A 71,578-nucleotide genomic window follows, 5' to 3' on the forward strand; every position below is an offset into this window, starting at 1 on the left:
GCAGAAGCACAAAAAGAAAGGGACCGAATCCCAAGCCCTGTGGAACCCCGCTGGAAAGAAGCTTTGCAGTCAGAAAAAACAAACACTCATCGACCATAGAAACATAGAAGATAGGAGCAGTAGGCCATTCGGCCTCTCGAGCCTGCTCTGCCATTCAATGCGATCATGGCTGATCATCCAAACTCAGTACCCTGTCCCTGCCTTCTCCCCATAACCCTTGATCCCTTTAGCCTTAAGAAATATATCCAACTCCTTCTTGAATATATTTAATGAATTGGTCTCCACTGCCTTCTGTGGTAGAGAATTCCACAGGTTCACCACTCTCTGGGTGAAGAAATTCCTCCTCACTTCTGTCCTAAATGGCTTACCCCTTATCCTTCGACTGTGACCCCTGGTTCTGAACTCCCCGACCATCGGGAACATCCTCCCTGCATCTAGTCTGTCCAGTCCTGTCAGAATTTTATAAGTTTCAATGAGATCCCCTCTCATTCTTCTAAACTCCAGCGAGTACAAGCCCAATTGTCCCAATCTCTCCTCATACGTCATTCCTGCCATCCCAGGTATCAGTCTGGTGAATCTTCGCTGAACTCCTTCCAGGGCAAGAACATCCTTCCTCAGATAAGGATCATTACCCTTTCCTTTCTGCCACTGAGCAAATTTTGGATCCACTTTCCCTTGGACCCCATGGGCTTTCACTTTTCTGACCAGTCTGCCATGAGGGGACCTTGCCCAAAAGCCTTGCTAAAATCCATGTAGACCACATCAAAGGCTCGCTCCCCCTCATCGATCCTCCTGGTTACCTCCTCCACAAATTTCAATCCAGTGAGTCAGACATGACCATGCCTCTGCAATTCTCAGTGTCCTACCATTCACTGTGCAATCCCCCTTGAACTGATTAGCAAATGCCAACTGCGTTACCTCTCCCTACTTACTTGCAGCCTGCTCAAGAGGCTGATGTCCTTCCTGCAACCATTCGGAGCAAAACTTTGCCAAAAAAAATAGTTGTGCGCATGCGTGCTGGAGGGGTTCCCGGGGATAGCCTGAAGGGGGCGGAGCCTGGGTCTGTACGCATGTGCGTCAAAGGGGGGGGGGTCCTCGCCGCCGCAGGGCACGCAGGGAGTTGGAGTCCGCCAGCGGGCGGTCGCCATAGGCAACCAGCGGGCGGCGGACTACATCCCCCGGCGGCCCGGGCGAGGGCAGCGGCGCCTGCGCACTTGGCGGGTCCGCTCGGCCAATGCCGTGCGGCCGCGCTGGTGTGGCCAAGATGGCGGCGGCGTGAACCAGACAAGCGAGCGGGAGGGAGGGAGGAAGGAAGGAAAGGGGAGAGATATGGGGACAGCGGCGGCCGGGAGGAGCGAGCACTGAGGAGAAAGAGGAGCGAGATAGTGAGAGAGGAAGCGGCAGAGCGAGCGGAGCTGTGGGCGACAGATCGAGGCCTCGGGCTGGGAGTGGATACGTGGCCGGAGCCTGCGGCGTAGGCCCCGGGGGGAAGAGGCTGAAAATTGAGCAATCCGGGCCCCGCGGGGAGGAAAGGGAGATGGAGGCCCCGCGGGTGGAGCAGCTCTTGGACTTCAGGAGGTGAGATTATAGATCCGCACTGACCCTTACATTGTGCACACTGTCCCTTGTCCACACTGACCCTTGCACTGTCCGCACTGACCCTTGTCCACACTGACCCTTACACTGTCCACACTGACCCTTACATTGTGCACACTGACCCTTGTCCACACTGACCCTTACACTGTCCGCACTGACCCTTACACTGCCCGCACTGACCCTTACACTGCCCGCACTGACCCTTACACTGCCCGCACTGACCCTTGTCCACGCTGACCTTTACGCTGTCCGCACTGACCCTTGTCCGCGCTGACCCTTGCGCCGTCCGCGCTGACCCGTGCGCGCGTGAGACTGTGGGTCCGCACTGACCCTTACACGGTCCGCACTGTGAGTGAGATTGTGGGTCCACACTGACCCTTACACTGTCCAGACCTTTGAAATCCATTTGCCGTGGTACTAGAAACTCCTGAAGCTAGGCAAGGTGGGGATTGGTATTCATAGAATCCTAGAAATTTACTGCGCAGAAGGAGGCCATTTCAGACCATTGTGGCTGTGCCGGCTGAAAAAGAGCTCTCCAGCCTAATCCCACTGTCCAGCTCTTGGTCCATAGGTTACGGCATTTCAAGTGCATATCCAAGTACTTTTTAAATGCGATGAGGGTTTCTGCCTCTATCACCCTTTCAGGCAGTGAGTTCCAGAACCCCACCACACTCTGGGTGAAAAAAGTTCTCCTCAACTCCCCTCTAATCCTTCTACCAATTACTTTAAATCTATGTCCCCTGGTTATTGATCTCTCTGCGAAGGGAAATAGGTCCTTCCTATCCACTCTATCTAGACCCCTCGTAATTTTATACACCTCAATTAAATCTCCCCTCAGCCTCCTCTGTTCCAAAGAAAAACTATCCCAGCCTATCCAACCTTTCCTCGTAGCTAAAATTTTCCACTCCTGGCAACGTCCTCGTCAATCTCCTATGCACTCTCTCTAGTGCAATCACATCTTTCCTCTAATGTGGTGACCAGAACTGCACGTAGTACTCTAGCTGTGGCCTAATTAGTGTTTTATACAGTTCAAGCATAACCTCCCACTCTTATATTCTATGCCTCGGCTAATAAAGGAAAGTATCCCATATGCCGCCTTGATATAAATAGGTGTGGAAGAGAAGTTGCTCCATGGGATTCTGAATTAGACGGAGATGTGGGGACGGGATGCAAATTCATCCTAACACCGGTGAGGGCCCACACTCCTTTCACAAAACACTCCTTCTGACCAACCAGCAGGGAGGTTTGCACCAGATTTGATCCTAGCTACTGGAGGGTTGAAAGCCTCTTCCTACACCAACCATCCCCCTCCATTGACCAATAACTACCCTTTTTCTATCCTCTAACTTTGTGCGGAAAGTTCTTAATCATCTGTGTTTCTCTTTAATCTGCAGGTTACCTACAGATGGTTTTATCCTGGCTCTGCTTGTGCTGTACACCCCGTTTGGCATCTGTTTAATGCTTCTCAGGATATTTATTGGGATTCACGTGTTTTTAGTAAGCAGCGCTCTCCCGGATAGCCTTTTGCGAAGGTACGGCTTTCTTTCGGCGCTGTAGAAATACAAGTCTTTCTTTGGTCATTACCACATTGCTGTCTGTGGCACGTTGCTGTGTGCAAATTGAATGCGGCATTTTCTACATTACAGCAGTTCAAATTTGTGAGGTCACGAAAGGTGCTGTAAAAATGCAGTTTCCTTTCTTTCTTTCAACGTGAAAGGCTGTCTTAAGTACCAGCAGTTCTTGTGCTACTCCTCCAGTCACTATTTTAGAAGATAGACAGTGTCTGATTAATACAATAGCAAAATACTGCGGATGCTGGAAATCTGAAATAACAACAGAAAACGCTGGAAAAACTCAGCAGGCCAGGCAACATCCGTGGAGAGAGAAACACAGAGTTAACGTTTCAGGTCGAAACCCCCCCTTCAGAATTGAGAGGGGGAAAAAAGGCAGGAAATGAAACAGATTAAAAGGCCAGTTTGGGGGCTGGGAAATGGGGGAGGGGATGAAAGAACAAAAGGGAAGGTCTGAGAGATGAAGAGACATTAAGAGATATTCAAGGCGAGACGAGATGGTAATAGGACAGGTAAAGAAACAAACAATGGCTCTAGATGAAGTGTGAAATGCGCTGGCAGAGTGAGAGACAGCTGCCATGTGGGAGAGAGAAAAAGGAAAAGGCACAAACCAAAAGTGTGGATAAAAAATAAGTAAAAATGTAATGGGGGCCGAGGTTATGATCTGAAATTGTTGAACTCGATATTGAGTCCGGAAGGCTGTAAAGTGCCTAATCAGAAGATGAGGCGATGTTCCTTGAGTTTACATTGAGCTTCCGTGGAACAATGCAAGAGGCCGCGGACGGTGAGGTCCGAGTGGGACTGGAGCGGTGAATTAAAGTGACAGGCGACCAGAAGCTCGGGGTCACCCTTACGGACTGAAGCGGTCACCCAATCTGCGTTTGGTCTCCCCAATGTAGAGGAGACCGCATCGTGAGCAGCGAATACAGTATACTAGATTGCAAGAAGTACAAGTAAATCGCTGTTTCACCTGGAAGGGGTGTTTGGGGCCCTGGACAGTGGGAAGGGGGGAGGTATAAGGGCAGGTGTTGCATCTCCTGCGCTTGCACAGGAAGGTGCCAGGCGAAGGGGAAGAGGTGCTGGGGGTGATAGAGGAGTGGACTAGGGTGTCGCAGAGGGAGCGGTCCCTACGGAATGCTGAAAGGGGAGAGGAGGGGAGGGGAAGATGCGTTTGGTCTGATTAATAGTGGAAACAGGAATTGCTAAAAATGTGCGACAGCTAAAAATGTCAGTATTTTGAGTGACAAAACTGTATCTGTCAAACGTTAACCTTTTTTTACATGCTATCAGGCCTGCAATATCTTTTCTGTGTTTTTCCTCACGACGTTCCACTTTTGTATTTCTTTCCCCTTTTTGTCTGCACCTGTCCGTGATAATGGGGAAAGCTACTAAATATGGGGGGGGGAAAAAGCTTCAAATGCTGGAAACTTGGATTGGAAACAGAAAACGCTGGAGATGGAGCCGTCGAGCCTCACAGGAGGCCATTCGGCCCATCGTGTCTGCCGGCTCACTGCCCCACTTTCGACCCGTGCGCCGGGCTGCCCGCATCTAGCGAAGGAAACGGCGGCTTAATGTTTTGGGTTTGGAGAAAGGCCGACCTCCTAAAACATTGGCCTGTCTTTTCTCTGCTGGTGCCGATGGGCCTGCCTTGTATTCTCAGCGTTTTCTGTCCTCGGTTCTTAAGTTTGTGCCGTAGAGGCTGAACGCTTCTAGGCATAATTAGCGTTGAAGACTGGCGACCGCATTGAGTCTACCAGATGTACCACTTCCCATTTTTTTTGCGAGGTCTAGTTTATTTTTAGAGGTATGTGTTTTTACAGCATGTTCGAGAAGCTGTAGTCAAATTTTTTTAATATAAAATATATATATAGTGTCTTTCACATCCTCGGGACGTCTCAAAGCGCTTCATAGCCAATGAATCACTTTTGACGTGTAGTCACTGTTGCAATGTTGGCGCACACAGCAGCCAATTTGCGCACAGTAGGATCCCACAAATCGCAATGAGATTGAAAAAAGAAACAACTTGCATTTCTATAGCGCCTTTCCCGACCTCGGGACGCCCGAAGCGCATTTGAAGCGCAGCAAACGTGACAGCCAATTTGCGCACAGCAAGCTCCCACAAACAGCAATGAAATAAATGACTAGATAATCTGTTTTTTAGGTGTTGGTTGAAGGATAAATATTGGCCAGGACATACTGGGAGAACTCCCTTGCTCCTCTTCAAAATAGTGCCATGGCATCTTTTACGTCCACCCCGGTTTAACGTCTCATCCCAAAGACGGCACCTCCGACAGTGCAGCGCTCCCTCAGTGCTGCATTGGAGTGGCAACCTTGATTATGTGCTCGTGTCTGGAGTGGGGCTTGAAGCCACGACCTTTGGACTCCAAGGCGAGAGAGAGAGCGCGATAGAAGCATAGAAACAGAAGATAGGAGCAGGAGTAGGCCATTCGGCCCCTCGAGCCTGCTCCGCCATTCAATGAGATCATGGCTGATCATCCAAACTCAGTACCCTGTCCCTCCTTCTCCCCATAGCCCTTGATCCCTTTAGCCTTAAGAAATATATCTAACTCCTTCTTGAATATAGTTAATGAATTGAACATAGAAGATAGGAGCAGGAGTAGGCCATTCAATGCAATCATGGCTGAATTGGCCTCCACTGCCTTCTGTGGTAGAGAATTCCACAGGTTCACCACTCTCTGGGTGAAGAAATTCCTCCTCATCTCTGTCCTAAATGGCTTACCCCTTATCCTTAGACTGTGACCCCTGGTTCTGGACTCCCCGCCATCGGGAACATCCTTCCTGCATCTAGTCTGTCTAGTCCTGTTAGAATTTTCTAAGTTTCAATGAGACCCCCTCTCATTCTTCTAAACTCCAGCGAATATAAGCCCAATCGACCCAATCTCTCTCCATACGTCATTCCTGCCATCCCAGGTTTTAGCCTGGTGAATCTTCGCTGCACTCCCTCCATGGCCAGAACATCCTTCCTCAGATAAGGCGACGACTAAAAGAGCTACTCACTGAGGCACGGCTGACGCACGACTTATTAGTTATCTGCTAAAATGGGGTAGACCGCAGTTGAAAATGGCAGACGCCCGCGCCATAGAAACATGGCATGGAGAGGGGAGCAGTTACTATGGTCAGCTTGACTCATTGCAATAACCTCTCCAGGCCAGTTTTTTTTTTTAAAAAAGCAATCCGACCAGTAACGAGCAGCTCCAACAGGGCACCTTGTGCCAAAGGACAAACCGTATCCAACCATGCTGTGGATGGAGAACGGGGGCGGTTCTGCTACGTCTCATTGTGCATTCTCAGCCATCACTCCTGATGAAGTCAAAGTTTTGCTCACAACCGCTGGGCAAAACCTAGAAGCTGTGCTGAGGCTGATAACTTCACACCAGAGCTCCAGACCTTGGTGAAAGGGAAAGACAGCAAAGTTTCGTACTGAATGGTGACCGAGCTTTCTCAAGTAATGCACTGTGTGCGCGAGATGTTTTCTACTGAAATTGGCGGACGTGGCTAAAACGGCGTCTCGGTGGCCACCCCTGTGGCTAGTCAGCGATGTTCACTGGTCTAGAGGGGTCGACCTGCTGCTGGGAGCCGGGGTTCCAACTGGCAGGGTGACTGCGGCTGTGCAGGCGGTGGGCAGCTTGCCACAGCGCTCTGCTGGTTAATCTCCACACAGTCACACGGTAGAGCTTGGCTCTTGCTCATCTGCGACCAGGCTCTCTCGACCTGACAAGTGAGGTTTGTTCCTACACATGTGCGCACAGCATATTCGGCAAACTATACTTGTGCATTTATTAATTGTGTATTTTAGAGACTCTGATTTTCTATGTGTCAGAAACACAACTGCCCAAGAAATTTGAGATTTTTGTCTGTGTTGTTTTACTGAGAGTTTTCTGTTAAAATTTGAAAATATGCTGCCATTGAATCATGAAGATTTTCAACATTTGAACACTGTGCCTTGGTAGAGTGCAGGCTTGTGTTGAAATCGAGACTCGTGGCGCTGTCTCAAGCTCCAACTCGCTCTTTACCAGACCTTGTAACTGTGCAACTCTTGACTTCCCTCAGTCTTTCCTTCCTCCTCCCAGCTGCAGGCTGTCAAAAGGAGGTATCATCTGATCACCGCTAAGCTGCTCTCTGCCGGACCTGCGCAGCCCGGGACTGGCTTCCTCAATGTCAAATTTTGCGCATGCGCGGAACTGTGAATAGGCCGTGCACCCAGGAAAAAATTAGGGGGAACATTGTTGACCACTGTTGCTTGATTTTTGCTGCTGTGCTACCCTTCAGCCTTGCCAATACCCTGCACTGTGAGCCTCTGCTCTTCATCAAAAAAAGATCGCTACTCCAGTAAATGCCTAGCTTTCATAGAAAGTTACAGCACGGAAGGAGGCCATTTCGGCCCATCGTGTCCGCGCCGGCCAACAAAGAGCTATCCAGCCTCCCACTTCCCAGCTCTTGGTCCGTAGCCCAGCAGGTTAGAGCACCCCAAGTGCACATCCAAGTACTTTTTAAATGTGGTTAGGGTTCCTGCCTCTACCACCCTTTCAGGCAGTGAGTTCCAGACCCCCACAACCCTCTGGGTGAAGAAATTTCCCCTCAAATCCCCTCTGAACCTTCCCCCAATTACTTTAAATCTGTGCCCACTGGTTTTTGACCCCTCTGCTAAGGGAAATAGGTCCTTTCTATCCACTTTATCTAGGCCCCTCATAATTTTATACACCTCAATAAGGTCTCCCCTCAGCCTCCTCTGTTCCAAGGAAAACAGACCCAGCCTATCCAGTCTTTCCTCATAGCTAAGATTCTCTACTCCCAGCAATATCCTTGTAAATCTCCTCTGTACCCTCTCTACTGCAATCACATCTTTCCTGTGATGTGGTGACCAGAACTGCACGCAGTACTCTAGCTGAGGCCTAATACAGTTGAAGCATAACCCCCCCTGCTCTTGTATTCTGTGCCAAGGCTAATAAAGGCAAGCATTCCGTATGCCTTCTTAACCACCTTATCTACTTGGCCTGCTACCTTCAGGGATCAATTAACAAAGATGATGGAAGTTGACTGTGTGAAATTAGTAAAGGGGAGACTGTTTATTAAAATAAGCTGGCGTGGTGAGTTGTTCATTGCTTTGATATGCCCAACCCCTAGTCCCTCCTCCCAGTGCAGTACTGAGGGAGTGCTGCACTGTCGGACGTGACATCTTTTGGACGAGACATTAAACCAAGATCCCGTCTGCCCTCTCTGGCCGATGTAAAAGATCCCACGGCACTATTTCGAAGAAGAGCAGGGGGAGTTCTCCTGTTTCCTGGGCTCATATTGATCCCTCAATCAACATCACTAAAAACAGGTTACTGTATCTGGTCATTGTCACATTGCTGTTTGTGGGAGATTGCTGTGTGCAAATCAGCTGCCGTGTTACCTACGTTACAACTGTGACTACACTCCAAAAAGTACTTCATTGGCTGTGAGGTGCTTTGGGATGTTGCGAGGTTGTGAAAGGCGCTACATAAATGAAAATTCATTCTTTCTTTACTTGATTTCTCGCTCTCAGTCTGGTACTCTGTAAATCGAAGAGCATGCCCCGGAGAGGATGGTTGACCTCTAGTATGGCCAAAGGCTGAGCAGTTTGTCGACCCAATGTCCAGTTTTGGAGGCAGGGACCTAATGGGAAGAAAAACTGTGAAATTGTTTAATTTGTAATTCTAAATGACATTTATTACTTCTACCTGTTCTGTATCTTGCTACAGGGTTATCGTGCGGGCAATGTGCTCGATACTGGGTATGTTTGTCTCTCAGAGCGACCCCAGGCAGCGAGATAAAAATGTCAAAACCTACATCTCCAACCACGTCACCCAGTTTGATCACAACATATTGAGTTTGCTCACACCCTGTCACACGGTAAGCTCAAGTATTATTAAGCAAGGTTGTGTGCGTGTTTGCGTTGGCATGTGTCCCCCCCTTGTCTAATACTGGATGTTTGGGCCAAACGGAAGGCTGGTTCGACAGTCCGTTGTCTTGTTCTAGTCTTCTCCAAGTTGTGAACAAGACTCTTCAGGAGCAGGAAAAGACATTGAGCCCAAAAACCACCCACTCACTGGTCCTCTCACACCTCCCTTCTCTCCTCCCGATCCCGCTACCTCCAGAAATGTCTCATTATTTCTTGAACCCATTTATTCTATTTGCTTCACTGACCCTACATAAGAACATAATAAATAGGAGCAGGAGATTCGGCCCTTCGAGCCTGCTCCACCATTCAATAAGATCATGGCTAATTTTCTATCTCAACTCCCCACCTCCGTTCAGTCCGTAAGGGTGACCCCGAGCTTCCGGTCGCCTGTCATTTTAATTCACCGCTCCATTCCCACTCGGACCTCACCGTCCTTGGCCTCTTGTATTGTTCCACGGAAGCTCAACGTAAACTCGAGGAACAGCACCTCATCTTCCGATTAGGCAGTCTGCAGCCTTCCGGACTCAATATCGAGTTCAACAATTTCAGATCATAAGCTCGGCCCCCATTTCATTTTCTCTTGTAATTGTTCCACTCCTTTCCCCCCCCCCCCCCCCCCCCTCCTTCCTTTTTGTTTCTCTCTCACACCTGGCAGCTATCGTTTGCCCTGCCAGTGCACTTTACACCTAATCCCAGCCTATTACCATCTCGTCTAGCTTCTAATCTCTTTTACTTCTTTTGTTTCTTTTATTCTTTTGTCCGATCGCAGCCCTGCCTCCGATCTAGTTTCTTTTCTTTCCAGTTTTGAAGAAGGGTCCAACCCAAAACGTCAACTCAAATTTCTCTCCATGGATGTTGCCTGACCTGCTGAGTTTTTCCAGCATTTTCTGTTGTTATTTCGGATTTCCAACATCTGCAGTATTTTGCTATCGTCCCCATGTCCCTTGATTCCCATAATATTCAAAAATCTATCGATCTCTGTCTTGAATATACTCAACGATTGAGCCTCCACAGCCCTCTGGGGTAGAGAATTCCAAAGATTCACCGCCCTCTGAGTGAAGACATTTCTCCTGATCTCAGTCCTAAATGGCCGACCCCCTATTCTGAGACTGTGACCCCTGGTTCTAGACTCCCCAGCCAGGGGAAACATCCTCACAGCATCTGCCCTGTCAATCCCCCTCAGAATTTTAGACGTTTGAATGACCCGTTCCATAGCTCTTTTACCCTTGGGGCAGGGGTGGGGAAACATTTTTACCCAAAGACGTCCCATCTTAATCCTAGCTTCCTTTTGTTTTTGACTTGTGTGCCCTGCAATCTGAAGCCTCCCAGTTGATTGCCTCGGCTTTGTTAATTAATTCCCTTCGTGGCCTTGGGAGGAGATGGCCAATGGCAAATTTTACCCAGTTGTGATGTGACTGATCAGAATGTTGTTTTGGTTCTGTCACTGGAAGAATGTATTTGTTGCCTGGCTTCACCCTCGGGTGCGTCAGCCCACTGTGATGCCTGTATTCAGTTGGAACTGGAGTTAGGGAGTTGGAAGAAGAGTAAGCACTTTACTTTCTCCCAATCTTCATCCTCTTGCAATCTTTTAAGGGGGTCGGAGAGGAATTTCCCAAATATTCTTCCGCCCCCTCCCCAAATTGGCATGGGTTTTTAATCTGTTTTTTCGCCTCTCCCAGGAGATCACGTGATTTTGGTTGGGGGCGGAGTATATATTGTGATGCACAAGATATCGCAATAGAGTGGGACAGGCTGGATGGACCAGAGGGTCCTTTGCTGTCAGTCATTCATCATTTCCTCTTGGATCTCCCTCGCACGATAAAGAAGGAACGTGATTCAAAGGTGTCTGCTGGTTTATGTTTTTTCCCCTCTGTAGTAAACTAAGAGGGGTTGAAGACATTGTTCTCCCTAATTTTTTTTTGGATGCGCGGTCCCTTTATTGGGCTGTGTGGCCCATTCAAAATTTTGCGCATGCGGGAAGCCTCCCACTGAAAAGCCAGTGAGCGGCCTGCGCAAGACCTCCAGACAGCCGCAGCTTAGCTGGAACATTGGTGGAAGAGTGTCACATAGAAACGTAGAAGATAGGAGCAGGAGTAGGCCATTCGGCCTCTCGAGCCCGCTCTGCCATTTAATGCGATCATGGCTGATCATCCAAATTCAGTACCCTGTCCCTGCTTTCTCCCCATTCCCCTTGATCCCTTTAGCCTTAAGAAATATATCTAACTCCTTCTTGAATATATTTAATGAATTGCCTTAACTGCCTTCTGTGGTAGAGAATTTCACAGGTTCACCACTCTCTGGGTGAAGAAATTCCTCCTGATCTCAGTCCTAAATGGCTTACCCTTTATCCTTAGACTGTGACCCCTGGTTCTGGACTCCCCCGCCATCGGGAACATCCTTCCCGCATCTAGTCTAGTCCTGTTAGAATTTTATAATTTTCAATGAGATCCCCTCTCATTCTTCTAAACTCTAGCAAATATAAGCCTAATCGACCCAATCTCTCTCCATACGTCATTCCTGCCATCCCGGGTATCAGTCTGGTGAATCTTCGCTGCACTCTCTCCATGGCAAGAACATCCTTCCTCAGATAAGGCGACCAAACCTGCACACAATACTCAAGGTGTGGTCTCACCAAGGCCCTGTACAACTGCAGCAAGACATCCTTGCTCCTGTACTCGAATCCTCTCACTATGAAGGCCAACATACCATTTGCCGCCTTAACCACCTGCATGCTTACCTTCAGCGACTGGTGCACAAGGACACCCAGGTCTCGTTGCACTTCCCCTTTTTCTAATCTATTGCCGTTCAGATAATCTGTCTTCCTGTTTTTGCCACCGAAGTTTTTGCATTTATCCACATTATATTGCATCTGCCCAATCACCCAACCTGTCCAACTCATACTGGAGTTACTCTGCATCCTCCTCACAGCACATACACCCACCCAGCTTTGTGTCATCTGCAAACTTGGAGATATTACATCTAGTTCCCTCGTCTAGATCATTAATATATATTGTGAATAGCTGGGGCCCTAGCACCGATCCCTGTGGTACCCCACTAGTCACTGCCTGCCACTCGGAAAAAGACCCATTTATTCCAACTCTTTGCTTACTGTCTGCCAACCAGTGCTCTATCCAAGTCAGTACCTTACCCCCAATCCCTTGTGCTTTAACTTTACACGCTAATCTCTTATGCGGGACCTTATCAAAAGCCTTCTGAAAGTCCAAATACACCACATCCACTGGTTCTCCCTTATCTATTCTACCAGTTACATCCTCAAAAAATTCCAGTAGATTAGTCGAGCACGATTTACCTTTTGTAAATCCATGTTGACTTTGTCCAATCCTGTCACTGTTTTCCAAGTGCTCTGCTATTACATCTTTTATAATGGACTCTAGCATTTTCCCCACTACCGATGTCAGGCTTACCGGTCTATAATTCCCCGTTTTCTCTCTACCACCTTTTTTAAATAGTGGGGTTACATTAGCTACCCTCCAATCCATGGGAACTGTTCCAGAGTCTCTAGAATTTTGGAAGATGACCAGCAATGCATCTTCTATTTCGAGGACCACTTCCTTAAGTACCCTAGGATGTAGATTATCAGGCCCTGGGGATTTATCAGCCTTCAATCCCGTCAATTTTCCTAACACTATTTCCCTACAAATACTGATTTCTTTCAGTTCCTCCCTCTCCTTAGACCCTATGTTCCCCGACATCTCTGGGAGGTTATTTGTGTCCTCCTTTGTGCAGACAAAACCAAAGTATGTATTTAATTGGTCAGCCATTTCTTTGTTCCCCATTATAAATTCCCCTGATTCTGACTGCAAGGGACCTACGCTTGACTTCACCAATCTTTTTCTCTTATGTCCTCTCCTTGGATCTTATGCTATCCCTAATGTCCCTTGTTAGCCACAGTTGAGTCACCTTTTTTTGTTTTATTTTTATGCCAAACAGGGATGAACAAATTCTGTAGTTCAGCCATGCGATCTTTAAATGCTTGCATTTGCCTATCCACCGTCAACCCTTTAAGTAACGTTCCCCAATCCAGCCTAGCCAACTCGCTCCTCATACCATCGTAGTTTCCTTTATTTAAATTCAGGACCCTAGTCTCTGAGTCAACTACATAGAAACATAGAAAATAGGAGCAGGAGTAAGCCATTCGGCCCCTCGAGCCTGTTCCGTCATTTAATGAGATCATGGCTGATCATCCAAATTCAGTACCCTGTCCCTGCTTTCTCCCCATATCCCTTGATCCCTTTAGCCTTAAGAAATATATCTAACTCCCTCTTGAATATATTTAATGAATTGGCCTCAACTGCCTTCTGTGGTAGAGAATTCCACAGGTTCACCACTCTCTGGGTGAAGAAATTCCTCCTCATCTCTGTCTTAAATGGCTTACCCCTTATCCTTAGACTGTGACCCCTGGTTCTGGACTCCCCCACCATCGGGAACATCCTTCCTGCATCTAGTTTGTCTAGTCCTGTTAGAATTTTATAAGTTTCAATGAGATCCCCTCTCATTCTTCTAAACTCTAGCTAATATAACTACTTCACTCTCCATCTTAATGAAGAATTCTATCATCTTATGATCGCTCCTCCCCAAGGGGCCTCGCACAACAAGATTGCTAATTAATCCTTTCTCATTACATAATACCCAGTCTAAGATGGCCTGATCTCGAGTTGGTTCCTCGACCATATTGGTCCAGGAAACCATCCCGTATAAACTCTAGGAATTCCTCCTCCACAGTATTGTTACTAATTTGGTTAGCCCAATCTATATGTAGATTAAAGTCACCCATGATAACTGCTGTACCCTTATTGCACGAGTCTCTAATTTCCCGTTTATTGCCATCCCCAACCTCCGCATTACTGTTTGGGGGTCTGTATACAACTCCCACTAATGTTTCCTGTCCCTTGGTATTTCTCAGCTCTACCCATACAGATTCTACATCATCAGAGCTAATATCCTTCCTTACTATTGTGTTAATCTCCTCTTTAACCAGCAATGCTACACCACCTCCTTTTCCTTTTTGCCTGTCCTTCCTGAATATTGAATACCCCTGGATGTTGAATTCCCAGCCTTAGTCACCCTGGAGCCCTGTCTCCGTAATCCCAATTATATCATATCCGTTTGCATCTATTTGCGCAGCTAATTCATCCACCCTATTACGAATGCTCCTCTCATTAAGACACAAAGCCTTCAGGCTTGTTTTTTTTAACACTTAGTCCTTTTAGAGTTATTATTTACTGTAGCCCTGTTTGATTTACACCCTTGATTTCTCTGCCTTCCACTTTTGCTTTGCTCCTTCATGTCTTTTGTTTCTATCCTTGCTTCCTTTTCCTCTGTCTCCCTGCACAGGTTCCCAACCCCCTGCCATTTTAGTTTAAACCCTTCCCAACAGCACTAACAAACCCTCCCCCAGGACATTGGTCCCGTTCCTGCCCAGGTGCAAACCGTCCAGTCTCGACGTCCCTCTTTCCACCTGGCCATGCCTTTCCAGCGCGGCGCTTTAGCCTGATACCTCCCCCCGGCCGCTTTGCTTGTATTTTTAGGACAGAATTTCGGACCCTCCTCCTCCCCACCCCCCCCCCCCCCCCCATGCTGTGTCCATTGTTCCGAGAGCCACTGAACACGATGGGCTCAGTGAGCTTATCCAGTGAGCAGCTGAGCCATGCAGATCAGGCAAGTCCCACCTTCAAGTGCCAGTTTGTGGATATGGCCACTTGGTAATGGTACTGTGGAACTGTACTCCAGTGGATTTGCGAGCAAGGGAAAATGACAGAACAGTGGCTCGAAATACAGATTGGGCGAGTCAGCATTTGGAAAAAGGGACGGTTAATACTTTAGGCCGAGACCAACGTTTCTATAAGGCGCGGCCGCGCAGCTCTCTGCCGATCGCGCGCAGCCCAAGCCTGGCTTTTTCAATGCAAAGTTTTGTGTGTGTACAAAACTCTCTCTCTTTAGCCCCTTAAAGGGGCCGCGCATCCAAAAAAAATGAGGGAGCATTAGTTGAGACACTTCATTCAGCACATCAAGGATTCCCCCGTCTATCGGGGCACTGACTAAGCAGTTGTTTTTATTTCACAGCGGGTATAAAAACCTTTGCTTAATCTTCGGTCTAAGTTTACTTACCATTTTGTGTTTAGCCCTTGCTAGAGGGACAGTCTGGGTTTGTGAGCTGGGCCCGCGGGTACCTGGAGCTGGGATGGCTGGACAATCGGACACGCTTGGCCGAAGCCCTCCGGCACTACAGCTCCCTGGATGGGGCGCGCACGTTGCTGCTGTTTCCGGAGGACGAAACGACGAACGGCAAGGTTGGCCTTCTGAAATTCAGGTACAGTCAGCCCAAAGTGATGGAAGGCAGCTCACCACCACCTTCTCGAGGGCAGCTAGGGATGGTCAATAAATGCTGGCCTTGCCAGCGATGCCCCTATCCCGTGAATGAATTAAAATAAAATCATCACAATTGGGGTGGGGGAGGTTCAGTTAAGGAAATAGAGAAGATTTGCATTTATATAGCCCCTTTCACAACCTCTGGGCATCCCAAATAAAGTACTTTTTTTGAAGTGTAGTCACTATATTCTAATGTAGGAAATGCAGCATCCAATTTGCGCACAGCAAGCTCCACAAACAGCAATGTGATGATGACCAGATCATCTGTTGTAGATGTTGGGATAAACATTAACCAGGACACCGGGGAGAACTCCCCTGCTCCTCTTCGAATAGTGCCATGGGATCTTTTACATCCACCTGAGGGGGCAGACAGACGGGGCCTCGGTTTTAACGTCTCATCCGAAAGACGGCACCTCCGACAGTGCAGCGCTCCCTCAGTGCTGCACTGCGGAGCGTCAGCCTAGATTTTGTGCTCAAGTCTCTGAAGTGGGGCTTGAACTCACAATCTGTTAACTGAGAGGCGAGAGTGCTGACACTGAGCCACAGCTGACACCTTCCAGCCTGTTACTGCTACAGATACAGTGGACGGGGAGAGGAAAGATATTTCAGTAAACAGATACTTGTTTTTCATTATATTGGTCTTTATGGTACTGTACATTGAATGTGGTTGTGCCAGTGACTTACGTATGTTTTTTTTATCCCTCTTCCAGCACCTGGCCTTTTAATGTAGATAGCACTGTTCAACCCGTGGTGTTGACTGCAAAGAGACCCTTCATATCTGTGGTAAGTTTATACTAGTCTATCCGTGTTAATGGAGAGGTTTCCCTTTCATGTAGGGCCCTCACCCTTCCCCCTGCATGCTCTCCAACCGTTCTCCCTCCACCCGCCCCCCCCCCACACCTCTCAGTTTGGACAGAACGAAAGATGTCGAGTTTTATAAACACCCGCCCTGAGGAGAGGAACTTCCTCCCCATGGCTTAGTTGCAACGGCCACTGAGATACTTGGGTTTGGACCCCAGTCTGTTCTGGGCGCGCTGAGCTCGGCCAGACAGCGGCTGCTACGCGTGCTACAATCTGCCTCCGCTCCTCCGAGGGAAAGTCGGCCCAGGGTTGGAAAGTTAGCTGATGTGGCTGTCTGGTAAGGCTGGGTTTGAGCTTGACTGTGGTGCCCTTCATGGTCTAAAAGCCTGCTGGCACTCGCTGTGTAGGCTTATTTTGAGGTGTTGGTGCCCATGAAACGGCCCAAGCACGAGTTAGTACCTTTTGGGGGTGGGGGAGGAGCAGATCACTTCACAACACCAACTACCTCTCGCGCTGGCAACCGGCTATGGAAAGTCTGCTCTGCCTGTCCTTGGATGCTGTAAATTCTCAACCAGCTGCTTTCTGCCGTGTGTTTACACAAACCAGTTTGAGCAAATGCTATCTCGCTGAACAGCAGGTCCCACACCACTCTGATAAGCTGCACACGGGGAGGGGGGAAAGAGAGACAGGCGAGAGAGGGTGGAAAAAGGTGACTGACCATTCGTGATGTACCTGTTTTAATCAGTCATGGAAGACATGGGCAGACCTGGTGGAAGTGAGCTGCTGTATCCCGCGATAGGCAGGCCCCCAGCTCAGCACCATCTCCTGCGCACATTGCACAATTTCTAACATCCTATCTCTTAACGGCTTCTTCTAGAAACATAGAAGATAGGAGCAGGAGTAGGCCATTCGGCCCCTCGAGCCTGCTCCGCCATTTAATGAGATCCTGGCTGATCATCCAAATTCAGTACCCTGTCCCTGCTTTCTCCCCATATCCCTTGGTCCCTTTAGCCTTAAGAAATATATATAACTCCTTGAATATATTTAATGAATTGGCCTCAACTGCCTTTTGTGGTAGAGAATTCCACAGGTTCACCACTCTCCAGATGAAGAAATTCCTCCTTATCTCAGTCCTAAATGGCTTACCCCTTATCCTTAGACTGTGACCCCTGGTTCTGGACTCCCCTGCCATCGGGAACATCTTTCCTGCATCTGGTCTGTCTAGTCCTGTTAAAATTTTATAAGTTTCAATGACATCCCCTCTCATTCTTCTAAACTCCAACGAATATAAGCCCAATGGACCCAATCTCTCTTCATACATCATTCCTGCCATCCCAGGTATCAGCCTGGTGAATCTTCGCTGCACTCCCTCCATGGCAAGAACATCCTTCCTCAGCTAAGGCGACCAAAACTGTACACAATACTCAAGGTGTGGTCTCACCAAGGCCCTGTACAACTGCAGCAAGACATCCTTGCTCCTGTACTCGAATCCTCTCGCTACGAAGGCCAACATACCATTTGCCTTCTTAACCACCTGCTGCACCTGCATGCTTACCTTCAGCGACTGGTGCACAAGGACACCCAGGTCTCGTTCTTACATAAAATTCTTAGTCTATCACTGAATTCCTGTTAAATGAGCCCGGTTTGGTGAGACAGCGATCGATAGATTTTTGACTCTAGGGAAATCAAGGGGTATGGGGTTAGGGCAGGAAAGTGGAGTTGAGGTTGAAGATCAACCACGATCTTAGTGAATGGCGGAGCAGGCTCCAAGGGCCATATGACCTACTCCTCCTAATTCTTATGTTAAAACCAAATCCAGTGAGGGGGAGCCTAGAAATAGGCATTTTATGTGATTTCTGTCCCAGTGATCTCAAGAACGAGGGGCTGCTGCCCATTCTCCCATTGTACCTACTCATGGGAACAAGATGGATTTGAGATGGAACTCCAACATGGTCACAACCCCATGAACCCCTTCTTTCCCCTTGCCCCCTGTTTCCTGGTTCACGTTTTCCAGCCTCGGTAAGGTAGCAAAAAAGGATTCTCGCTTGTGAAAGTTACACTTTTCTTTCCCCCCTTTCTCCCCTAGAGTGTCGTCGAGTCCTCTTGGGTTGCCGAGCTGCTGTGGATGTTTTTTATTCCCTTCACCGTATACCAAGTAAGGTAGTGACTGTCGCTAACTATCACTGGGGGTACAATCGGTAAGGTTGAGTGAACTTGCTCGTGTTTGACTGACTCCTTTTAGAAGCTAAGCCCTCCACCCCGCCCCCCCCCCCCCACCCCCCATACAGTGTGCGTGCATACCAATGCCTCATCTTAACTTGGCACACAGCACTGTTGTGCCTCTCGGTCACTCGTTGGCGTGATGTTCCTCGGCTGATCACTTCGTTTTTTTTTATGATCTCTCATTGGGTTTCGGCAGGGCGGCCTCTTCCTGTGCCGTAACTTCAATGTGATAACTAAGAACATAAATATCCCCCCCCCCCCCTTTTCAACAGATACTGGTCCAGCTCCTCCTTATAAACAACAACAGAAAACGCTGGAAAAACTCAGCAGGCCAGGCAACATCCATGGAGAGAGAAATAGAGTCACCGTTTCGACCCGAAACGTTAACTCTGTTTCTCTCTCCACGGATGTTGCCTGGCCTGCTGAGTTTTTCCAGCGTTTTCTGTTGTTGTTTCGGATTTCCAGCATCCGCAGCATTTTGCTATCCTCTTGTAAAGATGCTGATTTACTCCAAAACAGCTCCCTTCTCCGGAGGGGTGGGGAGGTGTTGGTCTGTTCCACTAACTTGTGGGTGGAACTGGAGGTGTGGCTACATTACTTTTTTTCATAAAATTAATCTCGCCAACAAGCACCAAGCTTTCCGTTTCTCCTCCAGTGAATCTTCCTTCATTTAACTAATTCATGCCCGAATGATGGCGTATCTGTTGGCTAGAGAGAGGGGGGTGTAAAATTTTACTTGGCCACTTAATGTTGTAGGCTAATATTCCAATCCTACCTTTTTTAATTTGTCCTCAAAGGAAAAAGTAAGTTTAATACTATTATTCAGCTACTTTAGCCTAGTGGTTATGATGCTGGACTGGCAACCCAGAGGTTGAAAGTTTAAATCCCACAATGGCAAGTTGTGAAACAGAGGTTAGGCCATTCAGCCCCTCGGTCCTGCTCCACCATTCAGTTAGAACATAGAAACAGGAGTAGGCCATTCAGCCCTTCGAGCCTGTACCGCCAACTCGATGAGATTATGGCTGATCTGCACATCAACTCCATTTCCCTTCAGTAATGTGTGGGCTAGTACAAGAAAATGACCATGGAATAAACGGGTCTTTTTCCGAGTGGCAGGCAGTGACTAGTGGGGTACCGCAGGGATCGGTCCTTGGACCCCAGCTATTCACTATATATATTCATGATCTAGACAAGGGAACTAGATGTAATATCTCCAAGTTTGCAGACGACACAAAGCTGGGTGGGTGTGTGTGCTGTGAGGAGGATGCCGAGAAACTACAGGATGATTTGGACAGGTTGGGTGATTGGGCAGAAGCATGGCAGATGCAATATAACGTAGATAAATGTGAAGTTATCCACTTTGGTGGCAAAAACAGGAAGGCAGATTATTATCTGAATGGCAATAGATTGGGAGAAGGGGAAGTGCAACGAGACCTGGGTGTCCTTGTGCACCAGTCGCTGAAGGTAAGCATGCAGGTGCAGCAGGCGGTTCAGAAGGCAAATGGCATGTTGGCCTTCGTAGCGAGAGGGTTTGAGTACAGGAACAAGGATGTCTTGCTGCAGTTGTACAGGGCCTTGGTGAGACCACATCTTGAGTATTGTGTGCAGTTTTGGTCGCCTTATCTGCGGAAGGATGTTCTTGCCATGGAGGGAGTGCAGTGAAGATTCACCAGGCTGATACCCGGGATGGCAGGAATGACGTATGAGGAGAGATTGGGTCGATTGGGCTTGTACTCGCTGGAGTTTAGAAGAATGAAAGGGGATCTCATTGAAACTTATAAAATTCTGACAGGACTGGACAGACTAGATGCAGGAATGATGTTCCTGATGGTCGGGGAGCCCAGAACCAGGGGTCACAGTCTAAAGATAAGGGGTAAGCCATTTAGGACAGAGATGAGGTATTTCTTCACCCAGAGAGTGGTGAGCCTGTGGAATTCTCTACCACAGAAGGCAGTAGAGGCCAATACATTAAATATATTCAAGAAGGAGTTGGATATATTTCTTAAGGCTAAAGGGATCAAGGGGCATGGGGAGAAAGCAGGGACAGGGTACTGAATTTGGATGATCAGCTATGATCGCATTGAATGGTGGAGCAGGCTCGAGGGGCCGACTCCTGCTCCTATCTTCTATGTTTCTATGACCATGAAAGCCGCCGGATTGTTGTAAAACCCCGACTAGTTCACTAATGTCCTTCAGAGAAAGGAACCAGCTCACCTCTACCCAAACTGGCCTACACGTGACGCCAGTCCCGCACTATGTGGTTGACTCTTAATGGCCTCTAGAGCAATAAATAATACTGCCTTGTCAGAACGGATTGTTCGGATTACTGAGGGTTAGCTTGACTCCAGTAGCAGCACTCTCGCCTCTCAGTCGTTATGGTGCGTTCAACTCCCATTCCAGGTCTTGAGCATACTGATGCTGCACCTGACACTGCACTGTCAGAGATATCCTCTTCTGGATGAGACGTTAAACCGAGGCCCCATCTGTCCTCGGGTGGGTGTAAAAGTGTCGAGAGTTCTCCTGGTGCCCTGGTCAATCTCCTCCCTCAAGCAAGTACCAGAAGCAGATTAACCAGTCATTCATCTCATTGCTGTTTCATTGCAAGAGGATTCGAGTACAGGAGCAAGGATGTCTTACCACAGTTGTACAGGGCCTTGGTGAGACCACACCTGGAGTATTGTGTACAGTTTTGGTCTCCTTACCTAAGAAAGGATATACTTGCCATAGAGGGAGTGCAGCGAAGGTTCACCAGACTGATTCCTGGGATGGCAGGACTGTCTTATGAGGAGAGATTGTGTCGACTAGGCCTATATTCACTAGAGTTTAGAAGAATGAGAGGGGATCTCATTGAAACGTATACAATTCTGACAGGGCTAGACAGACTGGATGCAGGGAGGATGTTTCCCACAGCTGGCGGGTCTAGAACGAGGGGTCACAGTCTCAGGATACGAGGTAGGACATTTAGGACTGAGATGAGGAGAAATTTCTTCACTCGGAGGGTGGTGAACCTGTGGAATTCTCTACCACAGAAGGCTGTGGAGGCCAATTCACTGAATATATTTAAGAAGGAGATAGATAGATTTCTAGACACAAAAGGCATCAAGGGGTATGGGGAGAGAGCGGGAATATGGTATTGAGATAGAGGATCAGCCATGATCGTGTTGAATGGCCTACTCCTGCTATTTTTCTATGTTTGTGGGACCCACAAAAGCACTTAATTGGCTGAGGATGTTAAAATGTAAACTCTTTCCTTTTCCTGTTAAACAACTTGTCTGATCCCCTCCCCCTCACTCAGTTGCGAGATTGGGAACAGAAAAAAGAAAATGTGCAGTAATGCAAATTTGAAGGATTATCTTCCTTTGTTTGAAGGGGAAATAACAAGTGCCTGTAACTTTATCACTGACATTCTCTTCCCCCCTCTCCTGCAGACAGTGACTAACCCTGGGGTACCATATCACCGGTGTCAGAAGCCCTTCTGTGTCTCTGCCAGTTGACAATTTATATCATAAAACTGTCCTTTACCGCACAGAAGGAGGCCATTTGACCCCTGGTGTCTGTTCCAGTAGCTTGCTAGAGCAATGCGAAACTAATCCCACTGCCCTGCTCTCTCCCTGTAGTTTTACCTTCCTTTGCTGCAAGCATCTATCCAATTCTCCCTTCAAAGATGCAGCGGTCTCTGCCTCAGCTGCTTCCTGTGGCAAAGCACTCTATACTCCAGCTACCCTCTCTGTCAAGAAATTTCTCCTAACCTCCCTCTTCACCCTCTGACAATCTATATTGATGATCCCTCATCACTGACTCCCCAACCAGAGGATATAGCCTTTCCCTATTTACTCTATCAAAAAACTTCATAACTTTAAAAACCTCTCTTAAATCTCCTCTTAGCCTTCTCTACTCCATTGAAAGTAGAATCTTCACTCTCACCTTACAATTCTAGTTTCCCCTCATGGCATCATTCAGGTGAATCTACACTACAGACTCAATGACCTTAATATCTTTTCTACAGTTGGGCATCTATAACTACAGCATTCAATTGTGGTCTAATCAATGTTTTATACAAATTTATCATTTCTTCTTTGCTCTTGTGCTCCATGTCCCTATTTACAAGACCCAAAATGCTTTTGACCTTTTCTTCACGGGTTTATCTCCCTGCGTGGTATGGTAGCAGAGTGGTTATGGTCCTGGACTAGCAACCGAGGTGTCATGAGTTTGAATCTCTCAATAGCAAAGTTGCGGAATTTAATTCACTAAATCTGGTAATATGTCGGCTATGACCATGTCGGATTGTTGTAAACACCCAGCTGGTTCACTAATGTCCTTCAGAGAAGGAAACCCACTGCCCCATGCCTGTCTGTCCTGCATGTGACTCCAGTCCCACACTATGTGGTTGACTCTTGCCCCCCCTCAGGGTAACCAGGGATGGGCAATAAACACTGGCCTCACCCAAATAAATATTAAGTATTTCTCTTCATCTACACCCTTCAGTGCCTTTCCATTGTTTTTCTTCCCAAATATGTATTCCCTCACACTTATCCACATTAAATTGCATCTGCCACCTGTCTGACCATTCCATTAACGTTTCTGAGGTTGCGCTTCGACAGTGAGTGACGACAGGTTGTTTCGGCCACGAGTGGGTGTCACAGTCCCGTTCTCACTGCCCCATGCGTAGACTTGCCAGCCGAACTCGATAGATAGTGGCCGGAAGTAGGAACCTTGTGTGTCTTTTTTTTGCCCCGCTCCCAAGGACACGAGGCCAATTATAAGCGCTCTCTGGCTGAGAGCAGCTAATTTGGTGTCGGTCAAAACTGCGACCTTCCTGGCCAGGTGCCATGGGACCTCGCCTAGGCAACACACAACCTGTCATCAACTTCAACCTGCTTCACAGAACTGTCCAAAGTTAATTTTGGGAATAGGCGGGATTAGAGATACCAGCAGCCAAAGTATCCTGGGTTGGAAAGCCGGACTTTGTCTGAATGCCATTTGTAATACGCTGCCGTACCCCAGTCCTTCGTTACAGTTGTGTGTTTCTTTATTCTTTTAGGTGGCTGCCCAGCATGTCCCAAATGGATGGAGAGGTGGAAGAAGAATTTGCAGTCAGAGTACAAGAGGTAAGTTGCTTGGCGAGCAGTGTTCTCTACTGGGAGCATTCGCACTGAAACATCACCCCCTGAATTACAGCAGTGGCCACAACTTGAACTTGCAACTTTGGAAACCGAAGTGTGTTGGATAAATCCTTATCATTTTTAATAGATTCGAAAAGCTAGAGACAGTAATATGTCTTGACAATTAAATACATTTATTAATGTTTCAAAACATTCATCTTAAGACTACATACAGAATAGTACACCCAGGCCTACACCTAAAATTTGCGTGTAAGGAACTGCCCAGGAATCGTGAGCGATGCCTATCTCGGCCTGGTCACAGTACCTCACCTTGAAGGTAGCTAACGTTCCTATTGAGGTTTGCTTCGTATTCCTTTTATATGAATAAGCTTTCGTTGTCCATTTCTTGTTGGGTGTTTTATGATCCTTGGATCATCAAGCAGTTTGCTAGACAAACACAAAGATAGGGAGCATATCCTGGTCAATGTCCTGTTACATTGTCGTAAGGTTTCATCCTTCAGCGACCTTTATTCCTATCTTTGCTGTTTCTGAACTCTGGCTTTTGATCTGGAGAGTCATTGTGACTGTGACTCAAGAAGGTATGGGGACCCAGGATGTAGTGATGGAGGAGCCTCAGCCCTGGACCTTGTACGAGGTACTTGCTACCTGTATGGATGAAGAAAAGGACTGCAGGGAGGATGGGCAAACGGACCGCAGGACTGTGGTACAGGGGGCCATCCAAGTGGGGGGAGAAGGAAGGAATGTGGTAGTAGTAGGTGGCAGTATCGTCAGGGGGGATAGATACAGTTCTCTGCAGCCGCGAAAGAGAGTCCCGAAGGTTGTGTTGCCTGCCCGGTGCCAGGGTTAAGGGTATCTCCTCGTGGCTGGAGAAGAACTTGGAGTGGGAGGGGGAGGATCCAGTTGTGATCCAACAACATAGGTAGAACTAAGAATGAGGTTCTGCTGAGGGAATTTGAAGAGCTACGGTCTAATTAATAAGTAGAACCACAAGGGTAATAATCTCTGGATTACTACCTGAGCCATGTGCAAATTGGCATAAGGTCAAGCAGATCAGGGAGTTAAATGCGTGGCTCAAAATGTGATGTGGGAAAATGGGGTTTCAATTCATGGGCACTGGCACCAGTACTGGGGAAAGAGGGAGTTGTTCCGTCGGGACGGGCTCCACTTAAACTGAGCTGGGACCAGCGTTCTGGCGAATCGAATAACTAGGGCTGTAGATAGGGCTTTAAACTAAGGGTTGGGGGGGGGGGGTGGTGTCAGGTGAGGGGAAATTTAGAAATCTAAAGAGAAAGGACAAGGTAATAGAGCTGTGTAGCAATTTGGGTAAAACGAAGCAGAGTGTGACTGGAAGGGACAGAGAGTTTAACGGTAGCAGTGCAGCAGAGAATAAAGTCAAGGCAGGGAATAATGGTAAAAAAATTAAATTAAAGGCTCTTTATTTGAATGCACGAAGCATTAATAACAAGATAGACGAACCAGTGGCACAAAGAGATAAATGGGTTTGATCTAATAGCCATTACAGAGATGTGGTTGCAAGGTGGCCATGGTTGGGAACTAAATGTTCCAGGGTACTTGACATTTTGAAAAGACAGGCAGAATGGAAAAGGAGGGGGAATAGCCCTGATAATAAAGGATGACATAGGACAGTTGCGAGAAAGGATCTCGGCTCGGAAGATCAGGAAGTAGAATCAGTATGGGTGGAGATAAGGAATAACAAGGGGCAGAAAACACTGGTAGGAGTAATATATAGGCCCCCAAACGGTAGCTATACTGTTGGACAGAATATTAATCAAGAAATAGTAGGAGCTTGCAACAAAGATAATGCAATAATCTTGGGGGACTTTAATCTTCATATAGACTGAACAAATCAAATTGGGAAAGATAGTCTGGAGGACGAGTTCATGGAATGCATTCGGGGCAGTTTTCCAGAACAATATGTCATGGAACCAACCAGGGAACAGGCTATTTTAGATCTTGTACTGTTTAATGAGACAGGGTTAATTAGCAATCTCATAGTAAAGGATCCTCTGGGGCAGAGTGATCATAATGGCCCTGAAATTAGGATCGGGGGCTTGCCGCGCGTGTGATATACCTATCAATTCATCCAATGAAAAGCGACGAGTTAAGAAAGTAACTATAGGTTTTTATTGGCTAAATAACAGAGCCCACCCTCGTGGGTGATCGGATCCAACAAGGAGGAATACCAGCCAGTCGACCACCTTTATACCTGGGCAGGTAGGTGGAGCCATGGGCGGAGTCAGCAGTGGTCAGCCCAGGTATAACAGCGTGACGAGGCGACCTCGTATAGTGATACAACAGTGTGAACAGTGATAACCGTAGAGTAACGATATAACAGTGATAACTATAGTGTAACGATAGTGAACGACAAAAGTGGTTTACCACATTCACCCCTTGTTTAGATTTGAGTCCGGCGGGGTGATGTGTACTACCAGTTCTGGTATGTCAGTCTGTCTGGAGGCCTCGTAAGCCTTTCCGATCGTCGCAGCGGCGGTGTTGCATTCTCCGGTGGTGATGCTGGTGTCTGCGTGGTCGGCGAGGGCTCGTGGGGTTCCGGCATGCCGTCTACCTGGTCTGGAATCGGGGGGGGGGGGCGGTGGGGGGGGGTGAAGGTGGTGTCTCTGGAATGCCCGAGGGTGCGAGGTCTCGCAAGGAGACTGTGTCCTCCCGCCCGTCTGGGTATGCCACATAGGCGTACTGAGGGTTGGCGTGCAGGAGGTTCACCCTCTCGACCAGGGGGTCCGTTTTATGGGCCCTCACGTGCTTTCGCAGCAGGACGGGCCCCGGAGAGGTCAGCCAGGTTGGTAGCGTTGTTCCTGTAGTCGACTTCCTGGGGAAAACAAACATTCGTTCATGGGGGGTGGCGTTAATGGCAGTGCAAAATAGTGACCGGATGGAATGCAGTGCTGCCGGGAGGACTTCCTGCCAGCGGGAGGTTGGGAGGCCCTTAGACTTTAAGGCTAAGAGGACGGCATTCCATACAGTCGCGTTCTCTCTTTCCACCTGGCCGTTCCCTCGAGGGTTGTAGCTGGTGGTCCTGCTTGCAGCAATACCTCTTGCTAGTAGGAACTGGCAGAGTTCCTCGCTCATGAAGGAGGAGCCCCGGTCACTATGTATATAGTTTGGGAACCCGAACAAGGCGAAGAGGTCGTTCAGGCATTTAATGACCGTGGTTCTGGGCAGGGGAAGGCGAAGGGGAAACGGGAGTACTCATCAACAATGTTGAGGAAGTACACATTACGGTCATAGGACGGGAGGGGCCCCTTAAAATCGATGCTCAAGCGCTCGAAGGGGCGGGTGGCCTTGATCAGGCTTGCTCTGTCCGGCCTAAAGAAATGTGGTTTGCACTCGGCACAGGTCTGGCAGTTCCTGGTCATGGTCCTGACCTCCTCGATGGAGTAGGGCAGGTTGCGGGCCTTAATGAAGTGGTAAAGTCTGGTGACTCTGGGGTGGCAGAGGTCGTTGTGGAGGGTCTGAAGTCTATCAATTTGCGCGTTAGCGCATGTAATTTGTGATAGAGCATCAGGGGGTTCATTCAGCTTACCTGGCCGGTACAAGATATCATAATCATAGGTGGAGAGTTCGATTCTCCACCTCAAGATCTTGTCGTTCTTGATTTTACCCCTCAGCTTGTTATTAAACATAAAAGCGACCGAACGCTGGTCGGTGAGGAGGGTAAATCGTTTGCCTGCCAGGTAGTGCCTCCAGCGTCGTACAGCCTCCACAATCGCCTGGGCCTCCTTCTCGACCGACGAGTGTCGGATCTCAGGGCCCTGTAGGGTCCTTGAGAAGAAGGCCACCGGTCTCCCCTCCTGGTTAAGGGTAGCGGCGAAGTCGGATGCATCGCTCTCCACTTGGAAGGGGATGGACTCATCCACCGCGTGCATTGTGGCCTTAGCAATGTCTCCCTTAATGAGGGAGAAGGCAGCGCACGCTTCCTCAGTAAGGGGGAAGGATGTGGACTTCATGAGGGGTCTGGCTTTGTCCGCATAATTGGGCACCCATTGGGCATAGTAGGCGAAGAGCCCCAGGGTTCTCTTCAGCGCCTTTGGACAGTGGGGGAGGGGTAACTCCATGAGGGGGCGCATTCTTTCGGGATCGGGGCCGATGACTCCGTTCTCTACTACGCAGCCGAGGATGGCAAGGCGCGAGGTGTTAAACACACATTTCTCCTTATTGTAGGTGAGGTTCAGCCGTTGGGACGTACGGAGGAATCTTTCCAGATTAACATCGTGGTCCTGCCGGTCGCGGCCGCAGATGGTGACGTTATCTAGATAGGGGAACGTGGCGTGCAGCCCGTTCTGGTCAACCATCCGGTCCATCTCCCTTTGGAAGACCGAAACCCCGTTGGTGACGCCGAAGGGAACCCTAAGGAAGTGGTAGAGGCGGCCATTCGCCTCGAAGGCGGTATACTGGCGGTCCTCAGGGCGGATAGGGAGTTGGTGGTAGGCCGACTTAAGGTCGATGGTAGAGAATACTCGGTATTGTGCAATCTGATTGACCATATCAGATATGCGGGGAAGGGGGTATGCGTCCAGCTGGGTGTACCGGTTTATGGTCTGGCTGTAGTCGATGACCAGGCGGTTTTTATTGCCGGTCTTAACGACCACGACCTGGGCACGCCAGGGGCTGCTGCTCCCCTCGATGATGCCCTCCTTCAGGAGACGCTGCACCTCAGAGCTAATGAAGGCTCTGTCCCCGGCGCTGTACCGCCTGCTCTTGGTAGCGACGGGTTTGCAGTCGGGGGTGAGGTTAGCGAACAGGGAAGGTGGCGGGACCTTGAGGGTGGATAGGCCGCAGGTGTTACGCGGTGGGCGGTTTAAAGGCTGCTGGTTGTCGACTGTGAGTTGGGGGAGGGGTCCGCCGTATGCTAGAGTGACGCTTTGGAGGTGGGATTGGAAGTCCAGCCCTAGTAGGACGGCAGCGCAGAGCTGGGGGAGGACGAGGAGTTTAAAATTTTTATACTCCGTGCCCTTAACCGACAGGGTCACGACACAGTAGCCGCTGATGTCTGTGGCGTGGGACCTCGATGCCATCGAGATCTGGTTGCGCGTTGGCCGGACAGTGAGGGAGTAGTGGCTCACCATGTCTGGGTGGATGAAACTCTCCGTGCTTCCGCTGTCGAACAGGCAGGTCATGGCGCGGCCGTTTACTTTGATGTCCATCATGGACTTGGACAGGTGGTGCGGGCGGGCTTGGCCCAGTGTGACGGAGGCTAGTGTGTGGCTCAGCGAGCTGCCGTAGTCTGCGGGTGAGGCGGTGGTCGAGTCCGGAGGCGAGGTGGCGGTCGAGCATGGAGGGTAAAATGGCGGCGCCCACGAGGTTGGACAAAATGGCGGAGAAGATGGCTGCCCCCACAACTCACATGAGGCACTGCTGGTGTCGGTTGCCTGGATCAAAGATGGCCGCCCCATGACTCACACGTGGGGATGCTGGCATCTGTGGCCTTGATGGAAGATGGCCGCCCCCACAACTCGCATGAGGCACTGCTGGCCTCTGTTGATCTCTGTTGGCCTGTGCAGGCCTTAGCAAAGTGGCCTTTCTTCAGGCAGCTTGAGCACGTCGCGTTTCTCGCTGGGCAGCGCGCCCTAGGATGTTTCGCCTGGCCGCAGAAGAAGCAGCCGGCGGCCCGATCGCGGGGGTCCGAAGTCGCAGCCGGTACCGGGGGTGGCGGTCCCGATCGGGTCCGGGACGCCGACGCAGAGGTAGGTCCCAGGGGCGGCGCTGCGAGGGGTATCACGGTCGGGGTCGGTCCCGAGTCCCAGGGTCGCAAATTACTGTACCTGGAGTACGCCTCGAGGTCCCGATGGGCCACTTCTAGGGAGCGAGCGAGGGCTGCAGCTGTGTTCAGGTCAAGGTCCTTTGCTTCAAGAAGTCTTTGCCGTGCGTAGTCGGACCGCAGGCCTTTCACGAAGGCATCGCGGACATTATCTTCAGTATTTTCTGCCGCTGATACCGCTTTAAAGTCACAGTCCCTGCCGAGTGCTTGTAGCGCCCGTAAAAATTCATCTACCGACTCTCCTGGCTGTTGCGGGCGGGATCTTAGGAGGTGTCTGGCATACATGGAGTTTACCGGGCTCCGGTACTGTTGTTTCAGCAGGTTGATGGCGGCTTCGTATGTTTTAAGGTCCCGGATGAGTGCGAATACTTTAGGGCTCACTTGGGCGGTCAGAACTCTTAGCATGGATTTCTGAGGCACGCTGGATTCTCCCAGGTAGGATTCGAAACAGCTCAGCCAGTGTTCGAAGTCGAGGGCTGAGTTTGCTGCCTGTGGGTTTAGATCCAGGTACGGTGGTCGGAGGGCTCGCAGCCAGGCTGGCTGCTGTGGCTGTTGTAGCTGGGCGTCTGGCTGGTCGCTTGGCTGGTCGTTTGACTGCTCAAGTGTCGACATTTTAAAATTTAGCCAATAAAATTGATATACCTATCAATTCATCCAATGAAAAGCGACGAGTTAAGAAAGTAACTATAGGTTTTTATTGGCTAAATAACAGAGCCCACCCTCGTGGGTGATCGGATCCAACAAGGAGGAATACCAGCCAGTCGACCACCTTTATACCTGGGCAGGTAGGTGGAGCCAGCAGTGGTCAGCCCAGGTATAACAGCGTGACAAGAGGCGACCTCGTATAGTGATACAACAGTGTGAACAGTGATAACCGTAGAGTAACGATATAACAGTGATAACTATAGTGTAACGATAGTGAACGACAAAAGTGGTTTACCACAGCGTGCAAGCCCCCGATCTGCACTCACCCTGCGCGCCGACATCTGAAGCCTGGGCCTGCTTGCGTTTCCTGTCACAGGCCCGGTTCAGCTGTCGGCGCGCTGTGCTTACCTGATCCAGCGGCGTAGTTAGTGTGATGTGCCGGCTGGGATCAGGTGAGCACTGTGCAGCCAATCGGGGGAGGGGAAACGCATTCATGAGTTTGACAGTAAGAGCTGTCAAACTCCAAGTATGGGCTGCCAAAACACTACTATAACTTTAAATAAAATTTTAAAAAACATCCCACTGATTATATTAGCTATAAATAAGTTTTTAAAAATGTTTTAAACAATTAATCAATTTTTTGAAAAAAATAAATTTTTAAAAAATAGGGTCTAAAACTGAACTTACCTTACTGTAAATTCTTTAAAAATAACAAACCTGTGGAAAAAAAATTTCTACATTGTACTAAAAGCCCACTTACCTGAAAAACTAAATACTTACGCCTGGTTTTTCCACGCGTAAAGCCCTGAGGCCTTTACACGCGCGCAACGCTGAAAAAAAAAGGAATTTCACTGCGCACGCGCTGCCTGTGCAGTCGCGCGCGCTCTGCCTCTTAACCCCTTGGGTCAGAGGACAGGAAATGCCGGTTTTCAGCGCATGCGCTGTGCATGCTGAAAACCGGCAATTCCCCCGGGCACACGCGAGAGTACCCCGTCCGTACTCGCGCGTTGGGCCCGGAATTACTGGGCCAATATGATAGAATTTCAACTTAATCTTGAGAGTGACTTACCTAAGTCTGAAACTAGAGTCTTAACCTTTAACCCTGTCTCATTACACAATACAAGATCTAAAATAGCCTGTTCCCTGGTTGGTTCCATGACATATTGTTCTAGAAAACTGTCCCGACTGCATTCCATGAACTCGTCCTCCAGACTATCTTTGCCAATTTGATTTGTTCAGTCTATATGAAGATTAAAGCCAATTACATAGGTATGAGGGGCGAGTTGGCTAAGGCAGATTGGAAAAATAGATTAAAAGGTATGGCGGTAGATAAGTAGTGGCTAGCATTTAAAGAAATATTTAATTATTCTCAACAAAAATACATTCCATTGAGAAACAAAAACTCCACGGGAAAAGTGATCCAACCATGGCTAACTAAAGAAGTTAAGGATAGCATTAGATTGAAAGAAGATGCTCATAATGTTGCAAAGAATAATAGTAAGCCTGAGGATTGGGAGAGTTTCAGAAACCAACAAAGGTTGACCAAAAAAAATGATAAAAAGGGAGAAAATAGAATGAGAAAACTAGCAAGAAATATAAAAGCAGATTGTAAGAGCTTCTACAAGTATGTAAAAAGGGAGAGAGTAGCAAAAGTAAAAGTTGGTCCCTTAGAGGCTGAGACAGGAGAAATTATTATGGGGAATAAGGAAATGGCAGAAACATTAAACAAATATTTTGTATCTGTCTTCACAGTAGAAGACACAAAAAGCATATCAAAAATGGTGGGGAACCAAGGGTGTAATGAGGGTGAGGAACTTAACATAATTAATATAAGTAGAGAAAAAGTACTAGAGAAACTAATGGGACTAAAAGCCGACAAATCCCCTGGATCTGACGGCCTACATTCTAGCGTTCTAAAAGAGGTGGCTGAAGAGATAGTGGATGCATTGGTTTTGATCTTCCAAAATTCCCTAGATTCTAGAATGGTCCCAGCGGATTGGAAGGTCGCAAATGTAACACCGCTATTCAAGAAAGGAGGGAGAGAAAAAACAGGGGACTACAGGCCAGTTAGCCTGACATCAGTCGTTGGGAAAATGCTGGAATCCATTGTTAAGGAAGTGGTAACAGGGCACTTAGAAAATCATAGTATGATTGGGCAGAGTCAACATGGTTTTATGAAAAGGGAAATCGTGTTTGACAAATTTATTAGAGTTTTTTGAGGGTGTAACTAGCAGGGTAGATAAAGGGGAACCAGTGGATGTCGTATATTTGGATTTCCAAAAGGCATTCGATAAGGTGCCACATAAAAGGTTATTACACAAGATTAGGGCTCATGGGGTTGGGGGTAATATAGTAGCATTGATAGAGGATTGGTTAATGGACAGAAAACAGAGAGTAGGGATAAACGGATCTTTTTCAGGTTGGCAGGCTGTAACTAGTGGGGTGCCGCAAGGATCAGTGTTGGGGCCTCAGCTATTTACAATCTATATTAATGACCTAGATGAAGGGACCGAGTGTAATGTATCCAAGTTTGCTGATGACACAAAGCTCGGTGGGACAGTAAGCTGTGAGGAGAACACAGAGTCTGCAAAGGGATATAGATAGACTGAGTGAGTGGGCAGTAAGGTGGCAGATGGAGTATAATGTAGGGAAATGTGAGATTCACTTTGGTAGGAAGAATAGAAAAACAGAATATTTTTTAAATGGCGAAAAACTTTCAAATGTTGGTGTTCAGACAGATTTGGGTGTCCTTGTGCAAGAAACACAGAAAGCTAGCATGCAGGTACAGCAAGCAATAAGGAAGGCAAATGGCATGTTGGCCTTTATTGCAAGGGGGTTGGAGTATAAGAGTAAGGAAGTCTTGCTACAATTGTACAGGAATAACAACAGAAAATGCTGGAAAAACTCAGCAGGCCAGGCAACATCCGTGGAGAGAAATTAGAGTCGACGTTTCGGGTCGAAATCCTTGAAGAAGGGTTTCAACCCGAAACGTCGACTCTAATTTGTCTCCACGGATGTTGCCTGGCCTGCTGAGTTTTTCCAGCATTTTCTGTTGTTATTTTGGATTTCCAGCATCTGCAGTATTTTGCTATCATACAATTGTACAGGGCCTTGGTGAGACCACACCTGGAGTACGGTGCACAGTTTTGGTCTCCTTATCTAAGGATGGATACACTTGCCTTAGAGGCGGTGCAACGAAGGTTCACTAGATTGATTCCTGGGATGAGAGGGCTGTCCTATGAGGAGAGATTGTGTAGAATGGGCCTATACTCTCTGGAGTTTAGAAGAATGAGAGGTGATCTCATTGAAACATACAAGATTCTGAAGGGGATTGACAGGGTAGATGCTGAGAGGTTGTTTCCCCCTGGCTGGAGTGTCTAGAACTAGGATAAGGGGTTGGCCATTTGGGACTAAGATGAGGAGAAATTTCTTCACTCAGGGTTGTGAATCTTTGGAATTCTCTGCCCCAGAGGGCTGTGAATGCTGAGTCTTTGAGTATATTCAAGACTGAGATCGATAGATTTTTGGACTCTAGGGGAATCAAGGGATATGGGGATCGGGTGGGAAAGTGGAGTTGAGGTCGATGATCAGCCACGATCTTATTGAATGGCGGAGCAGGCTCGAGGGGCCGTATGGTCGTCTACTGCTCTTATTTCATATGTTCCTAAAAGATAAGATAAAAAGGTATACCGTATAAACCAATTCTGACTTACTCGTGGTTTAACCATAATTAACTGTTCTGTCTTTATTCACTATCACTAATAGTAGCGACACAGATTAATAAGGCCATAAAAAAGCAAACAAAGCACGGGTTCATTTCTGGAGGAATAGAATTGAAAACCGAAGTTATGTTAAACATGTATAGATCCCTCGTTAGACCGCACTGTGAACAATTCTGGTCTCCACATTTTAAAACGGACATAGAGGCACTGGAGAAGGTGCAAAAAAGATTTACCAGTATGATACCAGAATTGAGAGTTTATATTTGTCAGAAAAGATTGAACAGGCTGGGGCTCTTTTCTCTAGAAAGGAGAAGACTGAGGGGTGACCTGATAGAGGTCCTTAAGATTAAGAAAGGATTTGATAGGGTAGACATAGAGAAGGTAAGAACATCAGATATAGGAGCAGGAGTAGGCCTTTCGGCCCATCGAGCCTGCTCCGCCAATCAATAAGATCATGGCTGATCTTCTACCTCAACTCCACTTTCCTGCACTATCCCCATAATCCCTTGATTCCCTTAATATCCAAAACTCTATCGATCTCTGTCTTGAATATACTCAATGACTGAGCCTCCACAGCCTTCCAAAGATTCACCACCCTCTTGAGTGAAGAAATTTCTCCTCATCTCAGTCCTAAGTGGCCGATCCCTTATTCTGAGACTGTGACCCCTGGTTCTAGACTCTCCAGCCAGGGGAAACATCCTCCCTGTGTCTACCCTGTAAGAATTTAGCATGTTTCAATGAGATCACCTGTCATTCTTCTAAACTCTAGAGAATATAGGCCTAGACTACTCAATCTCTCCTTCTAGGTATATATTGATGGCATTAGATGTAGGGCTAGAGGAGGCTTGTGTGGAGCATAAACACTGGCATGGATATGCTGGGCTGCACAGCCTGTTTCTGTGTTAATACTTTGTATTCCATATTAAAAAATCAATGTGAAAACATCTTTATAATCTTACAGACTGGTTGCCCAAGGTGATTGAGAAAACGGCTTTGTGGGCAGATGAGCTGGTTGCGGGAGCAGTTGACTTGAAGACTGACATGTTTGTGTTGGTGCGCAGATTATACATACGACCAGAGCTGCCCTGTCTATCACTTGCTGGCAATTTTCTCACCACCTTCTCTTAAGGCATCTAATTCTTGCTAGCAGTTGGCTACTCCCTGGTACCTTCCCTGAATTTCCAGTTGTCTTGTTCGAGCGCTGTTAGTTTGTTTGGCTTCACGAGCACGCAAGTGCGATCCTGTTCTCGCTCAACACATGAGGAGAGATTGAGTAGACTAGACCAATATTCCCTAGAATTTAGAAGAATGGGAGGTGATCTCATGGAAGCGTTTAAAATTCTTACAGGGCTTCATGAGGTAGATGCTGGGAGGATGCTTCCCCTGGCTGGGGAGTCTAGAATTAGGGAAAATATCAATGGACTGGTCAGGTGGGCTGAAAAGTGGCAAATGGAATTCAATCTGGAGCAGTGTGAGGTAATGCATTTGGGGAGGGCTAACAAGACAAGGGAATGCACTATAAATGATAGGATACTGAGAAATGTAGAGGAACAGAGGGACCTTTGGAGTGCATGTCCACAGATCCCTGAAGGTTGCAGGGCAGGTAGATAAGGTGGTTAAGAAGGCATACGGGATCTTTCCTTTATTAGCCGAGGCATAGAATATAAGAGCAGGAAGGTTATGCTAGAGCTGTATAAAACACTGTATAGGCCGCAGCTAGAGTACTGCGTGCAGTTCTGGTCACCACATTGCAGAAAGGTTGTGATTGCACTAGAGAGGGTGCAGAGGAGATTTATGAGGACATTGCCAGGACTGGAACATTTTAGCTACGAGGAAAGATTGGATAGAAACATAGAAGATAGGAGCAGGAGTAGGCCATTCGGCCCTTCGAGCCTGCTCCGCCATTCAACAAGATCATGGCTGATCATCCAAACCCTAGCACCCGGTCCTTACACCGACAGCCATCCCACCCAAGCCCTATCCGCGTAACCCCACGTATTTAATCCCCCCTAACACTAAGGGTCAATTTCTTTTATTTTTTATCATGGCCAATCAACCTAACCCGCACATTTTTGGACTGTGGGAGGAAACCGGAGCACCCGGAGGAAACCCACGCAAACACGGGGAGAATGTGCAAACTCCACACAGACAGTCACCCGAGGCCGGATTTGAACCCGGGTCCCTGGCGCTGTGAGGCAACAGTGCTAACCACTATGCCACCGTGCTGGGATTGTTTTCTTTCGAACAGAGGAGGCCGAGGGGAGACTTAATTGAGGTGTATAAAATTATGAGGGGCCTAGATAGAGTGGATAGGAAGCACCTAGTTCCCTTAGTAGAGAGGTCATAACTGGGGGCATAGCTTTAAAGTAATTGGTAGAAGGATTAAAGGGGAGTTGAGGAGAACTTTTTTCACCCAGAGGGTGGTGGGGGCCTGGAACTCACTGCCTGGAAGGGTGGTAGAGGCGGAAACCCTCATCGCATTTAAAAAGTACTTGGATATGCACTTGAAGTGCCGAAACCTACAGGGCTACGGACCAAGAGCTGGGAAGTGAGATTAGGCCGGAGAGCTCTTATTCAACTGGTGCAGACACAACGGGCTGAATGACCTCCTTCTGTGCCGTAAATTTCTATAATTCTATAGGAGTCAGAGACTCAGAATAAGGGGTTGGCCATTCAGGACTGAGATGAGATATTTCTTCACTCAGAGGGTGGTGAATCTTTGGAATTCTCTACCCCAGAGGGCTGTGGAGGCTCAGTCATTGAGTATATTCAAGGCAGTGATTTTTGGATATTAAGGGATATGGGGATAGTGCTGGAAGGTAGAGTTGAGGTAGAAGATCAGCCACAATCTTATTGAATGGCAGAGCAGGCTCGAAAGGTGGAATGGCCTGCTCGTGCTCCTAGTTCTTGTGTTCTTATGGCTGAGGTTAGCTCGTTCCTCAGAGACTGCAGATTGAACCTAGCACCTTAATGCTGATACTTGGTGGTTTTACCAGTAAGCCATCCAGGCAGATCCACCTGTCTCGCTGACTTTCATTGGCATCTGGTTCACCCCCCATGGGTCGATTAGGCTTATATTCGCTAGAGTTTAGAAGAATGAGAGGGGATCTCATTGAAACTTATAACATTCTAACAGGACTAGACAGACTAGATGCAGGAAGGATGTTCCCGATGGCGGGGGAGTCCAGAACTAGGGGTCACAGTCTAAGGATAAGGGGTAAGCCATTTAGGACTGAGATGAGGAGGAATTTCTTCACCCAGAGAGTGGGGAACCTGTGGAATTCCCTACCACAGAGGCAGTTGAGGCCAATTCATTAAATATATTCAAGAAGGAGTTAGATATATTTCTTGAGGCTAAAGGGATCAAGGGATATGGGGAGAAGGCAGGGACAGGGTGCTGAATTTGGATGATCTGCCATGATCTCATTGAATGGCGGAGCAGGCTCGAGGGCCGAATGGCCTACTCCTGCTCCTATCTTCTATGTCTATGTTTCTAAACCTTTACCAAACACTGGTTAGGCATCAGCTAAAGTATTGTGTTCAATTCTGGGCACCACACTTTAGGAAGGATGTCAAGACCTTAGAGAGGGTGCAGAAGAGATTCTAGTGGAATGGTACCAGGGATGAGGGACTTTGAGAAGCTGGGGTTGTTATCTTTAGAGCAGAGGTTAAAAGAAGATTTGATAAATGTATTCAAAAATGGAGTAGATAAGGAGAAACTGTTTCCAATGACGGTAGGGTCGGTAACCAGAGGAGACAGATTTAAGGTGATTGGCAAAAGAACCAGAGGCGACATGAGGGGAAAAAAATTTACGCAGCGAGTTATGATTTGGAATGCACTGCCTGAAAGGAAGCAGATTCTTTCGATAGGGAATTGGATAAATACTTGAAAAAATTTGCAGGGCTATTGGGGGAAGAGCAGGGTGGGGGGGGAGTGCGACTAATTGGATAGCTCTTTCAAAGAGCCGGCACAGGCACGACAGGCTGAATGGCCTCCTGTCCTGTATCATTCTATATTCTATGATTCTATAAATGCAAATTGTTGTTGGCACGAGTGTTTTGTTATTGCCTGCATTTCCTCTTCAGCTGCGTTTCCTGGGAGCAGAGTGAATTCGACAGCAGTTAATACGAGTTCTGTAAGCAGCACTCAGTTCGTCGTCACCTATATGTCTCCAAGTCTGATGATGGTTTTTCTTTCGACAGCATTTAGCTATGGAACTCGGTGTTGTGTCGACTCAGCATACCAAGTCCGATAAAGTGGAATACCTCAAAAGAATGAAGCACATTGCACCACAAGCGGCCAGCTCAGGTCAGGGTTGCGCACTGGCTGCTCATGTGAATTTGCATGTACTCCGTGACTGTTTCATGCCAGGGCGGGGGGGGGGGGGGCACCCCCTTGTAAATAACAAACAGAAGGCAAGTTATAACTAGATTGCAAAGTCAGTCATTCAAGGCTTGAGATGTAAACCTTTTGACATTATCCAGACGTACCTCGCATCACTCAAAATAAGGTACATAAATACATCGAATTACATCGAGCCTACAACACCAAAACGGCTCCGGCCCAACTCGTCCATGCCAGTGTTTATGCTCCACACGAGCCTCCTCCCACCATTCTTCATCTAACCACATCAGCATTTCCTTCTATTCCTTTTAAGTGCATCTCTGCTGTTTGTCCCAACCACTCCCTGTGGTAGCAAGTTCCACATTCTCACCACTGGATAAAGAAGTTTCTCCTGAATTCCCGATTGGATTTATTAGTGACTATCTTATATTGATGGCCCCTAGTTTTGGTCTCCCGCAAGTGGCAACATCTTCTCTACATCTCCCCTTCATAATCTCAAAGACCTCTATTGGGTCACCCATCATCCCTCCCCTCCAGAAAAAAGAGCCCCAACCTGTTCGGCCTCCTAATAAGTATAATCTCTCAGTTCTGCTATCATCCTTGTGACTCTTTGCACCTTCCCCAGTGTCTTATCGAATATCTAAATGCTGTTGATTATAGTTTAACCTGCTCCGTACTGTTCCTGCCAGACTACTAATCAGAGTACGCTGTCCCTTTACAAAAAACAGTTCATCGTTTTGGCCAGTAACTGCAACTTTAAATTCCCGCCACAGAAAAATGACCTTCATTTGAAAGGAAAATGACCAATAATTCATCCCTGATGGCTCAAAATACAGGAGAGGCAATTTAATCGAAGGGTATAGGAACAGGCTTAGGCCATTCAGCCCCTTGAGCCTGTTCCACCATTCAGTCAAATGCAAAATCTACCTCTCCGCGCCCTCTGTGCTGTCAGACTGCTTGATTTACATCCAGTCTTGGATGAGTCTTAAGTTTCTGTAGCTGAACATTGAGAAGACCCAAGCCATCATCTTCGGCCCTCCACCACAAACTCCATACTGACTCCAATCCCCTCCCCGGCCACTGTCTCAGAATGTCCGCAATTTCACCATCCTCTTCGCCCCTGCGCTGAGTTTCTGGTACGATATCCTGTCGTCACAAAGGCTGCCTGCCTGCGTCCATCAGCTGCCGAGACCCTGAATTGTGCCTTTGTCACCTCCAGGCTCACTTTTGCCCCATCACTCTCTCTTGGCTGGGCTGGTCTCCTATCCTCCACTCTCCATAAACTTCAGCTCATCCAAAACTCCGCTGCCCGTATCCTACCCTGCGCGAAGGCACACTCGTCCATCGCACCACTCCTCCCTGGCCTACATTGGCTCCCAACACCTCCAATTTAAAATTCTCATCCTTGTGACCTACAGCCCCCACTGAATTCTCCATTCGTTTGACCGTGGCTGCGTTCTCTCCCAACCCATGTCTCACCCTTGGCAACAGTGCCTTTGGCTGCCTAGATCCCACTCTCTGGAGCCCCCTCTCCAACCTTCAAACCCATCCCTTCCACCAATTATTTGGTTGCCCTTCCTCAGCTTGACGGCCATTTCCCCTTTTGCCTCTGTGAAGCTCCTTGGGGTATTTTTCTGTTAAAAGTAGCAGTTAACTCGATGCAAATATATTTTTTCCACTGATTTTTTTTTAATAGAAAATCATGGAAGGTTAGTCGTATTGTTGCTGAGCGCAGTGGAATGAAGTTGGAAGCTTTGATCTTTGTTTCAACAGCTAACAGTCATCCTACTGGAGCTCGGGCTCGGACCTTCCTCCCAGGCCTTGGCATTACCAGTCTATCTGCAGAGGACGTTCGGATCGCAGGAATGGCAAAGCAGGTCAAAGAGGTGCTGCCTCACATCCCACTCAGTGTCATTAAGATGGACTTAGGTAGGACACCATTTTTATTTCATGCCCCAATTTCTTTTCTACTTATCCCCTATTATTTTTTCCCCCTCCTCACATCAGCAGAGGCAGCCATTTCCATGACCATTTAAGACTTGCATTTGTAAAGCGCCTTTCACGACCTCAGGATGTCCCAAAGCGCTCCACATCCGATACAGTGTGCAGGTGCACTGCAGCAACTCGCCAAGGTTTCTTCAACAGCACCTCCCAAATCCGCAACCTCCACCACCTAGAAGGACAAGTTCCCCTCCAAGTCACACACCATTCTGACTTAGAAGTATATCGCTGATCCTTCATCGTCGCTGGGTCAAAATCCTGGAACTCCCTCCCTAACAGCACTGTGGGAGTACCTTCACCACACGGACTGCAGCGGCTCAAGGATTGAATTTTTCAAGGGGGTGATTAGGTGTGTGGACGAGGGTAGTGCAGTTGATGTAGTCTACATGGACTTCAGTAAGACTTTTGACAAAGTCCCGTATGGGAGACTGGTCTAGAAGGTAAGAGCCCATGGGATCCAGGGCAATTTGGCACATTGGATCCAAAATTGACTTAGTGGCAGGAGGCAGAGGGTGATGGTTGAAGGTTGTTTTTGTGACTGGAAGCCTGTGTCCAGTGGTGTACCGCAGGGATCAGCGCTGGGTCCTTTGCTGTTTGCAGTATACATGAATGATTTAGATATGAATGTAGGAGGTATGATCAGTAAGTTCGCAGATGACACGAAAATTGGTGGAGTGGTAAATAGCGAGGAGGGAAGCCTCAGGCTACAGGATGATATAGACGGGTTGGTCAGATGGGCAGAACAGTGGCAAATGGAATTTAACCCTGAAAAGTGTGCGGTGATGCATTTTGGGAGGACTAACAAGGCAAGGGAATACACAATGAATGGTAGGACCCTAGGAAGGACAGAGGATCAGAGGGACCTTGGTGTGCATGTACATAGATCCCTGAAGGCAGCAGGACAGGTAGATAAGTTGGTTAAGAAGGCATATGGGATATGTGGTAAACCACTTATCGTTCACAACCGTTCACTATTGTTACACTGTTTGCACTGTTATCACTTTTGCCACGCACACTGTTATACCTAGGCATACCTCAGCTGACTCCGCCCATGGCTCCGCCTGCTTGCCCAGGTATAAAGGTGACCGCTTGGCTAGTATTCTTCCTTGTTGGAACCGATCACCCACGAGGGTGGGCTCTGTTATTTAGCCAATAAAAACCTATAGTTACTATCTTAACTCGTCGCTTTTCATGGAATGAATTGATAGGTATATCAGGATACTTGCCTTCATTAGCTGAGGCATAGGATATAAGAGCAGGGAGGGTATGATGGAACTGTACAAAACGCTAGTTAGGCCACAGCTGGAATACTGTGTGCAGTTCTGGTCGCCACACTATCGGAAGGATGTGATTGCATTGGAGAGGGTGCAGAGGAGATTCACCAGGATGTTACCTGGGCTGGAGCGCTTCAGCTATGAAGAAAGACTGGACAGGCTGGGGTTGTTTTCCTTGGAGCAGAGAAGGCTGAGGGGGGGGACCTGATTGAGGTGTACAAAATTGTGAGGGGCATAGATAGCGTAGATAGAAAGGAACTTTTCCCCTTAGTAGAGGGGTCAATAACAAGGGGGCATAGTTTCAAGGTAAGGGGCAGGAGGTTTAGAGGGGATTTGAGGAAAAACTTTTTCACCCAGAGGGTGGTTGGAATCTGGAACTCACTGCCTGAAAGGGTGGTAGAGGCAGGAACCCTCACAACATTCAAGAAGCATTTAGATGAGCACTTGAAACGCCATTGCATACAAGGCTACGGACCAAGTGCTGGAAAATGGGATTAGAATAGACAGGGCCTGATGGCCGGCGCGGACACGATGGGCTGAAGGGCCTTTTTCTGTGCTGTATAACTCTGACTCTGAGGTGGCTCATCACCTTCTCGAGGGCAATTCGGGATGGCCTTGCCAGCACTGCCCACAACAATCGAAGCTCGACACCAGAGCAAAGCAGCCTGCTTGATTGGCACCCCATCCGCCACCTTAAGCATTCACTCCCTCCGCCACCTTAAGCATTCACTCCCTCCACCAGCAGCACACCAGAATGAATGAATAAAAGAAACTAGTTTTTTTTTCATTCGTTCCTGGGATGTGGGCGTCGCTGGCAAGACCAGCATTTATTGCCCATCCCTAGTTGCCCTCTAAGGTAGTGGTGAGCCACCTCCTTGAACCGCTGCAGTCTGTGTGGTGAAGGTACTTCCACAGTGCTGTTAGGGAGGGAGTTCCAGGATTTTGACCCAGCGACGATGAAGGAACGGCGATATATCTCCAAGTCAGGATGGTGTGTGACTTGGAGGGGAACTTGGAGGTGGTGGTGTTCCCATGCGCCTGCTGCCCTTGTCCTTCTAGGTGGAGGGCGGGTTTGGGATCTGCTGCCAAAGAAGCCTTGGTGAGTTGTTGCAGTGTATCTTGTAGATGGTACACACTGCAGCCACGGTACGCTGGTGGTGGATGGGGTGCCAACCAAGCGGGCTGCTTTGTCCTGGATGGTGTCGAGCTTCTTGAGTGTTGTTGGAGCTGCACTCATCCAAGCAAGTGGAGTGTATTCCATCACTTAATTGCCGTGCCTGCACCCATCAGCTGCTGAGACCCTGAATTACAACAGTGACACCACTTCAAAAGTACAGGAAACTTTGTGATATCCGGGACCGGCGTGTTGCCGATCTATCAAAACTGCCGGACATTCAAAGTTAATTTTGAAGCATACGGAGGTTTTCATCTCCGTATCTGACAACAAACACTGTTGCTTAGCAACAGCTTCTAAAGAGTCGGCTGCAACTGCAAGCGTCTCTAGCTGAAGCTGTTGCTATAGCTACAGACCTTGCAGTGCCTGACTGGGGGGAAAAAAAGAACAAGAACTAAAAAAAAACTTATAGAAAACGGCTCCTGATTTTTGCCGTTGGATCGAGTATTCCGGACATACAACCTCCGGATAAACCAAAGTTTCCTGCACTTCATTGGCTGTAAAGCGCTTTGAGTCGTCCGGTGGTCGTGAAAGGTGCTGTATAAATGCAAGCCTTTCTTTGCTTTTTCTTTATCATTTACTTCTTACTGTGTGCACATCGGCTGTTGCGAGTGACCACACTTCAAGCAAGTCATTGTCTGAGAATCTATTTGGGACGTGTTGAGGACATAAAAGAACTTGCACGTGTATAGCACCTTTCAACGATCGGGAATAGATCATTTTGCTTGTTTGCTCCTTCCCAGCCTTAGGGCACTGAGGCTAACGGTAATGCCGCAACTAATAAGTATTTCACTACAAACGTGACACCTCTAGGTTTTATGCTTTATTAAGTACAGTGAGCAGTGCCCACCCTCCAGCTCCCACAGACATCAGTGGAGCTTGACTCTTTGACAGTAATGTGCTTTCTTTTATTAAATTGTCATTGCTATCTCAGTAAAGTTTCTAGTGCCAACCGTGGCTCAGTGGGCAGCACCCTCGCCTCGGCAGTCTGAAGGTTGTGGGTTCAAGTCCCACTCCAGGGACTTGAGTACTTAAAGCTAGGCTGACACTCCCAGTGCAGTGCTGAGGGAGTGCTGCACTGTCAGAGGTGCCGTCTTTTGGATGAGACGTTAAACCGAGGCCCCGTCTGCCCTCTCGGGTGGACGCGAGAGATCCCGTGGCACGATTTCGAAGAGGAGCCAGGGGGGTTCTCGGCCAATATTTATCCTTCAACGAACATTAAAAAAAAAAAAAATTATCAGATCATTATCACATTGCTGTTTGGGAGCTTGCTGTGCGCAAATTGGCTGCTGCCTAAATTACAACAATGCTTCATTGGCTGCAAAGTGCTTTGGGGTGTCCTGAGGTTGTGAACGGCGCTATATAAATGCAAGTCTTTCTTTCATGTATTGTGCTCTTGTCCTGGCTTGATGTGCAATAATGTTTGAACCTGGAAACGCTCCCTTCCAAAAGTGACGACAATTCTCCTTGAAGTCGACCTCGCAAGCGTTTGATTTAAAAGGTGGATAAACCAATGGAAAATGCCCGTATCGTTCATTGCCCGATTTCTGCCATTGGAGGGCGCTGTAACATTTAAATCTGGCTATATGTGCAGACTGTGAAAAATCGATGCAGAATAAGAGACTCCCTGTTTCTGCCTCAGGACACGCACAGGACCTGCGTCCATTGCAGTGCTTCTCAGATCTGCCTCTGCGGACACGATATTTAAAGGGGGTGCAAGAACAGAGACACCAGGGGGTGTTTGTGCACAGTGGTGTTCCCCAGGGGCCGGTACTAGGACCACTGCTTTTCTTGATCTATATTAATGACTTGGACTTGGGGTACAGGGCACAATTTCAAAATTTGCAGATGACACAAAACTTGGAAGTATAGTGAACAGTGAGGGGGATATTGATGGACTTCAGGAAGACATAGACAGGCTGGTGGAATGGGCGGGCACGTGGCAGATGAAATTTAACGCAGAAAAGTACGAGTTGATATATTTTGGTAGGAAGAACAAAGAGAGACCATACACACTAAATGGTACAATTCTAAAATGGGTGCAAGAACAGAGACCTGGGGGTGTTTGTGCACAAATCACTGAAGGTGGCAGGACAGGTTAACAAAGCTGTTAATAAAGCATATGGGATCCTGGACTTTATAACTAGAAGCATAGAGTGCAAAAGCCAGGAAGTTCTCATAACCTGTATAAAACACTAGTTTGGCCCCAGCTGGAGTATTGTGTCCAATTCTGGGCACCACACTTCAGGAAGGACGTGAAGGCTTTGGAGAGGGTGCAGAGTGATTTACTAGAATGGTTCCAGGGATGAGGGATTACAACAGCAACAACTTGTGTATTTATATAGCGCCTTTAACGTAGTTAAAATGTCCCACGGTACTTCACAGGAGTGTTCCAGAACAAAACTTTGACACCGTCTACATGAGATATTAGAGCAGATGACCAATCGCCTGGTCAGAGGTAGGTTTTAAAGAAGCATCTTAATAGAGGAACGAGAGATAGAGAGGTACAGTTAAGTGGCTAGAGTGGAGAACCTGGGATTGTTCTCCTTGGGAGCAGAGAAGGCTAAGAGGGGATTTGATAGAGGCGTTCATGAAGGGTTTAGATCGAGTAAATAAAGAGAAACTGTTTCCAGTGGCTGAAGGGGCGATAACCAGAGGGCACAGGTTTAAGGTGATTGGCAAAGGAACCAGAGGCGACATGAGGAAAAATGTTTTTACGCAATGAGTGGTTAGAATTTGGAACACACTGCCTGATAGGGCGGTGGAAACCGATTCAATAGTAGCCTTCAAAAGGGAATTGGATAAATACTTGGAGAAAAAAATGCAGGGATACGGGGAAATAGCGGGGGAGTGGGACTAACTGGATTGCTCTTCGACAGAGCTGACGCAGATTCGATGGGCCGAATGGCCTGCAACTGTAGAAGGCAAAATAGGAAATAAAATTAAGAGAAAGAACTTGCATTTATGCAGTGCCTTTCACGACCTCGGCTGTCACTCCAGGGCAGTGCTGAGGGAGTGCGGCACTGTCGTGGCGGCAGTACTGAGGGAGTGCGGCACTGTCGGAGGGGCAGTGTTGAGGGAGTGCAGCACTGTCATGGCGGCAGTACTGAGGGAGTGTGGCACTGTCGGAGGGGCAGTGCTGAGGGAGTGCAGCACTCGTGGCGGCAGTACTGAGGGAGTGTGGCAGTACTGAGGGAGTGCGGCACTGTCGAAGGTGCAGTACTGAGGGAGTGCTGCACTGTCGGAGGTGCAGTACTGGGGGGGGCAGTACTGATGGAGCACCGCACTGTCGGAGGGGCAGTACTGGGGGAGCACCGCACTGTCGGAGGGGCAGTATTGGGGGAGCACCGCACTGTCGGAGGGGCGGTACTGATGGAGCACCGCACTGTCGGAGGGGCAGTACTGGGGGAGCGCCGCACTGTCGGAGGGGCAGTACTGGGGGAGCACTGCACTGTCGGGGCAGTACTGAGGGAGCGCCGCACTGTCGGAGGGGCGGTACTGAGGGAGTGCGGCAGTACTGAGGGAGTGCGGCACTGTTGGAGGTGCAGTACTGAGGGAGTGCTGCACTGTCGGAGGTGCAGTACTGAGGGGGGGGGCAGTACTGATGGAGCACCGCACTGCCGGTGGGGCAGTACTGAGGGAGCGCCGCACTGTCGGAGGGGCGGTACTGAGGGAGCACCGCACTGTCGGTGGGGCAGTACTGAGGGAGCGCCGCACTGTCGGAGGGGCGGTACTGAGGGAGCACCGCACTGTCGGTGGGGCAGTACTGAGGGAGCGCGGTACTGAGGGAGCGCCGCACTGTCGAAGGGGCAGTACTGAGGGAGCGCGGCACTGTCGAAGGGGTAGTACTGGGGGAGCACCGCACTGTCGGAGGGGCAGTACTGAGGGAGCGCGGCACTGTCGAAGGGGCAGTACTGAGGCAGCGCCGCACTGTCGGAGGGGCAGTACTGAGGGAGCGCGGCACTGTCGGAGGGGCAGTACTGAGGGAGTACGGCACTGTCGGAGGGGCAGTACTGAGGGAGCGCGGCACTGTCGGTGGGGCAGTACTGAGGGAGCGCCGCACTGTCGGAGGGGCAGTACTGAGGGAGTGCCGCACTGTCGGAGGGGCAGTACTGAGGGAGCGCGGCACTGTCGGAGGTGCTGTCTTGTGAATGAAATGTTAAGCCGAACCCTAACTGTCCTCTCGTGGTACTATATTGAAGAAGAGCAGGGCAGTTATCCCCGGTGTCCTGGCCAATATTTATCCTTCAACCTACATCACTAAAACAGATTATCTGGTCATTATCACATTGCTGCTTGTGGGACCTTGCTGTGCGCAAATTGGCTGCCGCGTTTTCTACATTACAACAGTGACTACATTTCAAAAGTACTTCATGGGCTGTGAAGTGCTTTGGGACGTCCTGCGGTCGTGAAAGGCGCTATAGAAATGCAGATTCTTTATTTTTCTGCCTTCGTAAACCAAACTGGGAATTGTGTGTGTGGTTTTTTTGTTTAAAGTATTCTTTACAAAACATCCCTTGATGTGGTGTAGTTTTTGTGTGGCTTTTTTGAGCACTGGGTGGGCTGTGAGCAGCCCGTCTGAGCGGGCCTAAGCCTGTCCGTTGACCTTGCTTTGCTTTTCGCTTTCCTCAGTAAGCACAAAGTGCGTTGACACCACCATCACAAACCTGCTGGAGGGACGGGTACAGTTCACCCCAGAGGAAGTGTCGGTCAGTCCCTCCAGCTCGTCTTTGCCGAGTAAGCCTCACCTGGCACCTTGCGATTTGATCACCTCTCTGAAGAAGGCCCCGAAGGACGCACCTGCCACCAAGGTAAGCGCCAGTGCGGCGTCCGTCTGCTTCGATATTAGCTGCATTAACGTCGGCAGCTCCTGGCCCGCCCCGCCACCCCATGCCTCATGCAATGTCCAAGTAAGCTTGCTGGGTCCACTAAGGCGCTGTAAAAAGGAGTCTTCCGGCCACTCTTAACTTCGGGCGTAGCACTGCTCGTCCGACGCAAACCGTACTACAGTGTAAGGGTCTGAAAGCACTTGCGTTCCTCTTCCTCAGCCTATCCAGCCTGGCCCATCCCGGGTCTGTCTATGGCTCTTCTATTGGGGTGGGGGGGTTACCCCCTTCTCCCATTCCGTCATCTTTTACATAGAAACATAGAAGATAGGAGCAGGAGTAGGCCATTCAGCCCCTCGAGCCTGCTCCGCCATTCAATGAGATCATGGCTGATCATCCAAATTCAGTACCCTGTCCCTGCCTTCTCCCCATATCCCTTGATCCCTTTAGCCTTAAGAAATATATCTAACTCCTTCTTGAATATATTTCATGAATTGGCCTCCACTGCCTTCTGTGGTAGAGAATTCCACAGGTTCACCGCTCTCTGGGTGAAGAAATTCCTCCTCATCTCAGTCCTAAATGGCTTACCCCTTATCCTTAGACTGTGACCCCTGGTTCTGGACTCCCCCGCCATCGGGAACAGCCTTCCTGCATCTAGTCTGTCTAGTCCTGTTAGAATTTTATAAGTTTCAATGAGATCCCCTCTCATTCTTCTAAACTCCAGCGAGTATAAGCCCAATCGACCCAATCTCTTCTCATACGTCATTCCTGCCATCCCAAGTATCAGCCTGGTGAATCTTCGCTGCACTCCCTCCATGGCAAGAACATCCTTCCTCAGATAAGGCGACCAAAACTGCACACAATACTCAAAGGTGTGGTCTCACCAAGGACCTGTACAACTGCAGCAAGATATCCTTGCTCCTGTACTCGAACCCTCTCGCTGCGCAGGCCAACATACCATTTGCCTTCTTAACCGCCTGCTGCACCTGCATGCTTACCTTCAGCGACTGGTGCACAAGGACACCTAGGTCTCGTTGCACTTCCCCATCTCCCAATCTATTGCCGTTCAGATAATAATCTGCCTTCCTGTTTTTGCCACCAAAGTGGATAACCTCGCATTTATCCACATTATACTTCATTGATGAGCTTTGGGAGAGGATTAAATCAAAAGCAAGGGCCTAGAAATTCAGTGGGCCTTGCGCCCACTTAGCGCCTAAAGAGATCTTTTGCGCCGGCGGGGTGGTAGCGCGGAAATTGAGTGCAGCGGTATTGGCGGCGGTAGCCGTTAGCGCTGCGCCGGGACCGATGACATCATCGGTGTGCGCGGTGGCCCGTAACACCCCGAAACCCCGCCGATCCCCATATTTATTTGCGGCCGCCTCCTCCGCAGCGGGCGCAAACAGCGACCAGAAAACGGGGCCGTCCTGCTGCCATAGTGGGGCGCTTTAAAGCGGAAGGTGCGGCCGGCCGCTTTTTTGGCGGCCGCCTGCCCGCACCTCCTTCCCCGGCCTCCTCCACCCCCCTGCAGCATTGCCGTCTGGTTTCCGTGGAGCCCGGCACTTCTCCGTTGTGCCGGGCTCTTTTGCCGGCACTCGCGATCGGGGCTCCGGCCGTTGCAGGCACCTCCCCCTTAAGAGAAGGAGGAGGCCTGCAGTACCGCAGCCTGCCGCACCGCATCGGGTGGCGCTGCGGCAACTAGCGCGCCGATATTCAGTTGCAGCGCCCCAAACGGAGGCGGGCACACCCTGGTATAGCGCCCGCTTCCGAATTGGGGCGCAGAAGACGAATATACGGCGTGCGCTAATGCCTCCCCGCCCAGCGCTAACTTTTGGGCGCGAGCGAGCTGCCCGCGCCCAAGTGAATTTCTAGGCCAAGCAGTTTGTTAATACCTCCGTATCTCTCAATCTGCCTTTAATGGACCTGTTGCTCGCTGTCTTTTTCTGTCAGTTTGGACGTCATGACCAGCTACCGGAACGGCAACTGGCCAACATTAATTACCCGGTCTAGAAGGCTGCCTGCAGTAACCGTGGGTGGTGTAGGTGTTGGGGGCTTGTGTATATTGTAAAATACATCATTTTAATTACGATGAGGAATGCATGATTCAGTGTCAGCCGTGGCTCAGAAGGGTAGCGCCCTTGCCTGGGTCAGAAGATTGTGGGTTCAAGTCCCACTCCAGGGACTAGAGCACAAAAATCTAGGCTGACACTAACAACAACAACTTGTATTTATATCGCGCCTTTAACGTAGTAAAACGTCCCAAGGCGCTGCACAGGAGTATTTTAAGACAAATTTGACACCGAGCCACGTAAGGAAAAATTAGGGCAGGTGACCAAAAGCTTGGTCAAAGAGGGAGGTTTTAAGGAGCGTCTTAAAGGAGGATAGGGGGGTGGAGAGGTTTAGGCAGGGAATTCCAGAGCTTAGGGCCCAGGCAGCTGAAGGCACAGCCACCAAAGGTTGAGCGATTATAATCAGGGATCCTCGAGGGCAGAATTAGAGGAGCGCAGATATCTCGGGCGGTTGTGGGGCTGAAGGAGATTACAGAGATAGGAAGGGGCGAGGCCATGGAGGGATTTGAAAACAAGGATGAGAATTTTGAAATCGAGGCACTGCTTAACCAGGAGCCAATGTAGGTCAGCGAGCACAGGGGTGATGGGTGAACGGGACTTGGTGCGAGTTAGGACACGGGCAGCTGAGTTTTGGATGACCTCAAGTTTACGTAGGGTGGAATGTGGGAGGCCAGCCAGGAGTGCGTTGGAATAGTCAAGTCTAGAGGTAACAAAGGCATGGATGAGGGTTTCAGCAGCGGATGAGCTGAGGCAAGGGCGGAGACGGATGATGTTACGGAGGTGGAAGTAGGCGGTCTTTGTTATGCTGCGGATATGTGGCCGGAAGCTCATTTCAGGGTCAAATGACACCAAGGTTGCGAACAGTGTGGTTCAGCCTCAGACAGATGTTGGGGAGAGGGATGGAGTCGGTGGCTAGGGAACGAAGTGTGTGGCGGGGACTGAAAACAATGGCTTCGGTCTTCCCAATATTTAATTGGAGAAAATTTTTGCTCATCCAGAACTGTATGTCGGACAAGCAGTCTGATAATTTAGACACCGTGGAGGGGTCGAGAGAAGAGGTAGTGAGGTAGAACTGAGTGTCAAATATTTGTCACCGATCCACATGAGATATTAGGGCAGCTGACCAAAAGCTTGGACAAAGAGGTAGGCTTTAAGGAGCGTCTTAAAGGGGGAGAGAGAGGCGGCGAAGTTTAAGGGGGGAATTCCAGAGCTTAGGGCCCCGACAGCTGAAACCACGGCCGCCAGTGTGAAGCGATTAAAATCGGGGATGCGCAAGAGGTCAGAGATGGAAGAGTGCAGAGATCTCGGGGGAGTTGTAGGGTTGGAGGAAGTTAGAGATAGGGAGGAGCGAGGACACGGAGGAATTTGAAACCAAGAATGAGAATTTTTTAAAGCGAGGTGTAGCCAGACCCGGAGCCAATGTCGGTCAAGAGGTGATGGGTGAACGGGAGTTTGTGTAGGGCAGCTAATCTCAACAAATCCCTCAATACCTCCTCTCCTGAAATGCATCTAACTGCCCCTTGGTCCTATTTATATTATCTGTGTCCTTCCACGATTCTGTTACTGTGGGAATAGTTCTATCGGTTCTCACTAATCTGTAACTTGGATGAAGTTTAACCTGCAACACGGTGCAGCGAGCGCTGGATAGAAAGGAGCAGTACTGACCGTTATTTTGGCGTAAGGGGATCTCGGGCTGGTAGCCGGAGCTGAGTGCTGATCCGCCAGCGAGGTATATCCGTGATGGGCAGGATGGTCTTTCTTTTAAACCTGATTGTATTCTTATTTTGTTCTCCTTTCAAAGCCTGTTTCTAAAATGACGTTTGAGAAATCGCCAGTTGACAGACACCTGTCCCTGCAGGAAAGGAAAGACTCCCTATACGCCTATGCAAGGAGGTCAGTACCGTTTTTATCAAGTACAGCCGCCCGCGTTGGACATGGTTTTCCCGCTACAGCAGGTGGCCGGTGAAACGGGCAGCGCTTCTCCAACACTAACCCGGCAATGCAGTTGACCCTTAACTGCCCTCTGAAATGGCCTAGCAAGCCACTCAGTTGTAACAAACCGCTGTGACAGTCAGCACTGTGGGAACACCTTCACCACAAGGACTGCAGCGGTACAACACCACCTTCTCGGGAAATTAGGGATGGGCAATAAATGCCGGCCGTGCCAGCGAATAAATTTTTTAAAAAATCATCGTCCACCCAAATCACCAGCGAATAATGTAATAAACGCGGTTTTGCAAATTTTATTCAAGACACACTTAGCCCCCCCCCCCCCCCCCCCCCCCCCCCCCCCCAGTAAGTTATGCATTAGGGGAAGGCCCTGAGAATCATCAAAGACGCGAGCCACTCCAGCCACAACCTCTTCGCCCTGCTCCCGTCCGGTGAGAGATACCGAAGCATACGGTCTCGTACCAGCAGGTTTCGAAACAGCTTCTACCCCCAGGCCATAAGACTCATGAACGTATAATTTATTATTATTTATTACTGTTTTATTTATTATTACTGTCTTTCTATTAGTATTTCTATTAATATTTTTATCATTGTTATGCCATATTTATTCCAATGTTGGGAGGACTCGTAAAAATCAACATTTCATTGTGCAGTACACACGTCTGCTGCATATATGACAAATAATATTGAACTGAATTAGAGAGCACGTGTAATTGCACTGGACTTTACGGTTTACACTACAGCAGTCCTGCTGGCCCGTGGAGGATCTGCGATCCGCGTCGACACTGTCCTTTTCTGGCAGTCCGGTTGCCAGACTTTTCCCACCTTGTCCTGGCGCGCCCCGTCTGGGTGCAGTCGCCACGGTAACGGCACCTTAACGAGGTGCGAGCTACTGACCGAACAGCTGAGTCTGCCCGAAATACCCGGAGCGCTTAATACGGTGCGCGCGCGGGTTGCCTTTGCCATTGACCAGCTACCGGAACGGCAAATGGCTGGCGTTAGTTGCCTGGGCACAGATGGCTACCCGCCGTGACCGCGGGAGGTGGAAGTGGCGAGGGGAATCGCGTGCGCATAAATACACAGTTTGAATTGTTGCGCCCCGGAGAGATGAGGAATGTTAGTTGATCTTTCAGACTGGCCCTGCCGATTGCAGCGGTCTCTCCCAAGTCCCCGCGTTGTTCCCGTGTAAACTCTGACCACCTCCTCCTTTTCCGAAACAGACGATACATAGAAAAGCACGAATTACAGCCACAGACCGAAAAGCACGGAATACAGCCACAGACCGAAGAGAGCCAGGACGGGCGGCACTGAGTTCGGCCGCAGGACCCAATACCCGAGACTTCAGTCGTCGTTTCTGTTCATGGCTCCATGTAAATGGCACCTGAACCATGTTTTTTTTTTCCTTTTTAATCTTTTTGGGGGTTGTTTGTTTTTGTTTGAACAACTTTCTCTTCGATAATATGGGTCTGATTTTTAAGATGTTTTATGGGCAAACTTTACAAAGAAAATAACTGAGGGTTGGGGAGGGGGTTGGGGAAGGGGGGAGAAGTTCTGCAGAGTGGTCTGCATGGCAATCATGCATGTTCATATATTGGATACTTCTGATACTTCTGAAAAGAGATTGTGTCCCTTTTTTTGGAGTCTTTATAAAGAGCTTAAAACCGATCTCTCCCCCTCCCTTCGCTGTTGTGTTCAATGAGAATCTTTTGTTTTACACGGAAACAATTCCTTTTCTTGTGCACTCATGATTTAGTTTTACTTTTTGCATTCATACAGTAGATATAAAACCAAACGGGCCAGAAAAAGCAGCAGTGGGTGTTCATTAGAAGCCCAAACGTGGCTGCGAGCCAATTCTACTAGTCTGCCGATTCTCAATGTCTACTGGCGCTTGCTGTTTCTTGCTCTGTTTACTGCTGCTCTTTCAATTATATGGGCCTGGAGGCGCTCTCCTCTGTAACCGTGCTACTTCCTCCCCACCATCGACGGATACATCCTCAACCAGAAGGCCGAGGTCCGTTAGTATTTGAACATGGCCTTGGTTTGAACCCAAGTAACCCACAAAGACTAAAAGGGTTTGAACGTTCCTGCTGTGCCTGCCCAGGGAATATTAAGTGCCAGCTTGGCTCAGTCAGTCGCACTCTCTCCTCCCAGCCAGAATGGTAGAGAGTTCAAGCCCCACTTGAGCCTTGAGCATTTCACGGAGTGCTGCATTAAGACAGTAAACCAAGGCCCTTTTTTTTTGTTTGAATTCATTCCTAGGATGTGGGCGAGGCTGGCATTTATTGCCCGTCCCTAATTGCCCTCGAGAAGGTGGTGGTGAGCCTCCTTCTTGCGCTGCTGCAGTCCGTGTGGTGAAGGTGCTCCCACAGTGCTGTTAGGGAGGGAGTTCCCGGATTGACCCAGTGACGATGAAGGAACGGCGACATGCTTCTAAGTCAGGATGGTGTGTGACTCGGAGGGGAACTTGGGGGTGGTGGTGTTCTCATGCGCCTGCTGCCCTCGTCCTAGGCGGTGGAGCTCGCGGGTTTGGGAGGTGCTGCCGAAATAGACGTTCTAAATCCTGTTGCATCTTTTGGCGTCGCCTCCCCACAACCTTGGGTTAAACGATGCAACGACCCAGCGATCGTGATCTGTACACTGGCTACCAGCAAGTATCAGGTGCTGCCACCCAACTCCTCTCTCTGAAATGTGGACTCCATATGCGCTCCCGCCAGACCAAGACTGGGACCCTGAATTGAACAAATGGCTTTATTTCAATAACGCAGATAAGTGAACAGTAAATGGCATAAAACAATGGATCATGCACTCCACTACCATCCACTCAAGGCAGACCCAAGCATAACATTGAAGTAGCAGGCAATGAGTTCAGAGCCACAATATTGAATCTGCTGCAGGGAAATATATCTAAACTGGTGCCCTTTGCTGTGTCAGTACGCTGCTAGTGCAATATTTTCCTCATCCTCGCTTCTATTCTGGCTTATTCTCTAACCCCACCCTTCTCCACTGCAGTTGTTGATTCCTTGCTAGCTTCCAAGGGCCTTATACCATCTCGCCCAATGGTCCAGTCTCCGGGTATGAGCCCACACAGTAGGGACTAAGCCAGGTATTGCTGGTCATCTTCCAAAATTCGATAGACTCTGGAACAGTTCCCATGGATTGGAGGGTAGCTAATGTAAGCCCACTATTCAAAAAAGGTGGTAGAGAGAAAACAGGGAATTATAAGCCTGACATTGGTAGTGGGGAAAATGCTAGAGTCCATTATAAAAGATGTAATAGTAGAGCACTTGGAAAACAGTGACAGGATCGGACAAAGTCAACATGGATTTATTTACAAAAAGTAAATCGTGCTTGACTAATCTACTGGAATTTTTGAGTATGTAACTGGTAGAATAGATAAGGGAGAACCAGTGGATGTGGTGTATTTGGACTTTCAGAAGGCTTTCGATAAGGTCCCGCATAAGAGATTAGTGTGTAAAGTTAAAGCACATGGGATTGGGGGTAAGGTACTGACTTGGATAAAGAACTGGTTAGCAGACAGGAAGCAGAGAGTTGGAATAAACGAGTTTTTTTCTGAGTGGCAGACAGTGACTAGTGGGGTACTGCAGGGATCAGTGCTAGGACCCCGGCTATTCGCAGTATAAATGATCTAGACGAGGGAACTAGATGTAATATCTCCAAGTTTGCAGATGAGACAAAGCTGAGTGGGCGTGTGTGCTGTGAGGAGGATGCCGAGAAACTCCAGTATGATTTGAACAGATGCAGTATATTGGGCAGATGCAGTATAATGTGGATAAATGCGAGGTTATCCACTTTGGTGGCAAAAACAGGAAGGCAAATTATTATCTGAATGGCAATAGATTGGGAGAAGGGGAAGAGCAACGAGACCTGGGTGTCCTTGTGCACCAGTCGCTGAAGGTAAGCATGCAGGTGCAGCAGGCGGTTAAGGCGGCAAATGGAATGTTGGCCTTCATAACGAGAGGATTTGAGTACAGGAGCAAGGATGTCTTGCTGCAGTTGTATAGGGCCTTGGTGAGACCACACCTTGAGTATTGTGTGCAGTTTTGGCCGTCTTATCTGAGGAAGGATGTTCTTGCCATGGAGGGAGTGCAGCGAAGATTCACCAGACTGATACCTGGGATGGCAGGAATGACGTATGAGGAGAGATTGGGTCGATTGGGCTTATACTCGCTGGAGTTTAGAAGAATGAGAGGGGATCTCATTGAAACTTATAAAATTCTAACAGGCCTGGACAGACTAGATGCAGGAAGAATGTTCCTGATGGTTGGGGAGTCCAGAACCAGGGGTCACAGTCTAAGGATAAGGGGTAAGCCATTTAGGACAGAGATGAGGAGGAATATCTTCACCCAGAGAGTGGTGAACCTGTGGAATTCTCTACCACAGAAGGAAGTTGAGGCCAATTCATTAAATATATTCAAGAAGGAGTTCGATATATTTCTTGAGGCTAAAGTGATCAAGGGATATGGGGAGTAAGCAGGGACAGGGTACTGAAATTGGATGATCAACCATTGATCTCATTAAATGGTGGAGCAGGCTCGAGGGGCCGAATGGCCTATTCCTGCTCCTATTTTCTATGTCCTTTCCCGTCACCCGCCCCCCGGGCATGCACCGGATTGTAGAGTAGTGGATACAGTACTGGGCTAGCAGCCCAGAGGTCGAGAGTTCAGATCCCACCATGCACGTTGTGGAAGTGAATCTCTAGAATGTACAGCACATCAATAGGGCAATCTGCCCAACTGTGTACGCTCCACGCGATCCTCCTCCCACCTTATCAGTGTAACATTGTATTCCTTTCTCCCTCGTGCTTATCTAACTCCCCTTAAATGCATCTATGCTATTTGTCTCAACCACTCCACGTGGTAGTGAGTTCCACATTCTTATCACTCTCAGGGAATTCAGGAGAATCTTCTTTACCCAATCAGTATAACCTTTCTATTCCCTTCTCCCACATGTGTTTGTCTAGCTTCCCCTCAAATCCAATAAACCTGGTATAAAATCAGAAGCGCTCAGCGGGTCAGGCAGCCTCTGGAGAGACAAAGGTCAAGTTAACGCTTCTGCTTGTGAAACATAGAAGATAGGAGCAGGAGTAGGCCATTCGGCCCCTCGAGCCTGCTCCGCCATTCAATGAGATCATGGCTGATCATCCAAATTCAGTACCCTGTCCCTGCCTTCTCCCCATATCCCTTGATCCCTTTAGCCTCAAGAAATATATCCAACTCTTGAATATATTTAATGAACTGGCCTCCACCGCCCTCTGTGGCAGAGAATTCCACAGGTTCACCACTCTCTGGGTGAAGAAATTCCTCCTCATTTCAGTCCTAAATGGCTTACCCCTTATCCTTAGACTATGACCCCTGGTTCTGGACTCCCCGGCCATCCGAAACATCCTTCCTGCATCTAGTCTGTCCAGGCCTGACAGAATTTTATAGGTTTCGATGAGATCCCCTCTCAATCTTCTAAACTCCAGTGAGTATAAGCCCAATCGACACAATCTCTCCTCATATGTCATTCCTGCCATCCCAGGTATCAGCCTGGTGAATCTTCGCTGCACTCCCTCCATGGCAAGAACGTCTTTCCTCAGGTAAGGTGACCAAAACTGCACACAATACTCAAGGTGCGGTCTCACCAAGGCCCTGTACAACTGTAGCAAGACATCCTTGTTCCTGTACTCGAACCCTCTTGCTACGAAGGCCAACATACCATTTGCCTTAACCGCCTGCTGCACCTGCATGCTTACCTTTTGTTGGGTCTGGTTTAATCTGAGATTTCCACCATCTGCAGTATTTCGCATGTTGTTTCGATGAATCTGGTTATTTGTGGGCTGCCATCAGGGGATGTCCATACAAGTTGCCGGATTGTATAAACCTACTTGGGCTTTAGAGAAGGGAACCTGTTCACGCCCCCTACCTGACTTGGCCCAGCCTACAAGTGCCTCCAATCCCCCAAGCTGTGCTTGACTCTTACTGCCCTCTGAGTTGGCCTAGTACGTCGGGTAATAGGGATGACCTTGCCAGTGTCATCCATATCCCAAGAACAAAGTTACTGGTCAAAGGCAGGGCCGCCCCCCTGACTGGAGGGACAACCCGAAACGTTTCCTGACTGAGATCAACTAACTCAGCAGACCTGTGTATTTACAGATCTGTGTGGCTCAGTTGTGTACTGGACATTCCCCTTTCCAATGAGCCAGTGAACAGAATAAAGGCTTTGAATGTACTACACTTGAGCTTAAACCGTATCAGCTGTGGCTCAGTGGGTCACGCTCTCGCCTGTGCTTCAGAAGGTACAGGAAATTTTTTTTTAATCCGGCACCAATGGGACCGACGTGCTGCCGGTTCATCAAAAATTCCGGATAACCGAAAGCTATAGTAAAAGATACGGAGCGCTCCATATAAAGCAACAAACCCTGTTGCTTAGCAACAGGTTCAGAACAATGGCCACAGGTTCCAAGCGTCACTGTAGCTTAGCAACAGCTGCAGCCACACCCTTGCACAGCAACAGATAGAGGAAGGCAAGTAATAAAACTTACCTGAAACTACTACTGAATTTTGCCGGATAACTGAGATTTCCGGTTATTTAGGTGCCGGTAAATCGAAAGTTTCCTGTAGTCGGTTCAAGGCCCGCTGCAGAAGCTCGAGCACAAAATCTAGGCTGACTTGTTAAACCAAGACCCCGCCTGCCCTCTCAGGTGGATGTAAAAGATCCCGCGGCACTATTTCAGAGAAGAGCAGGGGAGTTCTCCCCAGTGGCCTGGCCAATATTTTTCCCTCAATCAACATCACTGAAACAGATGATCTGGCCATTTATCGCATTGCTGTTCGTGGGAGCTTGCTGTGCGCAAATTAGCTGTCGTGTTTCCTACATGACAACAGTGATTACACTTCAGAGGTACTTAATTGGCTGTAATGCGCTTCTGGGACATCCTGCGGTCGTGAATGTCGCTGTATAAATGCAAATTTATTTATTCATATATGAAGAAGAGACCATACTTCACATGATTGCAAAGTGTCTGAGACAGTGTGGATTTGATCTGCAGAAGCTCAGCAGCTGTCTCAATGCATTGGCCTAGCACTGATTACATTAGGAGCTGCACAGGAGGCAGAACATGTGGCTTTCACTCGTAGCCTTTTCTACCCTCTGACATCGATGATCACTATCTGTTGGCATTAGTGAGGCCCAGTTACCAGATGGGAGACTCCGATTGCCCGTAATTACATTTGAGTTAACATAATATCTCTGTGTGCTGTTCCAACACCCCTCCCCAACTCTCTGCTGCTGTGTTCCCTCCCTGGGCTCTTTCTGAGTATATCTGTCGTTTTTTAACAAGAAATTTCCGGCAGGAAAAAGGAACAGATCGTCTCGGACAATTCATTCTGTGTCAGTCGGCCACTGCTGCCTCTGAGGATACCCGACCCGCATAGGATATTGCCTGAACTCTACTACCTGATTTGTCCTCATCTCCTGGTCTTAGCAACAGTGGTGTGCGACAGGCCCCTAACATATGTTATAAACTTAGAGGATACTGTGCTGAGGGGGCATAGGCGAACTCGGCCTCTTTGTGTGGATGAGCAGAATGGTCTACTTTAACCATGCCTATCTTTACCCTCCAGTATCTTTCCTTGACCTTTCACTTAGCTTTCCAGATGAAAGGAGAGTGTTGCACAGGCGCCTCGTTGGAATGAGCTGCTGTACAGCACATTTCGTGGTCCCATCATGAACGCGGAAACCATGTTGTATCATGAATGGGTATTCTGAAGCAATACAAAACCACCATACATCACCTTTTGGGGAGGACGCGCGGCCCCTTTAACGGCCCATTCAAAATTCCGTGTATGTGCGGGGGGTTTTTTTCAATTTAACAGCTGGCTGCGCAGGACCCCCTGGAGCGCTGTGCGCCGCGCAGCTTGAAGGGAACATTGACAACAAACCTTTTCTATATTTTAAAAAAAGGTTAGCTGTGGCTCAGTGGTACAAGAAACTTTCGATTTACTGGCACCTAAATAACTGGAAATCTCGGTTAACCAGTGATGCGCCATCAATAACTCCAGAAGACTAAGAGTTAAACTTATAACAAGTAGGCTTTTATTAACAAAAGAATACGAGCATGCCTCTGCTGGTAGACTGATCCTTAAAGCCAGGGGGACTGGGGGTCAATCACCTTTATACCTGGGCTTAGGGGTGGAGCCAGGGGCGGAGCCAGCTGAGGCATACCCAGACATGTTCTGTACAGGCAGATTAGTGGTTTACCACAACCAGCAAAATTCAGGAGTAGGTTCATACTGCATATTACTTGCCTTCCTCCATCTGTTGCTGTGCAAGGGTGTGGCTGCAGCTGTTGCTAAGCTACAGAGACGCTTATAACTTGTGGCCATTGTTCTGAACCTGTTGCTAAGCAACAGGGTTTGTTGCTTTATACAGAGCTCTCAGCTCTCGTATCTTTTACTATAGCGCTCGGTGATCCGGAATTTTTGATGAACCGGTACCACGTCGGTTCCCTCGGTGCCGGATAAAAAAAAGTTTCCTGTAGCATGCTCACCTCTCAGTCAGAAAGTTGTGGGTTCACGTCCTGCTCAAAGACTTGAGCACACAATTTAGCCAGTGCAGCACTGAGGGAGTCGCTGCACTGTCAGCGGCGCAGCCTTCCAGGTGAGACATTAAACCGAAGCCCCCCCCCACCACCCCGTCTGCCCTCGGGTGAAATCTCTGGTGTGAGTTAGGATATGGGCAGCAGAGCACAGCAATAAAGGAGTTAAACTGAGAGCCGCGATTGCAAAAGAGCCATTTCACAATCTTGGGGGTTTATGTGCAACTGCAAACGCAACCACTGTTGAGTAGAATTCTGGCATGTTGCGTATCAACACAGTGTATTAACGTGAAGGGAGAAGAGATCGGCCAGGGTTGAGCTCTGATGCCACAGGCAAATGCCGAAGGTGAGCCGGACAAGCAGAGCGAGTGCGATGTCTTTGAACTGGCACAAGACTGATTGGGAGAAGATGGCAAACAGTCGACACGTTAATCGGGGTTCACGGGGGGTTGGGAAGGGGCGGGAGTTACTGTCGGGGAAGGTTGGTGGTAAGGGATGAGGAGCTGGGGCAAGAAAAAGGTGGTGAATGATGTGATGGAATGAGCATATGTATCAGCGACTGATCGAATCCTGGCGTACAGGCACCAGGAAGTGTGGAGTGCACTACTGGTCACCAACGATGTAGTGAGAGATAGCTGCACCTTGCTATAAAATTCCCCGTCACCACACCACATCGCTCACACTATAACAATTTTCACTTGTTTACTGCCTTTAACATAGTAAAAACGTCGCAAGGTGCTTCGCAGGAGTTTAATCAGACAAAAATTAGGGGGCAGCACGGTGGCATAGTGGTTAGCACTGTTGCCTCACAGCGCCAGGGACCCGGGTTCGAATCCGGCCTCGGGCGACTGTCTGTGTGGAGTTTGCACATTCTCCCCGTGTTTGCGTGGGTTTCCTCCGGGTGCTCCGGTTTCCTCCCACAACCCAAAGATGTGCGGGTTAGGTTGATTGACTATGATAAATTGACCCTTAGTGTTAGGGGGATTAAATACGTGGGGTTACGGGGATAGGGTGGGATATGTGTCGGTGCAGGCTCGATGGGCCGAAATGGCCTCTATCTGCATTGTGGGGTTTCTGTGATTTCTGTGATCTGTGAAAAATTGACACAAAGCCACATATTAGGACAGGTGAGTGGTAAATGTTTAAGGAACCTCTTAAAGGATCTGGAGAGGTTTAGGGAGGGAATTCCTGAGCTTAGGTCCTAGGCAGCTGAAGGCACGGCCTCCAATGGTTGGGGCGATGAAAGTCGAGGCAAGAGGTCGGAATTAGGTTGTGAGGCTGGAATTAGGTTATAGGGCTGGAGGAGGTTACAGAGATAGGGAGGGGTGAGGTCATTGTGTGACATCAGCCAGTGCAGCAGTCAACCCAGTTAACATTCCCAGAGCATCTTCATGTACTGAAATGTACCAACATGCCTTTAAAGCAGAGGACAGGTATTGAGCAGGGAGTAGCGACAAATAACATCTCAAAGCCAAAAGAGGCCTGAGGTTTGCTGTCCCAGCGGTTGTGACTGATGATGTGTTTCTCTTTTAAGATACACGTCCAATTTGGCCTTGAAGTGATCTAAGCTTGCCCCCATATGGACTTGTCAGCTTTAGCTCATTGGGGTAGCACTCTCCCTTCTCAGATAGATGGTCGTGGGTTCTAAGTCCCCTCCAGTGACAGGAAAATGCAGTCCAGACTGATACTTCAGCACAATGCTAAGGGAGTGCTGCACTGTTGGTGTGCACTTGAAGTGCCATGGCCTGCAAGGCTACGGGCCAAGAGCTGGAAAGTGGGGTTAGGCAGGATAGCTTTTTTGCGGCTGGCACAGACACGATGGGCCGAATTGCCTCCTTCTGTGCTGTAAAGCTCGATGATTCTATGGTGCTGTGTTCTGGATAAGACGTTAAACCAAGCTACCGTCTGCCCTCTCAGGTGGATGTAAAAGATCCCATGGCGCTATTTCAAAGGAGCAGGGAAGTTATCCCCGGTGTCCTGGCCAGCATTTATTTTTCCAACAACCATCACCAAAACAGATCATCTGGCCATTTACCTCCTTATTGTGCAAATTGGCTGCTGCATTCGTCTACCTTCCAAGTTCGTTCTCTCTCTTTATAACCCTTGATAAGCTATTCCAGAATGAAAGCAAGAACTTTCACGATGTCCCAAAGCACTTTACAGGCAATGAAGTGCTTTCCAAGTGTACCATATGAAAGGTGGCAATCAATGTGCATACAGTAAGATCCCACTTACAACAGTGAGATAAATGACCAGATCATCTGGGTTTTTTTGTGTTGGTTGAGGGATGAATATTGGCTAGGACGCCAGGGATAACTCCCCTGCTCTTCTTCAAGATAGTGCCACGGGATCTTTTACGTCCACCTGAGAGAGCAGACGGGGCCTTGGTTTAACGTCTCATCCGAAAGACGGCACCTCTCGACAGTGTGGCACTCCACTGAAGTGTCAGCCTACGTTATGTGCTCAAGTCTCTGGAGTGGGTCAATGAATCCACGACCTTCGGACTCCGATGCGAGAGTGCAACCCGCTGACGCGGAATGAGGGTGGTGAGGAGGTTTAAGAAAGGAATTCTAGAGCGGTGGCTGAAGGCTGAACCAATGATGGCGGAGCAAAGGTCGGGAGGATGTGCAGGAGACCAGTGCTGGAAAACCATAAGGCATCAGCTGGGATGTAAAAAGGAAGACTTGCATTTCTACAGCACCTTTCACAAACAGCAATGTGATAATGACCAGATAATCATCTTCGACGATCTGAATGAGCCAAGCAAGACCAGTGAGGAAAATATGAAGAAATTGAGCCCTCAGATGGCAATGGCATGGGTGAGGGCTGGATGGTGGAGGCGGTGAGGGCGGCCAACACTCCGGAGGTTGAAGTGAATAGTCCTGGTGATTAAGTGGATTTAGAGATTGAGGCTCAGCTCACAGTTGAACAGGATGCTGGCAGGAACCATACTGAATGGCTTTGGTCTTGCTGTTGTGGGTGAGTCCAGAGCAAGGGGGCATAAATATATGATAGCCACTGAGAGAACAAATAAAGAATTGACTGATTACACAGAGAGTGTTGCGCATGTGCAACTAGTTGCCACATGGAGTGGGTCAAGCAGATAGCATTGAGAGATTTAACATAGAAACATAGAAGATAGGAGCAGGAGTAGACCGTTCGGCCCCTCGAGCCTGCTCCGCCATTCAATGCGATCATGGCTGATCATCCAAATTCAGTACCCTGTCCCTGCTTTCTCCCCATATCCCTTGATCCCTTTAGCCTCAAGAAATATATCCAACTCCTTCTTGAATATATTTAATGAATTGGCCTCAACTGCCTTCTGTGGTAGAGAATTCCACAAGTTCACCACTCTCTGGGTGAAGAAATGCCTCCTCATCTCAGTCCTAAATGGCTTACCCCTTATCCTTAGACTGTGACCCCTGGTTCTGGACTCCCCCTCCATCGGGAACATCCTTCCTGCATCTAGTCTGTCTAGTCCTGTTAGAATTTTATAAGTTTCAATGAGATCCCCTCTCATTCTTCTAAACTCTAGCGAATATAAGCCTAATCGACCCAATCTCTCCTCATACGTCATTCCTGCCATCCCAGGTATCAGTCTGGTGAGTCTTCGCTGCACTCCCTCCATGGCAAGAACATCTTTTAAGGAGAGGCTTGATGCATACATGAGGGAGAAGGGAATAGAAACATAGAAACATAGAGATAGGAACAGGAGTAGGCCATTCGGCCCTTCGAGCCTGCTCCGCCATTCAATGAGATCATGGCTGATCTTCGTCTGAGATCATAGCTGATCTTACCAGTTCAGTACCCCGTCCCCGCCTTTTCTCCGTAACCCTTAATCCCCTTAGCCTTCAGAAATATATCCAATTCTCTCTTGAAAATATTTATTGAATTAGCCTTCACAGCCCTCTGTGGCAGGGAATTCCACAGGCTCACCACTCTTTGAGTGAAGAAATTCTTCCTCATCTCTGTTTTAAATGATTTGCCCGCTATTTTTAGACTGTGGCCCCTGGTTCTGTGCTCCCCGGCCATTGGAAACATTCTCTCTGAATTCAGCCTGTCCAGGCCTGCCATAATTTTATATGTTTCGATGAGATCCCCTCTCAATCTTCTAAACTCCAGTGAGTACAAGCCCAAACTATTTAATCTCTCTTCGTAGGTCATTCCCGCCATTCCAGGTATCAGCCTGGTGAATCGCCGTTGCACTCTTTCCATGGCAAGAACATCCTTCCGCAGATGGGGCGACCAAAACTGTACACAATACTCCAGATGCGGTCTCACCAGCACCTTGTACAGCTGTAGTAAGGTATCCCTATTCCTATACTCGAACCCCCTTGATATGAAGGCCAACATACCATTTGCCTTCTTAATCGCCTGTTGCACCTGCATGCTCTCCTTCAGTGACTGGTGCACAAGAACACCCAGGTCCCTCTGCACTTCCCCATCTCCCAATCTATTGCCATTTAGATAATAATCTACCCTCCTGTTTTTACCCCCAAAGTGGATAACCTCGCATTTATCCACATTATAGTGCATCTGCCACGTATCCGCCCATTCCCCCAACCTGTCCAAATCGCACTGTAGCCTCCTGACATCCTCATCAGAGCCCACCCCTCCTCCTAGTTTAGTGTCGTCAGCGAATTTGGAAATATTGCATCCAATTCCCTGATCCAGATCATTTATATATATTGTGAACAGCTGGGGTCCCAGGACAGATCCTTGCGGCACCCCGCTGGTCACTGCCTGCCACTCCGAAAACGAGCCGTTTATTCCAACTCTCTGTTTTCTATCCGCCAGCCAGTTCTCTATCCACGTTAATACTTTGCCCCCAATCCCATGAGCCTTAATTTTGCATGATAATCTTTTGTGTGGAACCTTATCGAAGGCTTTCTGGAAGTCAAGGTACACCACATCCACTGGCTCTCCCCCATCTATTTTACCAGTTACTTCCTCAAAAAATTCCAGCAGATTAGTCAAACACGATTTACCCTTTGTAAATCCATGTTGACTCTGTCCGATCCTTTCCCCATTTGTCAAGTGCTCCGCTATTTTATCCTTAATAATGGACTCTAGCATTTTGCCCACAACCGATGTAAGGCTTACTGGTCTATAATTCCCTGCTTTCTCTCTACCCCCCTTTTTAAATATTGGGGTAACATTTGCTACCCTCCAATCCACGGGTACTGTTCCCGAGTCAATGGAGTTCCGGAAGATGATCCTTAGAGCATCTGCTATCTCCAGGGCCACCTCCTTAAGTACCCTAGGATGTAGTTTATCAGGCCCCGGGGATTTGTCGGCCTTCAGTCCCCTCAACTTACCCAACACCATATCCCTAGAGATACTAATTTCTGTCAGCTCCTCCCTCTCATTAGTCCCTATGTTTGCCGATATTCCTGGGAGGTTATTTGTGTCCTCCTTTGTGAATACAGAACCAAAGTATGAGTTTAATTGGTCTGCCATTTCCTTATTCTCCATTATATATTCTCCCGAATCGGACTGCAAGGGACCGACTTGGGATTTTACCAGTCTTTTCCTCCTGATATACCGATAAAAGCTTTTGCAGTCTGTCTTTATGTTTGCTGCAAGTTTACTTTCGTATTCTATTTTCCCCTTCCTGATTAATCCCTTTGTCCTCTTTTGCTGTATCCTGTACTGCCCCCAATCTTCCGGTCTGGTGCTTTTTTTTGCCAGTTGATATGCCCTTTTTTAAAATTTTATGCTGTCCCTAATTTCCCTCGTTATCCACGGTTGAGTCACCTTTTTAGGTTTATTTTTATGCCAAACCGGTATAAACATGTTCTGGAATTCTTCCATTCTATCTTTGAATGCTTGCCATTGTCTATCCACTGTCAATCCCCCCAGAAACACCACCCAATCAATCTTACCCAATTCCCGTCTCACACCCTCGTAATTCCCTTTATTTAAGTTCTGGACCTTAGTCTCTGATTCAATTTCCTCACTCTCCATCTCGACTGAGAGCTCGATCATATTATGATCGCTCTGACCCAAGGGGCCTCGTACAAGAAGATTGCTGATAAGTCCCTTCTCATTGCACAATACCCAGTCTAAAATGGCCTGATCTCGAGTCGGCTCCTCGACATATTGGTCCAGATAACCGTCCCGAAAACATTCCAGGAATTCCTCCTCCTCAGAATTTTTACTAATTTGGGTAGTCCAATCAATATGTAAATTAAAGTCACCCATGATGACAGCTGTGCTCTTATCGCACGCTTCTCTAATTTCCCTTTTTATGCCTTCCCTCACCTCCATATTACTATTTGGAGGCCTATATATCACACCCACTAACGTTTTCCTCCCCTTGCTATTTCTCATTTCTACCCATACAGATTCCGTTTCATCCGAGTTAATATCCTTCCTTTCCATTGCATTAATCCCCTCCTTTACCAGCAATGCTACCCCACCTCCCCTACCTTTTTGCCGATCCTTCCTAAATATTGTATATCCCTGGATGTTAAGTTCCCAGCCTTGCCCACCCTGCAGCCACGTTTCTGTAATCCCAATCAAATCATACTTGTTTACCTCTATTTCCACAACTAATTCATCCACCTTGTTCCTAATGCTTCTAGCATTAGGATACAAAGCCTTCAGGCTTGCTTTTTTCACACTCTCATTATGAATTAGTTTGGCCCTTTGTGTTTCTCTCCTTTGCTTATTGCTTCTCACCTTTCTACCATCTATTTCTGACTTCATATGACTTCCCTCTTTTCCACTACCTAGGTTCCCATCCCCCTGCCAAATTAGTTTAAATCCTCCCGAACCGCCCTAGAAAATATTACCCCGAGGACATCGGCTCCCTCACAGTTCAGGTGTAGACCGTCCCCTTGGTACAGGTCACTCCTCCCCAAGAACTGGTTCCAATGCCTCAAGAATTTAAATCCCTCTCCCTTGCACCACTGCTCAAGCCACGTATTTAGCTTATCTATCTTACTCTCTCTAAACTTATTAGCTCGTGGCACTGGTAGCAATCCAGAGATTACTACCTTTGAGGTCCTACTTTTCAATTTAGCTCCTAACTCCCTAAATTCAGCTTGTAGGACCTCCTCCCTCTTTTTACCTACATCGTTGGTACCTACATGTACCACGACAACTGGCTGATCCCCCTCCCCCTTCAGAATGCTCTGCACCCGCTCCGAGACATCCTTGACCCTTGCACCAGGGAGGCAACATACCATCTTGGAGTCTCGGTCTCGGCCACAGAAACTCCTATCTATCCCCCTTACAATTGAATCCCCTATCACTATAGCCCTATCCCTCTTTTTCCCGCCCTTCTGTGCAGCAGAGCCAGTCATGGTGCCCTGAACCTGGCTGCTGGTGCCTTCCCCTGATAAGTCATCTCCCCCAACAGTACCCAAAACGGTAAACCTGTTTTGGAGGGAGATGACCGCAGGTGACTCCTGCACTACCTTCCTGCCTTTACCCTGCCTTTTGGTCACCCATTTACTGTCTGAGCTAGCCTTTACCTGCGGTGTGACCAACTCACTGAATGTGCTATCCACAACATCCTCAGCATCGCGTATGCTCCAGAGTGAGTCCATTCGCAGCTCCAGCGCCGCCATGCGGTCCGCTAGGAGCTGCAGCTGGACACACTTCCTGCACACATAGTTGTCAGGGACAGTGTCCCTGATTTCCCACATGGCACAGGAGGAGCATGACACGGGTCCGAGCTGCCCTTCCATGACTTAACCCTTACAATACCCTTTTATTTACTACGATTTAGCTTAATTATTGAATTCTACTTAGAATAAGTTTGTGAAAGTACTCACCAACCAGTCACCTACCTGTTTTCTGGTGTTGTATTTTCACTGCCGCCTCCTGTCCTGGAACCTTTTCCACCTAGGTTAGGCTCCTGAAATAAAATAAATTGAACCTACCTTTTCAACTTCCCCTAACCCCTAAAAGGTTAGAGGAGGTGGAAGGGTGGGAGACACTACACTGTAGTGTTTCGGGTTTAGCAACAGCTCCACCTATATAAGAGTTACTGGCCTCCTGCTCTCCCGACTGCACCAGCTGTGAAAGAAAAAGCCCGCGAAAGGTGAGCTTTTAAACTCACCAGTTACTGGCCTCCTGCTCTCCCGACTGCCCCAGCTGTGAAAGAAAAAGCCCCCGAAAGGTGAGCTTTTAAACTCACCAGTTACTGGCCTCCTGCTCTCCCGACTGCCCCAGCTGTGAAAGAAAAAGCCCCCGAAAGGTGAGCTTTTAAACTCACCAGTTACTGGCCTCCTGCTCTCCCGACTGCCCCAGCTGTGAAAGAAAAAGCCCGCGAAAGGTGAGCTTTTAAACTCACCAGTTACTGGCCTCCTGCTCTCCCGACTGCACCAGCTGTGAAAGAAAAAGCCCGCGAAAGGTGAGCTTTTAAACTCACCAGTTACTGGCCTCCTGCTCTCCCGACTGCCCCAGCTGTGAAAGAAAAAGCCCCCGAAAGGTGAGCTTTTAAACTCACCAGTTACTGGCCTCCTGCTCTCCCGACTGCACCAGCTGTGAAAGAAAAAGCCCGCGAAAGGTGAGCTTTTAAACTCACCAGTTACTGGCCTCCTGCTCTCCCGACTGCCCCAGCTGTGAAGGGACACATGAGCAGGATGGGAGGCTTGTGTAGAGTATAAACACCGGCATAGACCAGTTGGGCCGAATGTGTTAGCTGTGGCTCTGTGTCTCGCACCTCTGAGCCAGAAGGTCGTGGATTCAGGCCCCACTCCAAAGGCTTCAGCACATAATCCAGGCTGACACTCCCAGTGCAGTGCTGAGGGAGTGCTGCACTGTCGAAGGGGCCGTCTTTCAGATGTGACGGCAAACCAAGGGCTCAGGTGCATGTAAAAGATTCCAATCCACTATTTCGAAGATGAGCAGGGGAGTTCTCCCAGGTGCCCTGGCCAATAGTTACCCCTCAACCAACTGCACTGAAAAAGCATCACATTGCTGTTTGTGGTATCTTGCTGTGCGCAAATTAGCTGCCGCGTTTCCTACATTGCAACAGAGATGACACTTGAAAAGCACTTCATTGGCTGTGAAGCGCTTTGGGACGTCCTGAAGATGTGAAAGGCGCTATAGAAATGCAAGTTACATAGAAACATAGAAACTAGGAGCAGGAGTAGGCCATTCGGCCCTTCGAGCCTGCTCCGCCATTCAACGAGATCATGGCTGATCATCCAAACCCTAGCACCCGGTCCCTACACCGACAGCCATCCCACCCAAGCCCTATTCCTGTAACCCCACGTATTTAATCCCCCCTAACACTAAGGGCCAATTTTTATCATGGCCAATCAACCTAACCCGCACATCTTTGGACTGTGGGAGGAAACCGGAGCACCCGGAGGAAACCCGCGCAAACACGGGGAGAATGTGCAAACTCCACACATTCTTTTATTGCATGCATGTAAAAGTGAGTTCTTCCTCAGCAGGACCGTGCTTGATGTATGATCAGACACTCGTGTGTAGTGGTTGTTATTCAGTTAAGAAGAATCGACCACTCTGCCTCTCTCGCACGCTGATCTCATCCATTGTCTGACGAACGGGCATTAAGCAGGGGCTCCTAATGAAACTGCACTCCATTAGCACCGCTCGAACAGATCGCTCTCTGCCAGAAATGAATTGAGTTTTTTTTTTCCCCTCTGTGTTCTTCGAGATCATTCTCATTCCATTAACTGCCATTTACTCCTCCTCATCGCAGCCAAATCGCATCAGCCGGCAATGATTAGCTCTGCTCGCCTCTCTTTCCAGCATTAAGATTCGATTCCTCTGCTCAAATGATAGCCCCATTAACTCCGATAATAGAATTTGGAGCCTTGAGTGAAAGCGTTTCTTCAGACACTCCTCCCTTGGCCAGCTGTAGTCAAGCTGCTCCACTGGGAGCAGATTCCAGTGGACAGTGTGAAGGTTGAAGGAGGTGCTGATACCTGAGCTGTCGAGGCTGGGACCTGGGGGATGAAGGGTGGGCTAGCGGCTGTGAAGAGCAGTCAGCCAGGGTTGAATAGTGAACCTGTGACGCTAGATCACTTTTGTTTGCTTATTTGCGTCTAGATCTTTCCCTTCTGAGATTAAATGATTGGCGGCGATGTTTTTTTTATTCGTTCATGGGATGTGGGCGTCGCTGGCAAGGCCGGCATTTATTGCCCATCCCTAATTGCCCTCGAGAAGGTGGTGGTGAGCCGCCTTCTTGAACCGCAGAGGGCAGTTAAGAGTCAACCACATTGCTGTGGGTCTGGAGTCACATATAGGCCAGACCAGGTAAACTAGGAGCAGGAGTAGGCCATTCGGCTCCTCGAGCCTGCTCCGCCATTTAATGAGATCATGGCTGATCATCCAAATTCAGTACCCTGTCCCTGCTTTCTCCCCATATCCCTTAATCCCTTTAGCCTTAAGAAATATATCTAACTCCTTCTTGAGTATATTTAATGAATTGGCCTCTACTGCCTTCTGTGGTAGAGAATTCCACAGGTTCACCACTCTCTGGGTGAAGAAATTCCTCCTCATCTCAGTCCTAAATGGCCTACCCCTTATCCTTAGACTATGACCCCTGGTTCTGGACTTCCCCGCCATCGGGAACAGCCTTCCTGCATCTAGTCTGTCTAGTCCTGTTAGAATTTTATACGTTTCAATGAGATCCCCGTAAGAACGGCAGATTTCCTTCCCTAAAGGACATTAGTGAACCAGATGGGTTTTTACAACCGAAGAATCATGGTCACCATTACTGATACTAGTTTTTAATTCCAGATTCATTTAATTAATTGAATTTTAAATTCCCCAGCTGCCTGTGGTGGGATTTGAACTCATGTCGCCGGATCATTAATCTAGGCCTAACATAACCACGATGCTACCGCACCCTTGAAATCACCTGTTTGTGTCAAATTCCCCACTTTGCTATTTTAAAGGAGCCCAAAATGGTTACCAACACTTAAAACAGCAGCGAGGCGGATTTGCTGTGAACACATTAAGCAATTGTGCATTAATGTCGCGGATAGTAATCTTTATCCTTAAATGCGTGGGATTAAGAAGAAAGAACCTGCACTTATATAGCACCTTTCAGCACCCCAGGACAGCCAATGAAGTACATTTTGAAGTGTAGTCACGGGTGTAATGTAGGAAAACGCGCCGGCCAATTTGTGCCACAGCAAGGTCCCACAAACAGCAAATGAGAGAGCCTGTTTTTTGGCAGTGTTGGCTGAGGGACGAACATCGGTTTAAGGGACCTCCGACAGTGCAGCACTCCCTCAGCACTGCACTGGAGTGCAAGCCTAGATTTTTGTGCTCCAGTCTCTGGAGTGGGACTGTGAACCCACAACCATCTGATTGAAAGGCGAGCATGTTACGGACTGGGTCACGTTCGGGTAGAGTGTGTTTACATAGAAACATAGAAGATAGGAGCAGGAGTAGGCCATTCGGCCCCTCGAGCCTGCTCCGCCATTCAATGCGATCATGGCTGATCATCCAAATTCAGTACCCTGTCCCTGCTTTCTCCCCATATCCCTTGATCCCCTTAGCCTTAAGAAATATATCTAACTCCTTCTTGAATATAT

At 48.5% G+C, this 71,578-nt stretch overlaps 1 protein-coding gene across 3 annotated transcripts; it reads left to right on the plus strand.

Annotated features, from left to right (window-relative positions):
• Window positions 1-1,248: 1,248 nt before the first annotated feature.
• Window positions 1,249-53,113, plus strand: aup1 (AUP1 lipid droplet regulating VLDL assembly factor). Of its 3 annotated transcripts, XM_085975780.1 has the most exons (12): window positions 1,249-1,578; window positions 2,991-3,128; window positions 8,912-9,062; window positions 15,255-15,442; window positions 16,212-16,284; window positions 18,389-18,462; window positions 23,567-23,633; window positions 38,016-38,121; window positions 39,931-40,086; window positions 47,239-47,417; window positions 51,300-51,391; window positions 52,669-53,113. In XM_085975780.1, the coding sequence occupies exons 1-12, from the start codon at window positions 1,538-1,540 to the stop codon at window positions 52,757-52,759; spliced, it is 1,356 nt and encodes a 451-aa protein (XP_085831906.1). In that variant the 5' UTR covers window positions 1,249-1,537; the 3' UTR covers window positions 52,760-53,113. The 3 variants fall into 3 exon arrangements, with proteins under 3 accessions (XP_085831906.1, XP_085831920.1, XP_085831914.1); XM_085975788.1 differs by lacking the exon at window positions 1,249-1,578 and having other exon boundaries at window positions 3,004-3,093; XM_085975794.1 differs by lacking the exons at window positions 8,912-9,062; window positions 15,255-15,442 and having other exon boundaries at window positions 1,251-1,578.
• Window positions 53,114-71,578: the final 18,465 nt, after the last annotated feature.

This window comes from Somniosus microcephalus, chromosome 2, assembly GCF_052327205.1.
Source record: "Somniosus microcephalus isolate GS21.2 chromosome 2, FLI_Smic_1.0, whole genome shotgun sequence".
Lineage (NCBI taxonomy): Eukaryota > Metazoa > Chordata > Chondrichthyes > Squaliformes > Somniosidae > Somniosus > Somniosus microcephalus.

Bases quoted from the DNA above. Each gene is read 5' to 3' on its own strand.
- aup1 (XM_085975780.1), top strand. From the start codon at position 1,538: ATGGAGGCCCCGCGGGTGGAGCAGCTCTTGGACTTCAGGAG. The intron at 40,087-47,238 runs GTAGGACACCAT...CGCTTTCCTCAG, and splicing joins TGTCATTAAGATGGACTTAG to TAAGCACAAAGTGCGTTGAC. The intron at 51,392-52,668 runs GTCAGTACCGTT...TTTCCGAAACAG, and splicing joins CTATACGCCTATGCAAGGAG to ACGATACATAGAAAAGCACG.